General features: G+C 35.2%; 2 protein-coding genes across 4 annotated transcripts; one reads left to right on the forward strand and one right to left on the reverse strand.

The window, feature by feature from the left end:
- Positions 1–8,302: 8,302 nt before the first annotated feature.
- Positions 8,303–30,241, reverse strand: LOC123558140 (complex III assembly factor LYRM7-like). The gene is made up of 6 exons (XM_045350017.2): positions 30,221–30,241; positions 22,375–22,506; positions 15,422–15,494; positions 14,751–14,821; positions 12,592–12,676; positions 8,303–8,471 (listed from the first exon to the last, which is right to left on the reverse strand). The coding sequence occupies exons 1-6, from the start codon at positions 30,239–30,241 to the stop codon at positions 8,362–8,364; spliced, it is 492 nt and encodes a 163-aa protein (XP_045205952.1). The 3' UTR covers positions 8,303–8,361.
- Positions 30,242–30,910: 669 nt separating this feature from the next.
- Positions 30,911–57,806, forward strand: LOC123556564 (uncharacterized). 3 transcript variants are annotated; one of them, XM_053542795.1, is made up of 18 exons: positions 30,911–30,972; positions 33,463–33,645; positions 34,255–34,366; positions 34,992–35,097; positions 35,569–35,726; positions 36,210–36,309; positions 37,005–37,171; positions 41,756–41,970; positions 45,539–45,687; positions 46,252–46,278; positions 47,953–47,985; positions 50,083–50,229; positions 51,942–52,062; positions 54,573–54,698; positions 55,090–55,243; positions 55,813–56,050; positions 56,761–56,942; positions 57,421–57,806. In XM_053542795.1, the coding sequence occupies exons 2-18, from the start codon at positions 33,509–33,511 to the stop codon at positions 57,451–57,453; spliced, it is 2,205 nt and encodes a 734-aa protein (XP_053398770.1). In that variant the 5' UTR covers positions 30,911–30,972; positions 33,463–33,508; the 3' UTR covers positions 57,454–57,806. The 3 variants fall into 3 exon arrangements, with proteins under 3 accessions (XP_053398770.1, XP_053398771.1, XP_053398772.1); XM_053542796.1 differs by lacking the exon at positions 47,953–47,985 and having other exon boundaries at positions 57,421–57,798; XM_053542797.1 differs by lacking the exons at positions 46,252–46,278; positions 47,953–47,985 and having other exon boundaries at positions 57,421–57,801.
- Positions 57,807–72,089: the final 14,283 nt, after the last annotated feature.

Genomic DNA, 72,089 nt, shown 5'->3' on the forward strand with positions numbered 1-72,089 from the left:
TGCACACTCAACTACAAAGCTTATAGATCGTGTACCTGCAAGTTACTTTTGTTGATAAAACTTCAATTGTATGCATCCTGTCGCTGTTTTTGATGGTACCTCTGACGATCGATGAAAATAAACAATGTTACCTACCCGTTTGCACATGGGTACCGTCCTCGTTATGTCAATGAACATTTATAAAACTCCCCGCAGCGATTATTTCCGCATACCGTACACTTAAATGAACGCAACTGAAGGTAATCGCTTTGAGAATCTGGAAATAAGAACTGGAAATGTGAAGCCCGACCTTTAGTAGATTTATATGCTTAGAATGGTAACTTTAAAGATGTAAAGAAGTGAGAGTGGACCGTGTCAGCAGTTTTTCAACAATATCAAATCTTCCCTCACACCCACCCTCTATTCTACACATTCTATCATCTTGACTTCTTGGAGTTCTTCTTTTTCTCATGCAGTCTCATTATGAAAACGACCAAACTTGTCGACGCACCGTTCAAAAGTGCTTATGTTAAGACCTTCTTTTTCTTCCTAAAAGGGAAATCGGACCCTCTCTCTGGGCATGTATCCGTATAGAGATAGGCTGCGGCTTCATAAATCTGCGTTTTATCGTATCTTGTAATATTCGCCTCTATTTATAGGCGCACCCTCCACTTAGTTTAGGTCGTGCTAATTATGCGACTTATTTACAAGTGCATACAATATACACTACTGTATAAGTGTCTTACAGGCGACTAACTGAAGAAACAGAAGCCGATATGGAAGTCTGGTTATCAGATCTTATCTCTTTTTAATGTTTGTTCAGTATGTTCACACACTCCTCACAGCGGTTGTAAACGTTAAATGTACGTCAAGGGTGTGAGATTCAAAATTTCAAGATTTTATTTATAACTGGGCCCATACGGGCATCAGTATTATAATAACAACAAACTTAACAAAACAAACACTAATACATAAAATAAAACAGTAGTTTTACGGTCGTATAGATCTGATTCAAATATTTTGTAAGCTAAAAGATAGAAGACGGTGTACATTTAGAATTAACCGGGTTTAAAAACAGTGTTTTAACTGGCCAGCAAGTAACTGCCAGTGACAAAAACCTGTAACTGAAGTATTTTCTGTACAAATAATGCTAACTTAAAAAGAAGAGTACTGTCATTACTATGAAACAAACTTTGAAATGACATTACATTTGACAGTTGAAAGTCATTTGGTATATATTTTACTCTGTCTAAATTTAAGTACGGGCATTCTATAATGTAATGAAATTCATCCCTAAAGATGTAATTTTACACAGATAACAAGTCCTGTTATTGAGCTCAATATTCAAAAATATCCCTCTTTCAACTTGTAACAGATTGTTCCTACATCGGAAATGACACATGGATATTGCGAGATTTGTAGGTAAAACTATAAAATAATTTTCAAACTCAAAGGTTGTTTTAAATATTCTGTAACACAAACATTTTCTGGAAATTTGCAAAGTTTTTTTCATTCCAAGATTGAATAAACTGGTCCTTCAACCTCTGTCGTACAATATTGCGGAAATACACTGGTGAAAATACTGATTCAACCAGTATTCAGCAGATCCAAAATAAACCAACTACAGTCAATGCGGTCTCAATCAAATTGAGTCTGCAATATTCACTATTAGCCTTGTCATTAGTGCTTCCGAGAGATCCACTTTTCAGATTTTGTTAACATATTATGTTATTATTAAATTAATAAGTATATATCTGTTTCAAGAATTTTACAAAAGCAGTTGATAATTTTAGGTTTTATTTATCAAAAACATCCTTACATCTTTTAACGATGTTTCGGCAAATAACTTCTTATTTACACTACAGTATGTTCTTTGATTTTTATTCCTCGAAGGTGGGCATATTAAATTTGCCTTGTCTGTCCGTCCGTCCGACTGTAAATTTTGTAAACTCTTGTCCGGGCTGTAACTTTGCCATCCATGGAGGAAATTTGAAATTGTTTTGCATAAACATTAACCTGAATGAGACGACGTTTCGTGTGTAATACTCAGACCCCTAGTTTCAAGGTCAAGGTCACACTTAGAAGTTAAACGTCAATAGGGGTTGTTTCGTGTCCGGTTCGTAACTTTGCCATTCATCAAAAGGTTTTGAAATTACTTAGCATAAATGTTTGTCTTTATGAGACGACGTGTCATGGACAAGACTCAGACCCCTAGCTCCAAGGTCAAGATCAGACTTAGAGTTCAAATGTTAACAGGATCTGTTTTTGTGTCCGGTCCATATTTCTGCAATCGATGAAGGGATTTTGAAATACCATAGCATAAATGGTAACCATAATCAGCGTCATGCGCAAGACCCAGATCCCTTGCTCCAAGGTCAAGGTCATACTTAGACATCATAGGTTAATAGGATCTTTTTCGTGTCCGGTATATAACTCTGTTATCCATTAAGGGATTTTGAAACAACTTTGCATAAATGTTTACCATAATGAGGCAATGTGTTATGTTCAAGAACCATCCCTAGCTCCAAGATCAAGTTTACACTTAGAAGTCAACTCAAGTCTGAATACTTATATTATTCATAAAAAACACCAACCAATCGGCCATATTACACTTGTCTCGTTGGCGCAGTAGGTTAGAGTGAACGTCGCATACAATGTATGAGGTGTGGGTTCGAATCCCGGAATGGTAAGACTTTTTTATTTTTTGATAACTGCATTGTATTATGTCCAGCTTTTTTCACGAAATAAATGTGCAATTTTGTGAAAGCAAGTTTGTGAATATACTTTATGTAAAATATGTCACAGTAACAATGTCGAAACCGGTGTATAGATATAGTGATGACGCTAGAGAACTTAATAGAAACGTGTACAAATTTTGTATGGAAGAGAAGGAATCTGGTTTGAAACTTCCACTTGCTCGTGCCTGCACTCACCGTCGTCAGCAGATCTACGGCACAGAAGATTGTTACTGAGAAGATGCAAACAACATAATGAGAAGACAAAGAATAAAATTATCTTCGATAACTTCAACCAGGGTGTGGTGCGAGATGTACGAACAGAAGAAAACTCTTCCAACGTTGGCGAACGTTCAAGTTGCGCGTGATGAGATTCCTGAACCAGTCGTTATCAACGTTCATGACACAATGGACAATTCAGAAACTGACACTGCCAGCGAATCGGAGGATTAACTTTGTTTGTGAATTGAAATGTTTTTTTTTTCTGATATGAAATAAATTTTGAGAGAAAAAATATAAAGGAAAAGAAATGGGAAAAAATGAAGAAAAAATAATTCAAAACAGTAAATATTTAAGTCCAGTCAATAAAATATAATACGTACTTTTTGAATTATAATTCATAATACAATAAAAAAATCTGTTGGGTTTCGAACCCACATGTTCTGTGTGTGCAATGTTTCAGCGGCAATCACACTTACCAATACACTGTGCAGTCTTTGATCGCAACTCATTTAATTTCTAACATTACATACCTATTTCTTACATGAATCATCAGCCGAGATGATCCGAATACCAGATTCACCTTAGTTAATGAACTCGCCCAAAGGTCATTTTTGAAAGTCAAAGTATATCTAGATATACTTGTATTTTCCCTATAAAATGTCAAGGTCAGTAGTGGCTATTGTTAAGTTACCCTTAAGACACACCACAAATAACTGTAATCTTTTGTATTTCCATGATGGTAATTATACATTTTTAATGAAGAAATGAGAAATAACAAGTATCTAGTTACAATTTGACAGTTACAGATATAGTGCTAAGACAATATATTTAATGTCTAAATACACCATTCAGTTAATGTAGTAGTATGCACGATTATTTGCACTAAGTTCATGTGAGAGGACAAAGTGTACCACTGGGAAATGGTTGGTCTTTATGGTTGGTCTTTAACACTTTTAATTTCTTGAATACCGATGGATAAAGATAGATGCTATAGCCTATAATTAACGGTTAATGCGAACACGATAATGATACACACCGATAACCACACGAGAACTACATGCAGATATAGTGGACGCAACTTGACCCCGATGGTTGACCTTTGCATTATAATACATAATAAGGCACAACCTATTATTGAAAAGGCGTGTACGTAAAACACGAGCTGCACGAGAAAAAGGAAATATAATTTTAGGTAAATATAAATAAGTGTATTGGGAAGTTTTAATCGATCAAATGAAAGTATATATATTTTGATACTGCACTGTATACAAACTAATTCCATATAAATATACACGGCTACCCTAAACACCCTTGATTTCTATAATGAAATAACCGATATGAATAATCAGCCTAAGGTCAACCATCGCGGTCAAGTTGCGTCTACTATATAGACTTGCCACAGTTCGCTACTGCGAAAATACAAAGTGGTAATTTGGACTGGGAATTCACGGCATGCCTTTGATCTGGAAATCTATATTAGTTACAGCGATACCAGAAAGTACGAAAACCACTTTGGAAGCATTATATAGATACAGACGCCTGTAGGCACATACATCATTGAAATATAATATACAAAAGAAATTATTAAAAGACTATGCAATTTTCAAAACTAGTTCGTTGAAAGGGAGGTAATCACAAAAGGCGATTTCATTGGTAATGCAATTTGAAAAAGACTGTGCATGCAAATGTTTTTTGTTTTCTTCTATGGTACAAGCACATGTTAAAAGACGAGCGATGCGGTAATATGGTCCCGACGTTAAAGCTGCTACACATTGCTACTCACGTGGTGTTTATCATTGTATGTTCTGAAAAAAGTTATTTTTATGCAAGGAAGTAATAATAATTTTATAGCTCTTTGATTTACTTTGATTTATTTTTATAGCTCTTTGTTTTATGTTGAAAAATTTGGAATTACATTGTCAAAAACGTAACTATTTTTTTTAAATCTGCCTAGAAATATGATATGGAGTAAATAAGAAATGCTTAGCAAAACTGGCTATCGGAAACGTCTGGCGAATTTCAAATCATGACGAAATTTAAAGGAAGGAAAACGGCAAATAAAAAGGACAAGTCACATCCAAGGATGCTGTTTTCTATTGTGCTAAGGCAGTAATAAAAACATACCTTAGTTAACAGTATCAACCGTGTACCCAGTATTTAGTTAAATGTTCCATGTGCAAGTATGTCCCAGAACAGCCAAGTGTTGGGAAAAAAAAACGTAAGTGTTTTCTCTTACGATCAAGTTTGCCGATCTCCATGTTGTTGATGACAACTTAGGTTGCTTTGTATCGACAGGGACGCCACCGGGGGCATCAAGCGTTGATTGAACGTAGCTCCTTGTTTTCTTTTAGTATCCAAGAGAAAATGTTTACCTAGTTTACAGCAACTTCCGAAACTTAAAAAATTCTCGTTCATTCTCCGAAGATTTTTACCTAATTTTGCTTTCTATAGATTGTCGTATGTGACTGTAATATTTTATTTCTAAATTACTAGTGATGTTAGTGAAGTATAATAACGTGTTTACCACCTCTTTATTTTCATATGATATCATAGCATTTCCAACCACGTTGACAATGTACGTATATTGTATGTATGTTGTACAACGAGGTACCTTGTATAGTACAAGTTGAAATAAAACTTCTGTTATGTTCTGTTCTGATGACCATTACAATGCTAGTCATATGGCGACTTTCCAGCTTAAAGGTAAAAGGAGGCGACGTTCCAGCTTAAAGGTGAAGGGAATGTCTAGACACTGGGAAGGAGGATGGGGGTTAGTACCACCAATATGCTACACAACATAGCTGGATAGTACGGCTGCAATTAATATGGCTAAACATTCTATGAAACTTAATTCAGTATAGTGTAAGCAATCAGTCATATATTTGCAGACACCCCTGAACCTGAAATACATGCACACAATTAACTGGCTCTTATTTTCAGCGAAAACCAAACTCGAACCATACTTCGATCCGGGCCTCACATGTCCAGTATAAAAGCACGTTTTTCCCGCGCCGACTTTCACACTTTGTATTCAGTTCAAATCGATCATTTGCCTGTATACTTACAGATACACTATAGCGCTTAGACGGGTTTTTGGTGTTGTGATGGTTGTTTTGGCGAAGATTTGGCTGTGGTTTGCTTGCGGAGTGGCAGTGGAGGTAGCAGCGAAGGCCGGGACCTTGTGGGAGGGGGTATGTTATGTTTTTATGTATGTTTGTACAAGGTATTTCAAAGACACCGACCTATAAAGAGAAAAAAATGAAAATACAAACTTGGTACAGTGTGTACTGACAACTGTTGACAGTCGCTGTCTCCGTCAGCACTGTGGGGAAACGGACACCAGATATAGCTCAGAAAGTGAGAAGTAAACAGGCAAATGTGCAGTTGTTTTTCTTTACCAGAGGTAAGATCTTGCTGTATCATATATGGCCTAAATCTGGTGGTTGCTACATACCCTAGTATTTTTGTTACCAGTGTTACCCCTTGTGCCCTTTTTGTTACTAAAAGTTTATAGGCTGTTACCTTTTGTTACTAGTGTTACAAGGTACACATAGATAAGCGGACATTTTTATTCACATGAACTATATGTCTGCATGGTTCTGATGTTACATTTTGTTACTAAGACACAGAACATTTGTTACTGGTAACAAAAATACTAGGGTATGTAGCAACCTCCAGATTTGAGCCATATCTAGCGACGTCTATAACATTTACTTACACTACAATTTATGTCCTTCTTGCTCAGCCTAGAATGAACTAAAACATCTTGAATATTCTTGGGTCTTTTGTAAGCAACAGTAGGTTTATAGTCATATAATTGTCTAACACTCTCTTGTTGAGAATACTTTAGAAGATTCCAATATTGGTTTATTATTTTACCAATATTAGGCAAAGATGGATTGTAGGTACATACAAAAGGAATGACTTTATCCATATTTCTGTTACTGCACAAATCAAGAGCATCTTGCATTGATAGAGAAGAGGCCTTCTTTAATGCCTCATTTATAACACATTCAGGGTAGTTACCTGCTTGAAAGTATTCTCTGAGCTTGTCCATTTCCTTGTCAAAAATGGTATTATCCGAAGTAATACGCCTAAAGCGCTTAGCCTGGCTAAAGGGAATACCCTTTTTACATGAAACTGGGTGACATGATGAAAATTCTATTTACTGATGACTGTTAGTGTCTTTTTCATGAACACTAGTGTGCAAGATACCATTTTCATCATTGTCTATGTTAACATCTAAAAAAGTAGCAGTATCTTTAGAGTAACAATATATAAATTTTATAGAATCATGAAAACTATTCAATCTGTCAAAAAAGTCTCATTTACCAGTTCTAAGTGACCTCTGAATCAAATGTGATGTTAGACCAAAGCATTCTCTAGTTATTTGGCAAAAATATCTACTGTTCTGGGTCAATGTGACCTTGAACTTTAACATATTGATCTCAAAATCAACCTCCCTATTAAGCTTCATGAACCTAGACCAAAGCATTCTTGTGTTATTGTCCGGAAACCGTTTAACAGTTCTTGGTCATTATGACCTTGACCTTTCACCTACTGATCTCAAAATCAATAAAGCTCATCTGCTTGTCATGCCTAACCTTCCTATCAGCTTTTATCCTAGGCCCAAGTGTTCTTCTGTTATCATACGGAAACCGTTTAACTGTTCCGGGTCACTGTGATCTTTGGCCTACTGACCCAGTAGGATTCATCTGTTGGTCATGACTAACCTCCCTATCAACTTTCATGATACTAAACCAAAGCATTCTTATCATTTGGAAACTGTTATAAAGTTCCGGGTTACTGTGACCTTCACTAATAGGGGTCATTTGCTGGTCATGACCAGCCTTCCAATTTGTTTTTATTATCCTAGGCCAAAGTGTTTTCGAATTAACAGACGAAACCGACTGGTCTACTGATCGGTATGTACAGCAACCAACATTTGCAAAAAATCCTCGAAGAAGGCAGGTGTGTTAAGGAAACTGACATACTTTGAGTCTAGCAACCAACCAGTTATGTGAATGTGTGCCAAGCTAACTGATTACCAGTAGCCATCCATATATGAAAATTTTACAGACCAGAGATGAAAATGCAACCACATCTTTTAAGATTGAAATTGACCTTTGAGCTACAGGTCTGGGTCTTGAATGCTCAAACAGTCAATATTTGTGCAAAGTTATATAAAGAAGAAATCTATTCACCCACGGTAAAGTTACTGGCAGGTCGAAAACAATCAAAGAGCTTGACAACAGGACAAGGTGCAAAAACCTATTGTCCCAAAACAGTAGGAAACTATTAGTTAAACTTTCTGTAAAAAAATATTCTGTGTTTTTCTTATACAGAATTCAAGGAGAGAATGAGAGTTCAATAATTAACATTTTATTTTCATTAACTAAATGTATATACAGTTATTAGTTCCAATTCATGACACTTTATCATCACATTTTGGTCTTCTTTTCCTCTTAGGTAAATCTGCGTTTGGATCGAATGGTTTATTATCAAATAGCTGTGTGTCTTTAGTGACATTCGCCCCTGAAAATATCAAGCAAGCAAGTAAACAGAATGTCAGTCAAAAAAACACTAGATCTTCATTTAAATTTTAGTTCAATCAACATGTACCACAATCTGTAACACATTTGTCTTTGGCAGATTCTGAAAGGTTTTTATTCCCACTTTGCTGTATAAAAGGAACAGCACAAGTTAAGAATTCAATTATATTCATACTACTACATGAACATGAAGATAACAACAGATGCAATATTCGTTGGTAAAAATGGTTAAAAAACAAGAGCTATTTGAAAAACACATATACTTCCCTTGAAAGCCTGTTGGGACTAAAGTATACAACCATTTTTAGAATCATAGTCACTGTGACCTTTGACCTCCTACCCTAAAACCAATTCCAATTATGCTATGAGGTTTGACAACCATAAATATAAGCATTCTCCAGCTATTGACAAACATCGATTTTAAACCAAAATGTCACAGTTACCATGACATAGTGATCCCTTATAAAACAGGGGTGAACTAATGACGATCATATAATAAACACAAGCTAAAGCGTTTGTCTCGAGGTCACTGTGACTGACCTTTGACCTAATGACAACAAGATGTCACCTAGTGATCTCAAGCAATCATGCTGTGGGGTTTGACATTTGTACTTCCTAGTGTTTTCCACTTACCATAATGATTGGATACTATATTCAGTCTCAAGGTCACTATGACCTTGGACCTCTTACACAAAAGCTTTTATCTTCTCCCTACAATCATCCTACGCACTTTGATCAAATCCTTCTCTTTATTTATCCAAAATCAATTTGTCTACAGACCGACCAGGGAGCATAATCAAAACAATATACCCCATCTTTTTCAAATGGGGGGATGATTACTTAATTAACTGGCTATAATTATGTTCAAGTGCATTATTCTTACATTAACAAGAGCGCCGCCAAGTGGGGCAATATACGCCCGAAGGCTTACATCATAGGATGGGAGCAAAATTTTAAGAACTTGACTGTTGTAGCCCAAAGGACTGGAACAATAAAAGGAAAACTTCAAAAAACAAATCTAAGTCCACAAAAAAAATATTCAAAGTCTACAAAAAAATCCTTATCAGGTACAGGTATGTAAAAATAGACCTAACAAGAGTGCCAGAATGTGACAATATACGCCCGTCACAGCAGATTTCTTTATACTAGCACCTGTATTTGCAAATGGAATTTTAATTTTGTAGTTGTTTACAATGTTTTTTTAAAAATTATTGTAATTCTTTTATTTTTATAAGTCCACAAAAAATTACCAGGTAGAGATACCTTAAAATACACCCAAAATTTGAAAGTAACATCAATGTTGTACCACAGAAAAGTGGTCTTGGTTTTTCCCTATGGTCAATTATAAAAAAGTTACAATGTAAGTTATTTATAGTAACAACTAAGGGAAGTTAATCTTTAAAAAAAAAAAAAAAAAAAAAAAAATTGCAAGTCCGTATAAAAATCCTTACCAGGCAGAGATAGCTCAAAATACACCTCAGAATTGGATGAAACATGCATGTTGTACTACAGAAAAGTGGTCTCGATTTTTCCCTACGACTAGTAATGAAAAAGTTACAATATAAGCTATTTATAGTAACAACAAAGGGAAGTAATTCAAAAGAAGGGACCAGTGATGACACTCCGTCTCATGATGGTGTACAATTGTGCCATGTTACATCAAAATCCCTCCATGCATGAAGAAGCTATGCTCCGGACAAAATCATTCTTGTATTTGACCTTTGGCCTCTGTGACCTTGACCTTAGACCTAGGGACCTGGTTCTTGCGCACAAAGTCCTTTCATGCATGAAGAAGGTATGCTCCGGACAAAGTTTTCATTCTTGTATCCTTTGACCTCTAAGTGTGAAGTGTGACCTTGACCTTAGACCTAGGGACCTGGTTCTTGTGCATGACACCCCCTCTCATGATGGTGAACAATTGTGCCAAGCTACATCAAAATCCTTCCATGCATGAAGAAGATATGCTCCGGACAAAGTCATTCTTGAATTTTTCATTCTTGTATCCTTTGACCATTTAAGTGTGACCTTGTCCTTAGACCTAGGGACCTGGTTCTTGTGCATGACACTCCGTCTCATGATGATGAACAATTGTGCCAACCTTCATCAAAATCCCTCCATGCATGAAGAAGATATGCTCCGGACAGTCATTCTTGAATTTGACCTTTGACCTCTAAGTGTGACCTTGACCTTAGACCTAGGGACCTGGTTCTTGCGCATGACACTCCGTCTTATGATGGTGAACAACTGTGCCAAATTTCATCAAAATCCCTCCATGTATGTAGAAGATATGCTCCGGACAAAGTATGTGGACATCCGCCCGCCAGGGGCGTTCCCATAATACCTCCCGTTTTTCAAACGGGCGTATAAAAATTGGAAGTTCCATCCATGTTGTACCACAGAAAAGTGGTCTCGGTTTTTCCCTACGGCCAATAATAAAAAAGTTTCAAAATAAGCTATTTATAGTAAAATAAAAGGGAAGTAATTCAAAAAAAAAATATTGTAAGTACAAAAAAGAGATCTGCCAAATAAAAACAAAAGCACTGCAATGCAGAGCAATATACACAAAGCAAAGTCATATATGACCTTTGACCCTTAAGTGTGACCTTGACCTTGAAGCGAGTCATCTGGAACATGCGCTCTGCACATCGTCTCAGTGTGGTGAACATTTCTGCCAAGTTTCTTTGAAACCCTTCAAGCAGTTCAAGAGTTACAGAGCGGACACAAAACAAACTGATATGACCTTTGACTCCTAAGTGTGACCTTGACCTTGAAGCGAGACATCTAAAACATGCGCTCTGCACATCGTTTCGGTGTAGTGAACATTTGTGTCAAGTTTTTTTGAAATCCTTGAAGGGGTTCTAGAGTTACAGAGCGGACACGAAATTGCTAACGGACAGACCGATGCACGGACAGACGGAAGGGGTTCAAGAGTTACAGAGCGGACACAAAACAAACTGATATGACCTTTGACTCCTAAGCGTGACCTTGACCTTGAAGCGAGACATCCAAAACATGCGCTCTGCACATCGTCTCGGTGTGGTGAACATTTGTGTCAAATTTCCTTGAAATCCTTCAAGGGGTTCAAGAGTTACAGAGCGGACACAAAATTGCTAATGGACAGACGGAAGGACGGACGGACAGATGGACATCAGCGTCATAACATAATACGTCCCTTCGGGTGTATAAAAATGGGATGTACAAGTGGTTTTGTAAAGGTGTACATCTAGATTTAGATAAAATTTCAATGTCTGTACACTTACTGATTTATATACATATTGTACTAAATTCTTCATGTTCCATTCTGTACAGAATCCATTCTGTACAGAAGTATGTCTATCCCTTACAAAGATGAAACTCAAAGTGATATTTGATGATGATAAGGACAGAGGATAGAATGAAATTGAGAACAGTGTCATAAAACTATCACCAACACTATTGCAATATCTGATTAAAAAGACCATAAGTGTTTGAGTTGCTTGACCGAAAACCAAAATACATCTTCCCTATACTCACTCAACACCCAATCTGAAGTTTGATTTGGGAAAAAGAATTTAGTTTTCTGTACTTTGTTGGCAAATAAAACACGGTTTCGAGTTCTGATGCGTTGTAATCTAATTATGATGCATCTGAACGAAAATTTGTGTTTTATTTGCCAACAAAGCATGCAAAAGTAGAATCTATTTCTATTCTAACATGTTCAAATTATACCAGGAACGGATACTAATCTGAGATCCTTATTTAGGCGGAATAGCCAAAAGTAGGTCATTAACATTTTGCGACATAATCAGCAAGACAAAACAGGCTAAAATCCTTCTTTGTTTACATAAAAGAAAATCTTAAAAGTGTTAGAATAGTTATAAGACACAGCAAAACTGCACAGCATTACATACAATGCTTTTCACTGTAACAATATCTGACCACAGTGACCTTGGCCTTTATGGTACTTTACACTAACTACTGCCCTGTAACCAAGGAGAAAACACATGATTGTGAGGTTTGATGATAATGGGGTCAGTAGTTACAAAAAACAGTTTTCAGCATTTGGGTCTGTGGGGCAAGAAGCATAACAATTTGTCTTTCTAAACTTCTAATACTATACTTACTGTAATTTCCAGTATCTGGATTATATTCTGCTTGGACAACCATTGTTCTTAGGGCATGTTCAGTACTCTCTGCTAGAGTAAGAAGCTGTTGAAAAGAAAGACTGTATGTAATTGATTCTGATAAAGCTGAATGCAAACAGTTGGTATAACCTTTACTCTGCTGCCGGCAAATGATTTTGCCTTTGTGACCAGTGCAGACCTTGGTCCACACTGTCCACTTTTCAGTCAGTAAATTTTCAGTGAATGCCCCACCGAATAATAAATGGTACTACCCAAAATGAATAATCAACCGGTCCATTTTAGAAATAAAGCAGGGTGAAGGATAATATAGTATAACCTGTACAATAGACATCTCTGAAGAGCAATCACCTCTAAATAAAGGCAGATAGTTTCCTTTCCTATTAGATAAAATTCTTACTCAATTACCAATACAGAGTAACAAGCTCTGATCATTAAACAATATAAATCTTCTCTAGAGATGCACTGAGAAATTGCTGAGTCAATGAATCATGAACAAATGGCCCTCCACTTTATTGTCAACTAAATTTTTCCTCAATAATGAATTCAAATATCCTAATAATGTCCCAGAAATAGACTAAATCTGGAGGAATTTCCACTCAAAACTATTAGTGAAACTGCAAAAGGATTTTTAATTACTATGACAGAATAGTCATATTTTGATCATTTGGGGGCATCATGTTAAAACTGCCAAAACTGCAAAACTGAAACTGTTGTATTGTTCAAAATAATGTTTAGCTTTTTCATCTTCTTTTGGCCTGAACATATATCTTTGACTTTCATTATGATTAATCAAGAATCAGGCCTTCTTTTGTACTGATTAACAAATATGGATTTTTGACTGATACCAACATTACCCTTAGTCTTCAAAACAATATGTCTTAGTGTTTGCATTTTAGTGGTTGTATCACACATTTAAACATTCATCATAAATGTTTTTCCAATAAATATTTCCAAATGAAACACAGTTTTACCAGGTAATCATAAGAGTAACACTGCCAAACAGAGAACATCTGGTCATTCAGTTTATTAAACAAAAAAAAAGTAGAAAAGTCTAAAAAAAAAAATTGATAGCCTAGATTCACACATCAGGCTATCCCAATCACATGATCTGTACACCAAAATGCGCCATGATGTTTAAGTCAGGCTATTTGGCATGTCCTGCAAGTGTACTAAACTAATGTGTGTGCAACTAGCTCAACTAAAACAAGTGCAGATCAGGCAAAATCAGTATAGGAGAGATCGCCGAGACGTCACGCGTTAACATCTGTTTATCTGGTGGTTGGCAAAACAAATGATTTTAACACCGTTTGCGTATTGAATCAGAATTTTTAATTTTTAATAACTTTTTTGCTCATTTATGGATTTTCAAAATTCAAAAAGATTTGAAATACTCACAATCTTCATATTTTTGTATCCAAATATCTTTTTACAATCAATAACCGTTTTAAATGACATATAATTTTAAAAGCGGCGTAGTGTTTTTCACAACCTTTAGAAAAAACAGTGTAAGTTAAGCGTTCATAATTAACCCATTTTATTTCGAAATAACAATTAAAAGTAATCAATAAATTGCTTGTTTTATAACCTTTCCATTGATCAAAAAATTATTTATGTAATTTGTGTTTTAAGAAAGTTCAGACCGTTAGAAAAACATCACTGTTTACAAAAAAACATGGACGGTCGGCTTCTGCCCACCCGATCACTGTCTTATCAGTTCTAAAAATAGAATTTGTATACAAACACGATCTCTCCTATACAAGGCAAAATCAGTGTACACAGTCACACCCAGTTAATGACAGTAAAACATGGACCAGGAGTTGGACTAATATAATACGGTTATTATAACAGTAGCTCGATCTGGGATGCTGCATTCGGCTTGAGTGGATTTTGCCTGATCGGATCTTACAAGGTGCGCAAGCCCCAAGTGTGATTCATCCTTGCAAAATCCACGAGAGCCAAAATCCCAGATCTAGCTAATGTTGAAGCTTTGAATTTTTAGTGTGTGCAATTTATATGACTGTGTCAGGTCATGAATATTATATTAAATTACAGATTTCTTTCTGCCTGTTCATATATACTTGTGAAATACAAGCAGTAGTTTTGGCAGAATTTATTTAGTATATAACCAAATTCCATACCTCTTCAATCTTCTGAGTATCATCTACATCTTTATTGCTTTTGAATTCTTCATTTATTTTCTCTCTAACAACTGAAGAAATAGAAAACTTGTCCTTTTAATATATTTTTAAAATTGTGTAAATTATGTATAATTAGCTTAATGTATGAATAGTGCATGACAGCTAGAGCTAAAAAAGAGAAAATACATTGACATTTGCATGAAAATGTTACACTAATGTAATCTGCAGTGCTTCCCTAAAACTGCAAAAACAACAGAAATCATTGCAAATTGCACCAATTTTAATCAGAAACTGATCACCGAATATGATGTATATACTGATGAAATACTTTCCTTCAGTCTGACTTTAAAATTACCCTTTAGCCTGCTGGCAGCAAGTGATTCTGCCTTTTTGACCAGTGCAGACCAAAATCAGCCTACATCCGTGCAGGCTAGTCATGGTTTGCACTGTTCGCTATCATTTGCTGTTGAATTATGAAAGGAAATGTTTCCTGAAGAACATAAAAAACTTGAGACAGATCAATAGAGAAAAGTGAGTCCAAACTCAATGTAAGAGAAAAAATTATTTCTTCACAAAGATTCTCTTCAACGGAAGAAACATTGCAACTGCAACTAATTTTAATATAAGAGCCTAGAACGAGTCAAACAACATAATTGCAAGTTCTATGTTACCTCCTAGTGCATATGTGTCTCCATTAAATACAGATTTTCTGGTCTTATGCAGCTGCTTGAAAATGGACAGCACCTGAAAAAAATGGCGGCAATGTGTCAGATGTAAAAATTCATACATGTATTTTGCTTTTTCTTTCTCTAAGTCAATATCATCATTTTCAGGTGAACAAAGCTTTTGCTTGCTGAGAGAGATAGCAAACCAATCAGAAAATAAACTTTCCCATGGGCTTCAAGATACTGCTGTTTCAGACAGTTTGTCTGAATCTGATCAGTCGAAATTACAATAATCATTGACTGATTTAAATAATATTTGTCTGATAGATATTTTCAAGATTCATAAACAAGAGCTGTCACTGGAGACAGCGTAGCTTGACTATTTTGATGCTGGATAATGAAACTGGCCACATCTGAGGAAACTGGAGTTGTCACTGAAGTGTTTAATGACTCCAGTGTGAATGAAGATATTGAACAATAGCTCGAGTCTGTGTCAAAAGTATTAAGTAGTAAGAGAGATAAAGATAAAGTGCACCAAAACATTAAGTAAATATAATTCTAAGCAAAAAGGGGCATAATTCGTGAAATATTGGTGCAAGAGTGATGCATCTTGTGTCATATGATGTGGGTGACAAGGTGGAACACTTACTTCATGTTTGAATCAAATCCATTTAGTAATATCTGAGATAGAGTGAAACTGCACCAAAACTTTAACCTGAAATTCTAAGGCCAGAGTTTTTTTAGTTTTCGTTTTACGGGAGCGCCGGTCCTAAATATTGCAAAAGTGGAATAAAATTAAAATTCATTTTCCCGAATTTTATTTTATTTTTTCCGCCGGTCGGTTGTTTACAGCCCCAAAGAAAATAAAATTTGTGTATTTTCACCTGGACGTAATTTCACTGGAAGGGAGTTTAACGCGTGCAAAATATCGTGTTTTGCCGTACATTTGTCGGCATTAACAGGGTGTAAAATTCCACTCGCCTGCTCGCATCGGCGAGTTAAGTCTGAGTAGGACGAGTGGACCTTGCTGTGTACTCGACCGATCGGGCGAGTGGTTTGTTTACGTCCTTACTTTACCAAAATTCAGAAATTACATCTACAAAACGTCAACAAACTTTGAGATGGTTCAGTCGCTACCTGGATTGACTGGAATTTACCCGCGAATCGTAAAGATACGGTAATTTTCCATTCCACAAGCACGTGTGACCTATCGTAACATCTAATTTACATTGACACGTACACAAAAACCGTGTGTAGTGCATTCATTTTTTTAATATTTTCGCTTCAAGTTTTCAACACCCCTTGAGAAATAATACTTTTTGAATTCTATAATGATTTTAATAAGATATCGACAGAAATGTAGGCAAAATTCTATAAAAACGGTCGAATTTTCAGATAATCATTTGTAAAAATTCAAACAGCGCGATCTTAGTTACTTATTTCTTTCTAAAAGTAAATAAATGATGAATACTAAGGGCTTAAAATTCAGACTTTTGACCAGAAAGTACAAAAAAAACAGAATAAAAAAATCTTAAATAATGAAAGAGCGGCTGCGATTACAATACATGGAGTAAGACGATTTTTGGCAAACAGATTTCTGTTAGTGCGGCAGAATAGGTTACGTGACCTCGTAAACGTAAGTAGAAATGCGATTTTAAGATAAAGCAATGTGATGTCACTGCGGTTTTTAATAAGTTTTAAATGAATCTTTGTACATCGAGGGCTTGGTGCAAAACTATTGTAAGTGTATATAAATAAAGAACAAGATACAACAGTTTTGCGCCAAGCCCTCGACATGTATTTTTTGACCAACAATTCAAAAGGTTTTTCTTGTCAAACAATAATGTAAATTCCTTGAGGGCAAATAGCTCACAGAGGTAAGATATCCACTATAGTAACTATCGTTTGAGACATTTACCTTTTATACGGGATATAGCACATTCGCTTTTGATAACAAATTAAAGAAGAAATTTTTTATTGATTTCTATTTCTCAGCAATTTTAAGAACCGATGCGGTACGATCAGACAGTGATACGTCACATGGCGCGAAAACATGACGTAATGTCATGACAATCTCGAGCAAAAATACCGCTTTGATCTCCGCTTCAGATGTCAAGATACTGACACACTTCTTTTAGCTCTTAGAGGGGGGTGTAAATTGATCATGAAAACAAGGTCAACATTACTTAGTTTATCACTGAATTACCGATAATCTTTAACGTTTTTTTTTCTCTCTTTCTACACGGGTGGATGGACGATGATTGTGTCCAAATTTTTTTAGACACTTTTCAAACTATATATTTTTCGGGAAATAATAATATTGTACATAATAATCCTTTCATAAAAGTGACAGTAATAAAAGTATTAAATTGTCTAAAGATTGTCTTACTCACATTTTGTTTTCAATAGATTCAACTTACAAGTTTGCCATAAAAAGGTAATACAATATCAAAGGTGCTTTGACATTAAATTTTATTCAAAACATTAGTTGTTTGCAGAACAAATAAATGTTTGTAACAGCAGATTTTTTTTTACATTTTTATTTCAATGGTGACCCCTCACACTTTACACAGGCTTGGGACTGTCTGGCATAAAGCAGCTGGTAGTGTTGGCAAAATCTCAGACAGATGGTCCATTTCTTTTGTAACTTCTATAGAATTCATAAGTGTATAAAGAATACTTTTTATTGGAGACAATATTTTGACAAAAAGTGATGCAACTTCAGTACTTGAACTTAGTGTAGTATAAAAAGGTGCAAATTACAGAAGCAACTTCAGTACTTGAACTAAGTGTATTAAAAAAAGGTGCAAATTACAGAGTTAAATGAGGTAAATTTTCAGATTACTTTTTGCTAGATTATCTTTCGTTTTTCATCACTGAAAAAAAAAATCTTGCCCTCTGCACTGTGACTGTTATTCAAAGTTATTAAATACTTTATTTTTCTGATAAAATCCAGTATATTATGAGCTGGCATAAACTGTTAAGTTAGCTCTTAAAGATGATACTGGTGAAAGATACAATAAGTAAATATTATGTATAAAAAGCAGAGGTTACACAGATGAAGATGCAAGCAAACCAAACCACCAAAACTACTACACTACTAGGCCACTTTATACCAGACGTGTTTAGTCTCTACTTGCTGTCACTGAAATTTACTGTGGCTGTTGTAACAGATAAAATAATTTTTGTCTTCCACTTAAATTAAGTAAAACAAGCTTTCTGAATTTTAAAGACTTGCCAGTGTGAGTTACAGTGCCTGAAGCAGTTTATTCACAAGCATGCATGAAAATTTTATTCAATGTTCATCCTGTATAAATGGCTTTTATAGTCTTAAAATATAACAATACATCACAATATTAAATACTGGACACAAACACAAGTAAACAAAACTTGAAACGAAAGTTAATCAAAATAAAAAAAATCTTAAAAAATTCTATTTTATTTTTATTTTTTTCCGAGATGCTCACTTTCAAGCTTTTTATTTTTATTTTTATTTCCTCCTCCCCCTGCTCATTTTTCAAAAATCTCCCGTAAAACGAAAGATAAAAAAACTCTGGCCTAAGTAAAAAGGGGGAATAAATTTAAGACAAGAGATCACAGAATGATCTTGGCGCCCACCATTTAGACATTTTTGAATGTTCCAAATTTCAAGACTAGCTCAAGGTCAAAGTTCATTTCAGTACACAAAACTGTGCATGTGATCCATGCATGTGGTCCAAATTTGAAAGCTATAGCTTGAGAAATGTAAAAGTAGGTCACTAGATCAATTTCAAGGTCAAAGTTCATTTCGGTACATAAAATTATGCAAGTGGTTCAAATCTGAAGGCTGTAGATTGAGAAAAGTGAAAGTAGGTCACTAGGTCAAAATCAAAGTCAAATTTAATTTCAGAACATAAAACTATGCACGTGGTCAAAATTTGAAGCCTAAACCTTAAAAATTGTGAAGTAGGTCACTAGCTCAATGTCAAGGTTAAAGTTTATTTTTGTACACAAACCTATGCATGTGGTTCAAATTTGAAGACTGCAGCTACAAATGTGAAAGTAGGTCACTAGGTCATGATCAAGGTCAACTCATGTCAAGGTTCATCTAGGCACTCAAAACTATACATGTGGTCCAAATTTGAATGTTGTAGGTTATGGACAAGAAGTTTTTCCCTAAACCATGTGACCCCCGGGGCAGGGCCATATTTGACCCTAGGGGGGTAATTTTGAATAATCTTGGTAGAGAACCACTAGATGATGCTACATTACAAATGTCAAAGCCCTAGGCTCTGTGGTTTTGGATAAGAAGATTTTCAAAGTTTTTCCATATATAAGTCTATGTAAACCATGTGACCCCCAGGGCGGGGCCATATTTGACCCTAGGGGAATAATTTGAAAAAACTTAGTAGAGGACCAATAGATGATGTCACATACAAAATATCAAAGCTGTAGGCCCTGTAGTTTTGGACAAGAAGATTTTCCAAGTTTTTCCCTATATAAGTCTATATAAACCATGTGACCCTTGGGGCGTGGCCATATTTGACCCTAGGAGAATAATTTGAAAAATCTTAGTAGAGGACCACTAGATGATGCTATATACTAAATATCAAAGCCCTAGGCCCTGTGGTTTTGGACAAGAATATTTTCCAAGTTTTTCCCTATATGTAAATCATAAAAATAAACAAAGGGCATAACATAACATAACTCATTCAAAAATTGTTGAACCAGTCTGATTTTCAGAGGGACACAACTAGGGTACCAATACATCATTCTGACAAAGTTTGGTTAAAATCCCCCAAGTAGTTTCTGAGAAGATGCAAAAACGAGAAACTGTTAATGGAAGGATAACGGACCATGGATGCAGAGTGATTTGAATAGCCCACCATCTGATGATGGTGGGCTAATAAAGTGCATCAAAACATTGAATAAGTATAATTCTAAGCAAAAAGGGGCATAATTCATGAAATATTGGTGCAAGAGTGATGCACCTTGTGTCATGTGATGTGGGTGATAAGGTGGAACAACTACTTCATGTTTGAATCAAATCCATTTAGTAATAACTGAGATAGAGTGAAACTGCACCAAAACTGTAACCAGAAATTCTAAGTAACAAGAGCTTTGCCAAGCGGGGCAATATACGCTCGAAGGGTTACATTAGAGGATGGGAGCAAAATTTAAAGAACTTGACTGTTGAAGCCCAAAGGACAAGAACAACAAAGGGAAGAAATTCCAAAAAAATTCTAAGTCCACAAAACAATCCTTACCAGGTACAGGTATGTCAAAATACACTTAAAAATTGGAGGTACCATCCATGTTGTACCACAGAAAAGTGGTCTCGGTTTTTCCCTACAGCAAATAACATAAAAGTTTCAAAATAAGCTATTTATAGTAACAAAAAAGGGAAGTATTTCAATTTTTTTTAATTGTAAGTGAACAACAAGAGCTGTCAGTAAGACAGCGCGCTCCACTATTGGGCGATTTGCCAGTAAGATGAATATATGTAATAAGAGACCTCTACTTTAAAAGGAAGATACACCAAGGGGCATAATTCTGTCAAGAACACAAATTAGAGTTATTGGGATTGTTACCACACATGCAGATGATGATGGTAAAGATATATTTTGAGTTTCAAGTCATTATCTTATATAGTACCAAAGTTATGTCCAGGAAACGAAATTTGTTCAAAAATTAATTATGAAAGGGGCATAATTTGGTCAAAAATACAAATCAGAGTTGTGGGGATTGTTATCACACATGCAGATGATGATGATAAAGATACATTTTAAGTTTCAAGTCTTTATCTTATATTGCATTAAAGTTATATCTAGAAAGCAAAGATTGCAAAAAAACTTTAAGTACAAAAGGGGCATAATTCTGTCAAAAATACAACCAGAGTTATGGGGTTTGTAACCACACATGCAGATGATGATTTTAAAGAAATATTTTTAATTTCAAGTCATTACCTTTTAAAGTACCAAAGACATGTCTATAAACAAAGCTTTCGAAAAAATTTAACATGAAAATAATTCCAAGTATAACACCTTGGTGACCTTGACCTTGGGTATAATGGGCTCAGCCTCTGTACATACTTTGTTTGTATGCTGGACAATGTTTATGTAAAGTTACAGTAAGATATAAGCAACAGTAACAAAGCTATGACAGAAAAACAAAGGTGCCGAAAAACTTTAACCTTAAAAATAACCTAAGTATAACAAATTGGTGACCTTGACCTTGGGTATAATGGGCTCAGCCCCTACACATACTTTGTTTGTATACTGGACGATGTTTATGTGAAGTTACAGTAAGAAATAAGCAATAGTAACAAAGATATGACAGAAAAACAAAGTTGCCGAAAAACTTTAACCAAGAAAGGTCACGCGGACGCCGATGCCGGAGCTAGTAAAACAGCCCCCCTATTCTCCGAACAGTGGAGCTAAAAAAGAGCACTGCAATGCAGATCAATATACACAAAGCAAAGTCGTATATGACCTTTGACCCCTAAGTGTGACCTTGACCTTGAAGCGAGTCATCCGAAACATGCGCTTTGCATGTTGTCTCGGTGTGGTAAATATTTGTGCAAAGTTTCTTTGGATTCCTTCATGCAGTTCAAGAGTTACAGAGCGGACAGGAAACAAGCTGATATGACATTTGACCCCTAAGTGTGATCTTGACCTTGAAGCGAGACATCCAAAACATGCATTCAGCATATCATCTTGGTGTGCTGAACATTTGTGTCAAGTTTCTTTGAAATCCTTCAAGGGGTTCAAGAGTTACAGAGAGGACAAGAAATAGCTAACAGACGGACGGACACTGGGGGTATAACATAATACGTCCCTTCGGGCGTATAAAGCTCGAGTAGGACAGCTCTCCATACTTTGTCTAGTCCAGCTAAAAAAATCCTCCAAATTGTTCTAGTTAAACAACACAGACTCTGGTTGGGGGTTAAACAGTAACGGACAAGTCGAAACATTTCTTACATCTATCAAGGGATAACATCTCTTTTCTTCCAGATTTGGAATATATGTTAGCTTGTGTAAATGTATGACACGAAGAAAAGCTACCAGACTTCTCCATGGATCACATTCGGTATTTTTTTCTCTGAGCCACTGCTTTTTCCGAAACAATAAAATTATGAGGCCAACAACTGCGTAGTGCATACTATTAACGAGAAACATGGAAATTCCACGAAAACTATGCCATTCAGAGTACAGATAAAAGTAGATGTGTCATTGCCATATGTAATTTATGATTCCCTTATAAAAGCTACCTAAACACAAAGTTTGCTGACATTTTCTGTTTTAAGTAATAGTGACAACAAAATACAATCCAAAGCCAGTTCTTAAGGAGGTAGGTTACCTTGTTACAAGGGTAAATTCAAATGAGTTGAACCGCAGCATTTTTTTGTATTTCGTGTAATATGAAGTTTTATCTGCTACAATCTCAATTTCGTTTGTCTCTGTCCCTTGACAAGTTCAATTTTTATCCAGGTTTGAAGAACATGACCCTCCAAACGTTTGTTTGTTTGTTTGTTTTGGGTTTAACGCCGTTTTTCAACAGTATTTCAGTCGTATTTCATATTGAAAAAAGAAGGAAAATACTGAAATTTAACACTTTTCAGTGTATTTTAGTTTCATTGAAATCCGTAGAAGTCTGCATAATTGATAATTCTACTAGTACGCACGTTAGCTTTCTAATATAAGCTTAAAATGTATATGTCGTGGGGCTCGTGTTTCCATGGTAACGCATTTTCTCTCATTTTTAAACAACTATGTATAAAAATAGGGGTTTTCGACGGCTTCAGTGCCATTCTGTTAATGACCATCATGGAATATTTGGTTTATATTATTAGCAAAATACCATGCACTTTACATGGTACCCTATTTTTCTTAAAGTTTAAAGTAACCATGGCAACAGAGATGTTTAAAATAGCCTTTATCATGCTTTTTGTCGTAATTTCTTATAAAAAATATTGAATAAGATTATCTTTCTAGTTAATGTAGCTTTAAAACATATTATTTCTAACGTAAGTTACATTTTCGTGTTATTTGCATTTATTCAAACAAATTTCACAGGTAAGAACACTTACAGCAGTACCCCTCGTCTGGTATTTTTCATGGAAAAATCGTTCAAGTTGCTGCTACTATTCTCATGGATATTGTTGAAATGAAAATAAAAAGCCGGAGCTGTGTTTCTTAAATAGACCAGTGTCAACGCTTTTGAATTTTACATTTAGATACATAGGTCACAGGCTTTGTTTCCATGGTAACATCAATTCAATTCAAGAAACCACTATTTTCTGCTGAAATTTGAACAATTTTAGATCTTAGTTTTAGTATATAAGTAACAAATTGTCAACGGATCCTGAAAAATAGGTATTACAAATCAAACTGCTAGATTTTTTATTTGAAAATGGCCGTAAAAAGTAACCTTTCACCCAACTATATTCCAAATAACATTGGTTACCATCATGCATTTTCTTACATTCCGCATAACATTTCAATATAACTACATAAAAGAAGCAAAATATTGATTATTATTCTGAGCAAAAGACTCGTAAAAAATATTTCAGCAAATAATGGTTATTTGAAAATAGTTAAAATAAAGGAAATGCACAGAATTACGTACTTTCAAGATAAAAGCTATTAATTTTGCGCGGTAACTGACACGTAACGTTATGACGTCAATGATGTCATTTAAAGGCAACATTGTTTTGAAGCGTTTCTGCAGCAATTTATTCATTATTTCTACATTATTAAACCATAAAGCATCAGCTCGAAGACAGGTTCATGATTTGTTTTCAGAAAAATGAATATACAAACACATTTAGTTTGTCGTAAACGTCGTCGTAAATCGTCACGTTAGCTTCCGGTTGGACATGTTCACATACAAATATGAAGGTAACCTACCTCCTTAACATAAGCTTGCTATACATCAAGTTTAGCAACAGTCAGTCAATACTAACTGAAGGTATAAACTGGAAACCAGCTTTAAGATAATCACAGTGAAAAAAAAGTCTCTTTCATTTTAACAATGACCTTGAACCAATGACATTATAATGACTTTCTTTTGTAAAATAAGAGCTATTGGCAGACAGCAATGCTTGACTACTTGCACTATTTTCTGTGCAGCCAATACTATCTAGCGAAAATTGAAGTGAAGTCAACATTTGTTGAAACATGTGACAGATAATCTTAAATATGAGGGATCTTGTATAAAATAACATTTTTTAATAAGTTTTATCAGTAATCAAATAATGATACTGCTTTATGTTGTACTGACATGTATCATGCCTGACATGTATCATGCAATTTGCCATTTGTGGCTGTGTTTTGACAGCGCATTTTAGTACAAAGACAGTATTGTTCATATAATGTTAGACAATTAACTTTGTATTGATAAGACAATATCTCCTTTCAGATCATTTAATATTCAATTATAGAAAGGATTAAGAATTTTTTAAACTTCTAGCAGATATAATCAATGTGGTAGGTTCAGGTCATTTTTTCGTCCGAACAGGTGGTTCTAACATACGATTTAGCCTGGTGACCCATACATTTTTGGCCATTTCTATGTTCACAATACAATTCTCTATACACAAGGAAAACAGAAAAAAAAATCTATGGAACAGATTTTTTTTCAAAATTTGAAAAAATATTCTTTACTATGAGTATTGTTATTGAAAAAAGTTTAAACTAGAAATGTGTCCATGGGACACAGATGCCCCCACTTCATAACAAAGGACACAGATCAACTTTGTGAAAACAATATGTTGCTATTTAAAAAAAAATGCAAAAAATAACCATATATAAGGTACATATAAACATATATGTTTTCTTGAGATGACAATTTTTTCCTAGGTCAGGGGCCATAACCCCTACAATACTGAATGAATCCGTACGTGAAACACCAGGTGCACAACTGCACATGCTGACCAACATTCCTGTAAACTTTGGTGACTCTAGGTCAAATACTTTTGGAGCTATGCGTGACACAACATTAAAATGACCAATTTTTAACTAGATCAGGGGCCATAACTCCTACAAGACTGAATGAATCCGGACGCGAAACACCAGGTGCACAACTGCACATGCTGACCAACATTCCTGTAAACTTTGGTGACTCTAGGTCAAATACTTTTGGAGCTACGCGCGACACAACATTAAAATGACCAATTTTTAGCTCACATGTCACTTTGTGACAAGGTGAGCTTTTGTGATCGCGCAGCGTCCGTCGTCCGTCCGTGCGTCCGTCCGTCCGTAAACTTTTGCTTGTGACCACTCTAGAGGTCACATTTTTCATGGGATCTTTATGAAAGTTGGTCAGAATGTTCATCTTGATGATATCTAGGTCAAGTTCGAAACTGGGTCACATGCGGACCAAAACTAGGTCAGTAGGTCTAAAAATAGAAAAACCTTGTGACCTCTCTAGAGGCCATACTTTTTAATGGATCTTCATGAAAGTTGGTCAGAATGTTCATCTTGATGATATCTAGGTCAAGTTTGAAACTGGGTCATGTTCCGTCAAAAACTAGGTCAGTAGGTCAAATAATAAAAAAACCTTTTGACCTCTCTAGAGGCCATATTTCTCAATGGATCTTCATGAAAATTGGTCAGAATGTTCATCTTGATGATATCTAGAACAAGTTCGAAACTGGGTCACGTGGGGTTAAAAACTAGGTCAGTAGATCTAAAAATAGAAAAACCTTGTGACCTCTCTAGAGGCCATATTTTTCATGAGATCTTCATGAATATTGGTCAGAATGTTTATCTTGATGATATCTAGGTCAAGTTTGAAACTGGGTCACGTAGGGTCAAAAACTAGGTCATTAGGTCTAAAAATAGAAAAACCTTGTGACCTCTCTAGAGGCCATATTTCTCAATGGATCTTCATGAAAATTGGTCAGAATGTTCATCTTGATGATATCTAGGTCAAGTTCGAAACTGGGTCACATGGGGTTAAAAACTAGGTCAGTAGATCTAAAAATAGAAAAACCTTGTGACCTCTCTAGAGGCCATATTTTTCATGAGATCTTCATGAATATTGGTCAGAATGTTCACCTTGATGTTATCTAGGTCAAGTTCGAAACTGGGTCATGTGGGGTCAAAATCTAGGTCAGTAGATCTAAAAATAGAAAAACCTTGTGACCTCTCTAGAGGCCATATTTCTCAATGGATCTTCATGAAAATTGGTCAGAATGTTCACCTTGATGATATCTAGGTCACGTTTGAAACTGGGTCACGTGCAGTCAAAAACTAGGTCAGTAGGTCTAAAAATAGGAAAACCTTGTGACCTCTCTAGAGGCCATATTTTTCAATGGATCTTCATGAAAATTGGTCAGTATGTTTACCTTGAAGATATCTAGGTCAAGTTCGAAACTGGGTCACGTGGGGTTAAAAACTAGGTCAGTAGATCTAAAAATAGAAAAACCTTGTGACCTCTCTAGAGGCCAAATTTTTCATGAGATCTTCATGAATATTGGTCAGAATGTTCATCTTGATGATATCTAAGTCAAATTCGAAACTGGGTCACGTGGGGTCAAAAACTAGGTCAGTAGGTCTAAAAATAGAAAAAACCTTGTGACCTTTCTAGAGGCCATATTTCTCAATGGATCTTCATGAAAATTGGTGAGAATGTTCAACTTGATGATATCTAGGTCAGGTTCGTAACTGGGTCATGTGCGGTCAAAAACTAGGTCAGTAGGTCGAAAAATAGAAAAACCTTGTGACCTCTCTAGAGGCCATATTTTTCACGAGATCTTCATGAAAATTGGTGAGAATGTTCTCCTTGATGATATCTAGGTCAAGTTTAAAAGTGGGTCACGTGCCTTCAAAAACTAGGTCATTAGGTCAAACAATAGAAAAACCTTGTGACCTCTCTAGAGGCCATATTTTTCAATGGATCTTCATTAAAAATTGGTCAGAATTTTTTATCTTGATGATATCTAGGTCACATGTGCTCAAAAACTAGGTCACTATGTCAAATAATAGAAATAACGACGTCATACTCAGTTGAACACTGGGTCATGTGGGGATAGGTGAGCGATTCAGGACCATCATGGTCCTCTTGTTTACTAAGTCAGGGGCCATAACTCCTACACGACTGAATGAATCCGGACACGAAACCCAGGTGCACAACTACACATGCTGACCAATATTCCTGTAAAGTTTGGTGACTCTACGTCAAATACTTTTGGAGCTAGGTGCGACACAACACTAAAATGACCAATTTTTACAAAGTCAGGGGCCATAACTCCTACACGGCTGAATGAATCCGGATGCGAAACTCCAGGTGCACAACTACACATGCTGACCAACATTCGTATAAAGTTTTGTGACTCTAAGTCAAATACTTTTGGAGCTAGGCGCGACACAACATTCTCGGAAGGACTGACGGACGGACAAGGGCAAATCTATATGCCCCCCCCCCCCCCACCAAAAGTGGGGGCATAAAAAGTGAATTTGAAACCAGGTTTTTTTTATTTGTATCCATCATTGTAATGATATAGTATTACAAATATGACTATGATATGAAAGAAGTTTATAATAAAATCTGTAAATTGTGCTGTCTTGATTCATGTTTTCACAAAAGCAAGCCTGGTGACCCATTGTTTTTATTTGTTCATTGTTTTCAGCACAAATTTTCCTATCATAAATGTGAATTTGAAAAAAATCTATGAAAGGGAAAAGCTATAGGAATTCTCTTTAATAGCCTTGTCAACTGAATGAATATTAAAGTCAAACAAGAGGGCCAAGATGGCCCTAGGTCGCTCACCTGAGAAACACACCATAACAGTGTAAACATGTTTGACCTAGTGACTCATGGAAAAAAATATTCTGGCCAATTGTGATTAAGATTGGACCAAAAATGTGATCTCTTGAGTTTAAACAAGTATTTTCTTATATATGACCTAGTAACCTAATTTTTGAACCCAGATGACCCATATTCAAACTTGACCTAGATTTTATCAAGGCAATCATTCTGACCAAATTCATGAAGATCAATTGAAAAATACAGCCTCTATCACATACAAATGTACACAAGGTTTTTTTTTTATTTGACCTAGAGACCTACTTTTTAAACCCAGATGACCGATATTCAAACTTGACCTAGATTTCATGAAGGCAATCATTCTGACCAAATTTCATGAAGACAAACTGAAAAATACAATCTCTATCGCATACACAAGGTTTTTCTTTGATTTTGACCTAGTGACCTAGTTTTTGACCCCAGATGACCCATTTTCGAACTTGGCCTAGATTTTACCAAGATAATCATTCTGACCAAATTTCATGAAGATCAATTGAAAAATACAGCCTCTATTGTATACACAAGGTTTTTCTTTGATTTGACCTAGTGACCTAATTTTTTATCCTAGATGACCCATATTCAAACTCGACCTAGATTTGATCAAGGCAATCATTCTGACTGAATTTCATGAAAATCAAATGAAAAATACAGTCTCTATCGCATACACAAGGTTTTTCTTTGATTTTGACCTAGTGACCTAGTTTTTGACCCCAGATGACCCATTTTCGAACTTGGCCTAGATTTTATCAAGGCAATCATTCCGAACAAATTTCATGAAGATCAACTGAAAAATAAAGCCTCTATCGCATACACAAGGTTTTTCTTTGATTTCACCTAGTGACCTAGTTTTTGATCTCAGATGACCCATTTTCGAACCTGGCCTAGATTTCATCAAGGCAATCATTCTGACTAAATTTCATGAAGATCAGTTGAAAAATACAGCCTCTATCGCATAAACAAGCTATATGTTGACAGACAGACAGACAGACAGACTGACGCCGGACATCGAGCGATCACAAAAACTCACCGGAGCAGGTGAGCTAAAAAGGGGCATAAAAAGTACTAACAGGGCTACTGAACCTGCTGTGCAATGCATATCAACTCATGACACTGGAAAAGTGTGTTAAGTTTCAATCTATTCCCATTAGTGGGTACTGAGATACCAGCATAACCTAAATGTTCTAAGTCTAAAAAGGGGCACAATGTTGTAAAAATGCAAAATAGAATTATGGAACCCGTGCATGTAAATCAGTTAATCACATTGAGTAAGTGTGTGAATTAATTGAAGTGGTTGCTGAGATACAAGCTTACATACAAAAACTTTACCAAATTAGGACACCGATGTTGACGCAGATGTGGACGCGGTGCACAGGTGTGCTTAATAGCTTTACCTATTCTTTGAAAAGTCAAGCTGAAAAAACTTGGGCGCTTAGAGGGATTTGAACCGCAATCCATATGTTCCACAGCACAAAAGATCTCTTCAGCCCAACACTCTAGACCACTGTGTAGCAGAGGGCAGGCTAATTAAGTTATCTGATTCCAAATTAGAGGTATTGAGTGGAATGACCCTTGTGACCTCATATAATGCAATCCCAAACTCTGTTTTTATGCAAGCTACCTATATACAAGTTTCATTTGATTTTGAATTTGTAACTCCTAGATTAATAAGCCAGCTTAAAAGAGATTTCTGTAATTTTTCATTACTTTTTTGTTCCAAACATTCTGACGCAACTATCTTTATATCATCTTTGAAACTTCTATGTGTCAAATATTGTCTTGGCACAACAACATAACTGTAAGGCTTTTAAACAATGACGGAAGAATTTCAGCAGCAGCTTTTGTAACAGGTGATAATAAACAACTTAATTACTCAACGTATAGCACAATATTTTAACAGAGTAACCCAAAATTAATAAATAAATTGATTACCAGATGCCTAGAAACCCCTATTCTAAGGACAGGCGAGGCATCAGGTTACCAGACATAGGCTAAAACACAGGCTACGCGTCCAGTTACCAGACTGCTAGACACTTCCATTTATTAATTTAACTGATAAAAATGGTACGAATTATTGTCATTTGTTGCAGTGTGTTTTAATATCTAATTTATTTCGACAGATTTAATAATTCTTAAACAATGAATATGATGCTAATAGTCCTTTAACTACGATATAACTTATGCCCAAAATAGAAACAATACAGAAAATCTGTCATGTGGGTAAGGATACTTATTGGCACATATGCAAATAAGAAAAATATCGGCACTTTTAAGTTTTTTTGTGTTCTGCGACTGTGAGCATGTCTGTTATACTGCTTAACAATCGTTATCGGTTATAACTAGCAGCTTAAACCGCTTTGGTAGAAGAAATTGTAATATTTCATCTCAAAAATAATTCAGATAATGTTCTTATACTTTTAAACTGTGGACTACTGTGTAATCAGTAACTAAATCACATCATGAAAGGGTGAGAATTAACAACAGCTAGGACTATCTGCACGAGGTGACTTTCTTCAACTTCAGTATAAAAAAAGTAAATGAAGATGCTTCATAATAACTTTTAAAAATGTTTACACCTGAATAAACTGATAATTAAATAGTAAATTAATTCATCAAATTTCATTTGCTCAAATAATTAAAGCAGGCATACTTTAGGCCTCGAACTTATGAATGACATGCTGGAAGTAATGTTTACATTAACACCGTTTCCGGTGGTCAGTGCGCGTGCGTAGTATACATAAATTCTATGGAAACTAAAAGAAATTATTTCTGTAAGGCTTTAAAGTGATAATTAACCAACTTTCAAAAACGCTTGAGGCGGATTTATCTGTTTTAGACCTTTAAATGTACATTTACGTATATGTAAACACCCTTAAACACATATTTCGCAGTGACACTGAATTGGGAGATGATAAGTTTTTGGCCTTCTCATTTGTTTTAGCACTCATTTAAGAAATAACTTTAGACATAAGCTAAGCTTTTAACAAAAGGTTACGAGTATTTCTCTTTCTAACATTCGGGATTTAAAAAACAATCAAATTATTACTGTACATGATGAACGTTTACCGCATGTACACAGCAATGTGCCAGTGATAAAACCAATACCCTTACGGAAATATTATAGTTTACCACGAACACTTACTGCGATCATGCCACGTATATCCAGCGAACATGCCGCGAACACTTTTGATACAATTGGTATAACTGTTTGCGGGATGTTCGTTTGGTATTCACTTTTCACATGCAAATTAGTTTTGCCGCGAACTTCCCGCGAACAAGTAGCTGTGAACTTCCCGCGAACAAGTTGCTGCGATCATCCTGCAAACTAGTTGCTGCGAATATCCTGTGAACAAGTTGCTGCTAACATGCCGCGAACTAGCTGAAAACCATCTCTACAGAAATTGTGTACAAAAAAGCATGTACAGAAAAAGTGCAAAAACAAATAAATTAGTAGGAATCAGGGATATAAATTTATTGAATAAACTTGAACACTGAGGTTGTAACAAATTCAAATTGTCAATGTCTGAACTTTTTCATATCATATTTAGAGCATTTTAAACAAAGTTTTAATGAATTTTAACTGTTACTTGTCATTTAGATAACAGTGTGACTGTCTGAGTGCATGTATTCATTTCATCCCAATGTTTTTCTTCACACTGATAAGTTATATGTATCACTACAAATCTGTCGTTGTTTTACATGTTAATTATCAGACTTATGAAGCTTAGAAATTGTCAAAATAAGCTAGTTTTATATTTCTTTTTAGATAATCTGTTACAGCTCTGCAAAAGGTTAAGCATATCTGTTTCATTTTCAAAATTCATTAATGTTTACTGAGATATAATATGAGTATAGATATTAAAGATAAATTTTCTGACTTAATTACCACAAAAAAGTATATATTCCTATCAGCCTCTAAGAATCACTTATGAAAACTGTCTGTAATGCACACAGATTTCCTTATAAACATGTCCAGAATATCTGGTTGTAATTAACTTTTCACACTCATACTGTGACCTTACAGATAATGTTACAAATTAATTGATCTACAATTACCTGCTCTTATAAAAGCTCTTCAGTAACAGTTTACCAAAAGATTATAATCTTCTTAGTTCTTCTCGCGAACATGCCGTGATCATTGGTCTTCCTGCGAGTATCCCGCGAACTAGTATCAAACCAAACGCGGCATGATCGCGGTAGCAGCGAATATCCTGCGAATAGGTATGTTCGCAGCATGTTCACAGCATGTTCACAGCTTTTTGACCATTTAATAAGGGTAACTTTACATGACTGTGTACTGTGATTTATCCTCCATTAGATTGCTTGTCACAAATGTATAACAATCTGACTGTCAAATTTTTTTGACTGACCTTAAGATTAGGTTAGTATTGGCATGAGAAGTAGTCCAACTAATTTGACGCGATCCTAGGAAATACTGAGATAATTTTTTCATATGGGCAATATCCCCATTCGCTTCAAATTTGACATTTGAAAAGACCAAAATAGTTGAAGCAATTTCCAATGAAATTTTCATCGCTGCCGATGCTTTACATGCTATAGGTTTAAATGCCGATTATTTCAGAAACTGGCCATAAATTCAAATAAAACTTTAATACATGTATCAAAAGGAGATTCAATTCCTCATTGATTTATGTAAAAATGATCAAATAATATCCAAATTACGAAGTTTTTGGTGGTTTAATCCTATGTTCACGATTAACGTTTATCATGTATATGTGCAAGCGATAAAACCAATAACTTTACATGACTATGTACTGTGATTCATCCTCCATTATTTTGGTCCTTCAAAGTTTTGATGTTTAGGTTGCCAGTCACAAATATAAAACAATCTGAACATCGAATTATTTTGACTAGCATGGGAAGTAGTAACACCTACAAAGCATGTGCTACAACAAAAATAATATTCAAATAATTGTAGTCAGCATTTCATCTTAAATATTGCATGAATCGAGTAATATAATCTTATTCAAGTGTTACAATGTATTATAGTGGTGTATCCTGGCAGCCTGAAGGTCCTTGAAATTGTGGAGGACTTGTTCTGTTTGATGGCTAGCAATTCCATTCATGATCCCTCAGCATAACTCTTTCATTGAAAATGATAGTTCTTTTGTTTGGTAGTGTGAAAGAGGCTGTCAGTTTGCCTGAAAAATGCACATGACTTCAAAAATTCACCATGGATATTGCAACAGTTTACATTGTAGATCTCTATGCTCTATGACAAGTGTTGTTTTCTATTTAAGATCAAAATATGTGAGGCAGCTAGAGCTCAGCTAGCACAGGGGCAGTATGCCTATCACTAAAATCCCGATAGTCCACAAGTTTGGGATTATTTCCCATACACAGAGACTTGAGTTACAGGAGCGACTACTGAAACAGTCCTACATACAGACACTGAAAAGCCAGAAAGTTCTTGTACCAACGAGGTAAGTTTGCAATGCCCGTAGTTTTGTCTGTCTACATCTACATCCAGTGGAACATAACTTTTAACATTTATTCTCTAGAGTTAGGTAGAAAGAAGATTTTGGTAGGGATATATACAGTTTTGAATAAAATGGAAGTCCACACACTGTAAAAAAGAAAGTTGATTAAAAAGAAACACACACACAGATTATAAGTTGTTTAAACTATGTATTATAATGAATAATTTTAATGATATATTATGGGTATTATTGAAGAATGTTATGGGTATCAGTTGAAAGAGATATGTAATCTAATTTCCACTGTTTACCAAAACAAAGTTACGAAGAGATCTACTAATTCAGACTTTGTTCACATACAGACTGAGAATTTTACAATGGAACAGAGCTTTTCTTCCTTCTATAAAAATCTGCCTATGTGCATTGAATTGCCATATTTTTAGTTCAAATGCAACTTTTTCAAAGACAAAATTTGAAATTCCCTAAATGTAAAGGTGAGAGCAGCTTCCTGACTTCAGGAAAAAAAGCATTTTGGACAATGTGTAGTAAAAATTATGAGATATCATGAAAATCTTTCAAGTATGTTTCAGGGTTTGTCAATTTTTTTATTTTCAGAAATCCATTAGAGGTATCTGAAGATTTTGTGCAGGAGTACAACAATGCTAAAGACTTTGATGAGAAAGAGAAGTTGGAGCAGTCTGCTCAAAAGATGCTAGAAAGATCAAAGGTTGATATCTGTCTCTCAGTTAAACCCAGTTTGTTATGTGTTTAATAAATTTTTGAGTGTGGAAATGAAAAAGAAAATACTTTGATGACATGTGAGAAATGTAAGGGCTACTAATGTATGATGAAGAACAAATCCAATTTATACCATTTTGAGATTGACATTATGTTTCATATGTTTTGTGAAAGGGATACAGAAAGTGTAACTAACACAAATCTGTTTCCATGCTTGTTAGTGCATATGATATTCAATATTGTGGTTAAATTTTTCAGTAAAAAATGGATGCAATGACCACTCAGATGACTAAAACTGCTTAACAACTTAAATCTGCATGCATGTCTCTTAAAGTTGTAACATGCAAAAACATGATTGTTGACTGTCAAGTATATAGACATGAAAGAGATGTGAAAATAATTTGTAAGATTGCTGAAATGGAATTTATCAATAATGTAAATAGAAGTAACAACAATGTTCAGTAGTTAATCTTGTTTCAAAGTATTTCAAACGAAGTTTTATTTGCTTTCAAAGGTTTCTTCTTTAATTTCAAAAATGAGCACATGTTGAAATTTTTCTGTTCAGCATTTTATACAGCATACCTTGTAATATCATTATTTAAAACATATTACAGAGGAGAGCAGGTTTAAAGGATGGTGGAGTGGGAAAACATGTAAATCTTCCAATGGCATGGACAGAACTGGCTCAGCTGGCACAGTGTAGGGGCAAGATACAAGAAGGTAATGTTTCCTTGCTCTCCATAGAAAAAACACCAATTGCAATAAATGGCTAGGAGATGAGCAAACTGCTTGAGGTATCAAGAGTTTCAGGCGATTTAGAATATATAAGGAAAACTTCTGGAAGTAAGCAGTGTTCACTGTATTTAAAACCTCTTTCCTTTTTAAGCTATTTATAAGTTGAAAAATAATGTTTTGGTTATATGTAGTTGCAATTTCCATAGACTGTTTTATACTTCTTTTCAAAAGCTACAAATTGTCAGGAAATCTTAATACTACAAAATAAATTGGAGCCAAATGCCTGAGAAGTGGTTAACAGATGGATTTTGTTTAGCATATGTATGTCGTGAGGGTAGTACAATGTACATATCGTTAATGGATGGTGAATTAACTTAAAAGGAAAATTGATCGTAGATTTATACTGCGCTACTTATTTAAAAGATGTACAATATGTCCACCATTTATTTATTACAGAGTGTTTGGATGTATTGATAATCTCCCTTGATCAGTCTCCACTAGAAAAGTACCATATCCCTGCTCTGTTTTTCCTTGCCGAGACGATGCTGTACTGGTTACGGACAGATGCTGTACACCAACCATATCTCAGAACTGGTGAAATTAAACTATTGAAGGTAATATTTGTTACAAATTGATCATTTCATAACTGTTCTGTGATTCTGCAAAAAGTTGAAATTTCTTCTTGATGCTGACTTCTTTTTTTAAATAATTTCAGTTTTCATCTCTTGAGTCCATGCTGTTTTACAAATAGATTGATTCATTTGATAATAATAAGTATGATACTTGCTGTATTTTTTAGCTTGACTACACAAAGTATGGAGAGCTGTCCTACTCGGAGTCATTAAACACTCTAGTAAATATGACAGCTCCGGCTTCCTCAGATGTTCCCAATTTCACTATCCAGTATCGAAATAGTCAAGTTGCTATCTTCTTTTCTAGCTCTTGTAATACCATGCACTCCTGTTTAGCAGTATATAATTAAGTTATTAAATTAATTTGAATGAATAAATATGACGCATTTAGTTTGTTGAGAACATTTATTGCTAAAATATATATTTGTACTGTGCACCATTTGAAAATCCCTTCTTTTGTTGCAGATGGGTCAGTTGGTATTTTCACGGTTATTCTATCATCACATGGCTGGACAACTATCAGGACAGAAGGAGTTTAAAAACAGACTTTTTACATATCTTGATGGTAAACTCATCACAGTATCTTTTGTTGATATCAGCAGGAACAGAATCTTGCAGTAACATACCTGATCATCAAAACCATATTCAAAATAAAGGGCCTCAATGTCAGAATGTTTAAGTTTGCTGACTTTGAATCACTAGCCTCACCTAAGATAGTTCAAAACCTTGCTTGGGGTGTAGAATTTGATACAGCTTTTTTATGGAAGGTCCCTGGTTCTACCCAGGTACCCAACCATACCAGAAATAATGCAAGGAGGGGCACCTGGGGTCTTGTTTTTCAGTCAGAATTTGAAAAAAAAATCACCATATGAACTGTGTCCTTGTGACTCTAAACCAAACAAGAAAAAACAAAATATTTCATGGGCTGTTAGACTGATTTGACAAAATAATTTTCATAGTCACTGCTTTTACTTTTAATCAGTATCAAACTCATACTGTACTCTGACACATCCCTATATTGTATTGATACCTTTGTCACAGTCTAAAATGATTGAACCTAATGATGAATATTTTTTATAAAATATTGCTGTCTGACCAATGTTGCTGGACATCAGTTACAGGCTTGTTTTATAACTGTTTTTGAAAAATCACTATTACAAGTTACATAATTATTATGCTTATTTCTAGTTACTTCTTAAATTGTTTCTACATGTAACTTGTTGTTTTATAGGTAGATAATTATGAAGGTGTGTGTTTCAGGTTTACAGGAATGCCAGGAAGCATACAGCCCCTACCCAAATGCACTTCTGTCCCTGAGGTTTATCATAACTGTTGGTAAAATCATCATGTCAGATACACAGCTTGAACCTGGAGATATCAAGGAGGGTGATAACATCAGGAAATCTGCTCTCAGTAGACCTAGTGCTGTATGTATAATCAAGCTATTGCTTAAATCTATTCTATAAGGATTTTACATGCTTGCCTGTTTAAGACGGGTTTTTAGCTTGACTATACGAAGTATAAGGAGAGCTATCCTACTCCCCCCGGCGTCGGCGTCTTTCCGAGTCCCCACCTTGGTTAAAGTTTTTTTACACTTTCTCTTTTTTCAACTTATTTCTGTAATTACTTGATGGATTTGATTCAGACTTGAAATACTTATTCCTCATCATCATCCACATCATCTGACATAAGGGCCATAACTCTGGCACCAATATTTCATGAGTTATCCCCTCTTTTCACTTAGATTTTCAGGTTAAAGTTTTGATGCACTTTCACTCTATCTCTGTTATTACTGAATGGCTTTGATTCAAACTTAAAATAGTTGTTCAGCATCATCACCCACATCATATGACACAAGGTGCATAACTCTGGCACCATTTTTCCATGAATTATTCCCCGTTTTTACTTAGAATTTCAGGTTAAAGTTTTGGTGCACTTTCACTCTACCTCTGTTATTACTGAATGGATTTGATTCAAACTTAAAATAGTTGTTCAGCATCATCACCCACATCATAGGACACAAGATGCATAACTCTGGCACAATTTTTCATGAATTATTCCCCTTTTTACTTAGAATTTCAGGTTAAAGTTATATGCACTTTCACTCTTTCTCTGTTGTTACTGAATGGATCTGATTCAAACTTAAACAATTGTTCAACATCATTACCCACACCATATGACGCAAGGTGCCTAACTCTGGGACCAATTTTTCATGAATTATTTCCACTTTTTACTTAGAATTTTAGGTTAAAGTTTTGATGCACTTTCACTCTGTCTCTGTTATTACTGAATGGATTTGATTCAAACTTAAAATAGTTCTTCAGCATCACCACCCACACCATATGACACAAGGTGCATAACTCTGGCACCAATATTTAATGAATTATGCCCCATTTTGCTAAGGATATACTTATATAGTGTTTTGATACATTTTATCTTTACCTCTCTTATTACTTTAAGTTGATATTTTTGACATAGACTCAGGCTATTGTGCAATATCTTCATCAACAATTGGAGTCATTAAACACTCCAGTGACAGCTCTATTTTCCTCAGATGTGCCCAGTTTCACTATCCAGCATCGAAATAGTCGAGCGTGCTGTCTCCTGTGACAGCTCTTGTTTTCTACCTGAGGGACAGTATGGAATGAAAAACCGAGGTTTTTTATCCAAGTTGTCCAGAGGGATGGGAAGAAAGCTGTTTTACTCTGGCAGACATGTAAGATCATTTTTCTAAATCTTGCCTATCATGTTCAAAATGCTATTTTAGATAAGGTTTTTCCCTAGTGAAAGACAGGAATATCTGTCCCTGGCGTGATTGGACATATGTTTACTTTCCCTGCTAGGTAGGCAAGAAAAGCTTGTCTAAAATTTTGTTAATATTTTATTCCCAGATTCTATAACAACATTTTCAGACCAAAATATTGAAATAAACATATATAAATTAATAAATCAACATTGTATGCTTTTGAATTTTTTGGTAATCTGATCTTACACATTTATTGATATTCAAACAAATAACTGTTTAATTGTTGAAATATTGTGGTGTGATTTCTTGTAAAATGATCACATTGAAGCTGAAATTTACCATATTCCATTGAATACATGTGATGTTTTTGTGTTGATTCACCATAAAATCCAGCTTACTCACTTTTCCTCTGTTTTTATATTACGAAATAATTTTACTTGTTATAAAATAAGGTCCACAGTATGAGTAATGTACATTTTATAAGAAATATGTTACACATTTTTTATTAATAATATTAGGTTGACTGTTAAAGATAGTCTTATAATGTTTCACATACCTGTTGTGATTAACACATTACATGTTTTTAGCTCACCTGAGCCAAAGGCTCATGGTGAGCTTTTGTGACCGCTCAGTGTCTGTCGTGCGTCGTCCGTCCGTCAACATTTCCTAAAAAAATCTTTTTCTTGAAAACCACTGGGCAGAATTATACCAAACTTCACAGAAATGATCCTTGGGTGGCCCCCTTCCAAAATTTTTCAAAGAATTGAATTCCATGCAGAACTCTGGTTGCCATGGCAACCGAAAGGGAAAACTTAAAAAATCTTCTTGTCCAAAACCACAGGGCCTAGGACTTTGATATCTGGTGTGTAGCATCATCTAATGGTCCTCTACCAAAATTATTCAAATTATCTCCCTAGGGTCAAATATGGCCCCGCCCCTGGGGTCACATGGTTTATATAGACTTATATAGGGAAAACTTTGAAAATCTTCTTGTACAAAACCACATGGCCTAGGGCTTTGATATGTGGTATGTACCATCATCTAGTGGTCCTCTACCAAAATTGTTCAAATTATCCCCCTAGGGTCAAATATGGCCCCGCCCCGGGGATCACTAGTTTTACATAGACTTATATAGGAAAAAAAGTTTAAAAGTCTTCTTGTCTGAAACCACAACACTTAGACCTTTGATAGTTGGTTTGTAGCATTGTCTTATGGTCCTCAGGCCCTTCCCCAGAAATTTTCTAAGGCGCTGGGGTAAAGTCTGTATGGCGGAATAAGGGGTGGGTGCGGGAGGGGTATCCCCTCCCGTGTTCGTTTTTTTTTTAAAATCTAACCCAAATGGTGCTTTTTTAAGTATACCATAAGCAAAAAAACACAACAGCATGTATTTCATTACTTCTACATTTTCACATAATGATATAACCATCAATATATCATATAGTGTTATTTCTAGAGCTCAAAAAGGACAGGGTGCTGTCCAAAAGGGGCAGGGTGCTCTTTTCGACCTGAAAGTTATCATAGCAGTAGTTGCATTTCTAGATGTCTATAGTTAATATGTATTTCATTTATCTTTATTGCACACTTAAAGGAAATGTCACAGAATAAATTTAAGCGGTAAATCTTCCCAAAACCAGTAACAAAGTTTACAAAGGCTTTTTACTTACTTTATAGTTTAGGTTAAACCATTCAAGCCTTTCTCTTAAAAAATGTCACCAAGAATGTCAACTTATTCATATGAATATGAAATAGTGGAGGGCCTTAATATATTAGCTTAATCCTGAAACCAAGATCATGTTGTAAACAACATAGTTAAAGGCCTGTTTCAGGTCACATTGTAAACTAATAATTATCAAAAGTCATGTTGTATTGATCAGGTCTTTCATCAATATTTCATTAACAGAAAAGTGCTATTACAGTCAGGTTAAAGTTTACTAAAACGCATATCCAAATTATACTATCCGGATACTGGTACACTTTCGGAATGTTGTCTGAAAGTAGTTTTTACTCAGTTACATGACCTACTAGGGTAAACCAGAGATAGTTCCTCAAATTTTGATGTTTCTCATCCTAAAAAATACACCGTCAGCTTTTTTTGAAGGAAATATGGAAAAATTGCATACGACATCGGGAGTAATAAGGACTCGTGAACGGACATTCTAAACGTACTTTTACTTTCGATATTCATTAAAATTTGTGCATTTTCTAATTTAAATTACAGTCGAATCAAACTGCATTGATATATACTTGTTATTATACTAAACAACGGTCTTATTTAAATTTTGCGCGAAGAAATCTAGGGCACTTTTCACGTGCTTGGTAATCAGCTGGCCGCTTACGCAAGTTCCATTCTATTTATCAATTAATTTTAACACTTCATTGATTCTCATTACCTGTGTGCACTCGCCGTGACGTAATTTGCTGATCAAAAAAATCGTCGAGGCATGTCAACAGGGAAATTACATATACACTACACATGAGGTACCTCACGGGGATGAAATCGCTTACTGATTTAAGACGCCGCGCTAATAATTGAGGCACCGCGCGGGATATTTAAGCGCTGTGGGAAGCTGTATTTCGTGTTTTAAGCGCCGCGGTAGCGCGGCGCCTTATGCGGCTGGGGAAGGGCCTGGTCCTCAACCAAAATTGTTCAAATTGTACCCCTTGGGTGAAAAGAGGCCCTGTCCTGGGGGTCCCAAGTTTTATATAGACTTATATAGGAAAAAGCTTTAAAAATCTTCTCGTCAGAAACCATACAACCTAGGCTTTTGATATTTGGTATGATGCATTGTCTAGTAGTCCTCTACAAAAATTATTCAGTTATGCCCCTGGGGTTAAAAGAGGCCCTGCCCTGGGGTCACTTAGTTATTATGTGAGTTATATAGGAAAAATACTTAAAAAATCATCTGATCCTATTTCCAAGACTATTTAATTATAATTACCTGATGACCCCAAGTAATATGATGTCACTTGACTGTGACCTTGACCTACTGACCTACTTTTTTTTTTTTTAAGATACAGCCTTGAAATTTTGATGACATACACAGTTTTGCACACAAATCGTAAAACTGAATTTCATTGACCATGAATGTGACCTACTGACTTTCTTAATATTTTATCATCAGTTTGACATTTGAAACATGTAGCTCATATTACTCAGGTGAGCGATCCAGGGTCATCATGACCCTCTTGTTAATGTAATATAATATGAAATTATACATTATATTATGTGCTGCATATCTTCTATACTGCTCTATATTGTTTAAAGAGAAGTACAGATACTGGCAAAAGAACCATCCATTCCAAAGACATGACAACCCACACCGCTCACAGTGTGGCAATCAGCAGCAGTGTTCATGACCTCAGCCCCACTCTATGGCACGCCCTGGATGTGTGGCGATGTACTAACCATCTCAGTGGGGGTCTCACAGAGGCTCTGAAAGCCCTCAGTCATTGTGGTATGGGGCTTGTAAATGAAAGCTGGTAAGATATTGTATCTCTGGCTGCAAAACCTGATTTCTTCTGCCATACTTTCTTACTCATATCTTAATATTGTCATGCAGTTTAAATGAAGTACTTAAAGCTGAAGTTGAATTACTGGCGCAAAAGCACCGATGTTTCTAGATGTAACCCAAGTAATGCACCTTGACTTTTTTGATATTATCTAAATTGATTTCGAACAATTTCAAACTTATCATTTTTAGCTCGACTATTCGAAGAATAGTCTAGCTATTCTACTCACCCTGGCGTCGGCGTCGGCGTCACACCTTGGTTAAGTTTTTGCATGCAAGTACATACAGCTATCATTTAAAGGCATATAGCTTTGAAACTTATTTATTCTTTTTCTAGGTCAATTACCAACCTCACTGGGTCAAGTTCCATAACTCTAACATGTATTTTGAGCAAATTATGCCCCCTTTTGGACTTAGAAAATTCTGGTTAAAGTTTTACATGCAAGTTACTATCTCCAAAACTAATGCAGATATTGAATTGAAACTTCACATGTGTCTTCGGGGTTATAAAACTAGTTGATAGCACCAAGTCCCATAACTCTGACCTTCATTTTGGCCAAATTATGCCCCCTTTTGTACTTAGAAAATTTTGGTTAAAGTTTTGCGTGCAAGTACATACAGCTATTACTAAAAGGCATATTGATTTGAAACTTATTTTTTCTTTTTCTAGATCAATTACCTACCTCACTGGGTCAAGTCCCATAACTCTGACATGTATTTTGGCCAAATTATGCCCCCTTTTGGACTTAGAAAATTCTGGTTAAAGTTTTGCATGCAAGTACATACAGCTATTACTAAAAGGCATATTGATTTGAAACTTATTTTTTCTTTTTCTAGATCAATTACCTACCTCACTGGGCCAAGTCCCATAACTCTGACATGTATTTTGAGCAAATTATGCCCCCTTTTGGACTAAGAAAATCCTGGTTAAAGTTTTACATGCAAGTTACTATCTCCAAAACTAATGCAGATATTAAATTGAAACTTCACATGTGTCTTCGGGGTTATAAAACTAGTTGATAGAATCAAGTCCCATAACTCTGACATGTATTTTGGGCAAATTAAGCCCCCTTTTGGACTTAGAAAATCCTGGTTAAAGTTTTGCGTGCAAGTACATACAGCTATTACCAAAAGGCATATAGCTTTGAAACTTATTTATTCTTTTTCTAGGTCAGTTACCAACCTCACTGGGTCAAGTTCCATAACTCTTAACATGTATTTTGAGCAAATTATGCCCCCTTTTGGACTTAGAAAATTCTGGTTAAAGTTTAACATGCAAGTTACTATCTCCAAAACTAATGCAGATATGGAATTGAAACTTAACATGTTTCTTCGGGGTTATTAAACTAGTTGATAGCATCAAGTCCCATAACTCTGATATGCATTTTGGTCAAATTATGTCCCGTTTCGAACTTAAATATCTTTTGATATTTAACATTTTGGGTAATAATTTCCTGCTTCTGTGACAATATTTCGAATAGTCGAGCTTGGCTGTCTTACGGACAGCTCTTGTTAGCTCACCTGTCACAAAGTGACAAGGTGAGCTTTTGTGATAGCGCGGTGTCCGTCGTCCGTGCGTGCGTCCGTAAACTTTTGCTTGTGACCACTCTAGAGGTCACATTTTTCACAGGATCTTTATGAAAGTTGGTCAGAATGTTCATCTTGATGATATCTAGGTCAGGTTTGAAACTGGGTCACGTGCCTTCAAAAATTAGGTCAGTAGGTCTAAAAATAGAAAAACCTTGTGACCTCTCTAGAGGCCATATATTTCACAAGATCTTCATGAAAATTAGTTAGAATGTTCACCTTGATGATATCTAGGTCAGGTTCGAAACTGGGTCATGTGCCTTTAATAACTAGGTCAGTAGGTCTAAAAATAGAAAAACCTTGTGACCTCTCTAGAGGCCATATATTTCACAAGATCTTCATGAAAATTGGTCAGAACGTTCACCTTGATGATATCTAAGTCAAGTTCGAAAGTGGGTCACGTGCCATCAAAAACTAGGTCAGTAGGTCAGATAATAGAAAAACCTTGTGACCTCTCTAAAGGCCATATTTTTTATGGGATCTGTATGAAAATTGGTCTGAATGTTCATCTTGATGATATCTAGGTCAAGTTCGAAACTGGGTCACATGCGGTCAAAAACTAGGTCAGTAGATCTAAAAATAGAAAAACCTTGTGACCTCTCTAGAGGCCATATATTTCATGAGATCTTCATGAAAATTGGTCAGAATGTTCACCTTGATGATATCTAGGTCAAGTTCAAAAGTGGGTCACATGCTGTCAAAAACTAGGTCAGTAGGTCAAATAATAGAAAAACCTTATGACCTCTCTAGAGGCCATATTTTTCATGGGATCTGTATGAAAATTGGTCTGAGTGTTCATTTTGACGATATCTAGGTCAAGTTCGAAAGTAGGTCACGTGCTCTCAAAAACTAGGTCAGTAGGTCAAATAATAGTAAAACCTTGTGACCTCTCTTAAGGCCATATTTTTCATGGGATCTGTATGAAAGTTGGTCTGAATGTTCATCTTGATGATATCTAGGTCAAGTTCAAAACAGGGTCATGTGCGGTCAAAAACTACGTCAGTAGGTCTAAAAATAGAAAAACCTTGTGACCTCTCTAGAGGCCATACTTGTGAATGGATCTCCATAAAAATTGGTCAGAATGTTCACCTTGATGATATCTAAATCAAGTTTGAAACTAGGTCACATGCCTTAAAACACTAGGTCAGTAGGTCAAATAATAAAATAACCTTGTGACCTCTCTAGAGGCCATACTTTTCATGGGATCTGTATGAAAGTTGGTCTGATTGTCCATCTTGATGATATCTAGGTCAAGTTTGAAACTGGGTCAACTGCGGTCAAGAACTAGGTCAGTAGGTCTAAAATTATTAAAATCTTTTTACCTCTCTAGAGGCCATATTTTTCAATGGATCTTCATGAAAATTGATCTGAATGTTCACCTTGATGATATCTAGGTCAGTTTTGAAACTGGGTCACGTGCGGTCAAAAACTAGGCCAGTAGGTATCAAAGTAGAAAAACCTTGTGACCTCTCTAGAGGCCATATTTTTCATGAGATCTTCATGAAAATTAGTGAGAATGTTCACCTTGAAGATATCTAGTTAAAGTTCAAAACAGGGTCACGTACCTTTGAAAACTAGGTCAATAGGTCAAATAATAGAAAAACCTTGTGACCTCTCTAGAGACCATATTTTTCAATGGATCTTCAAGAAAATTGGTCAGAATTTTATCTTGATAATATCTAGGTCAAGTTCAAAACTGGGTCACATGAGCTCAAAAACTAGGTCACTATGTCAAATAATAGAAAAAACGACGTCATACTCAAAACTGGGTCATGTGGGAAGAGGTGAGCGATTCAGGACAATCATGGTCCTCTTGTTTCCAACAAACTTTTGTTTTGTTCCTCTTATTAGAATGTTGGATGTTTTAATAGATAAATATGATATTAGACTTTTATTATTAAAAAAAAACCCTGATTTTTTTTCTGTTTCAATTTCATAATTTGCTGTTACAGGGTAGACAGTATGATAGCTCTACAGATTTTGGCTGAGGCCTCCAAGTCCAGCCTCATGGCCATGAGGGCCCTTCATAATCTTGCTCGAGGGTACAGACCAGGGGATAAGGTGAAATCACCACCTACATCCAGCAGGTCTGAAAGTTCAGGTGAGCCTTCATTTTTAGTAACTGGAGAAAACAGATTAAGTGTTGCTAGATATCATTGTCTCCCTATTTGTTTGCTAGAAATTTAGAAATATATCAAAATACTTATGTTGCTTCAAATATAATTTTATTTCATAAATATAATTATTTGCTTTAATTGGCAATGTTGTTTTTTGTTCTTGAATTTAGTCAGTTGGAAATTTACTGTAGAACATGCTAGTATATTTATTTATTTTAATGGTAAAGACTTCTTTGTGTATACATGTTGAAAATAGGGCATATACAGTCGAACTTTGTTAAGTCGAACTGGACGGGACCAGCACAAATTGTTCGAGTGATTGGTTTTTTGAGCCATCAAACAAAATTTATTATATAGGGATTTTTCCAGGACCTGCCAACAAGTTCGAGAGAAGGGTGATGTACAAATTATTCGAGTTAACGAAGTTTGACTGTATTGGTAAAACAAAGATAAACGTTCATATTCAAACCTGTTACAAATTGTCCAAAGGAATTGTTTATTTTCCTTCAAAAATCCTTTATAACAAAAGCTGTTTGTCATTTTTATAGAACAAAAACTGAAGCAGAGTTCATCGGGTAGGTAGCCTTAATTGGTGATGGGAACACATTACAAGTTCTTTAATGTTTACTTGTTTAACTTTCATAATGCAGTATGGTATAATTTTAAAGCAGTTTATCACATAAATTTAAATTATTGTAGAAAGTTTGATTTTCTATTGATGACTCTAAGCAATTTATAGATAACGGTCACTGTAGATTTTGTTATTTTTGCATCGCTTTTTTTTGATAATTTGATATACAACAAATCTATTTGTGTGTTTAAGAACTCAATCTCCATAGTTGTTTATACTTTTGGAGAAAATACTCCATAATATTTTCTGGAATTGAAATGGCATGTCACTCTGATATGTTTTTATCATAGTACATGCATATAAATGTTTTGTAAACCATATTTGTTCTTTTTCTTGCATGCCAATTTAGTTGATAGTAGAAATCAAAGGCCTGAAGGGCCTGAGTCGGCTAATGATTGATGTACTGACAGTATAGTCTACCAGTTTGTTTTTAGTTTTTTTCTTAAAATTTCATAACACAGCTCGATATTTACCCAAAATATTATATCCGGATACGATTACACTTTCAACAATATATTTTACAAATTGTGATGATACGGAGACATTTAGCAGCAATTGGCAATATCTGACATTGAAGTTTACGGTTAAATTAACTCTTATTTAAATCTTTTCATAAAAAAGTTGTTTCGTTTCGTGAAAGCAGCCAAACATAGACGATCTACTTTCGATTTCAAAAAATACAAGAAAATACAATTTAATGTTTCGCCGATTTGTTTATTTCTCGAAAAATAAGAATTAAAATCATTTTTAATATCAGTAATAACTATAAACAAACCAGTAAGAGCTTCTTCTTCCGATAATTTATCTGTTTACTGACTGCAAAATTCAACCCACGCAAAGTTTATAGAAATCATACGATGCGTGTATAAGTTCAATGTGGGAGAATTAAGGCTGATCGGCTATGTTACCTAACGCATCCAGACGATTTAGATTTTGTTTTTAAAAAAGCATTGTGTGCGTTTCTGTAATAATATATACGTTTTTATACGCTTAGAAATTATTAGACATGCGTATTTGCATTATTTCTATAAGTAATTTACGCTAATACGCATCTTATCTGGAGCCCTGTGGAACTATTTTTTGTCTTTCTCTGGATGTTACGCAAGCTTTGTGAGCCTGCGCAATTCTTAAAATGCACATTTATGCTTAATGAGTTACATTCGAGTATTGCACAATTACAAGTTATAAATATGACAGATTACATCGTATATTGGTCATAGCAAAGGGAATTGACACAACTTAACTTCATTCATGCAGTGAACTGTTTGAAATTTGAGAAATCTAATGGAACTACATCCCTTCACGTGTTATTCGGTCCATTTAGAGAATCGCTGAACAGCAAGGACTCGTCAAAAGGCTTTCAGCCTTTAGCCGACTCAATAAAAGTAAAACGAATGCTTTACTTTTAAGCACTTTTTTAGTCATAGAGGCAAATGAATTTATGCATTCATTCATGAATTACAGCATGTGAGTCATCTTACACCCCAGGATATAAGACGACTTTCTCCAATCCTGTCTGGCATGCAAGAAATTGAAATCTTTATTAAGGAAAGACATGGTGTAGCAGTTCATATTCAATCCATTTAATATCATCTAACACTGCCTGCTTGATTTACAGCAAGTCCTACAACTAAGAAAATCTTAAGATTTGGTACGAGTACTAGAATACATGTAATCTTTCCTCTAAACACATTAGTACATACACTTGTACATGTATATTCTGTGTAATGACTGACTTAGAAACTAACAGTTAGATATTTTTATACAGTATTACCATAATTGAGCCATGCAATGAGAAAACCAACATATTGAGTATGGATCCAGACCAGCCTGCGCATTTGCCCAGTCTGGTCAGGATCCATGCTGTTCGCTAATAGCTTCTCTAATTCCAATATGCTTTGAAAGTGAACAGCATGGATCCTGACCAGACTGCGCGAAAACACTATGCTGGTTTTCTCATGGCGCGGCTCGTATAGTTTGTTATTTCTGCAAGGAATAAATTTCTGCTGCTTTGCAAGTCTGACCATATTTTTAAAAAATATATACCATAATAATTTGTCCTGAGTTTAGCTTGAAGCTATATTTTACATGTGGAAATCTGAATGTGTAATATATTGTTAAGACCATTTCCTTATATGGTTGTTTGGTAATTGCTGGTTTTACAGATTACATCATTTTAAAACACTTGTTTATTCCTGATTCCTTAGCCTTCCCTTTTTTTTGGACAGACTGCGGAAATTAGAATTTCTGAAATGACAAACTGCACAAAATTAAAGTGCAGAAAAAGATATCTCGACTTAAAAGGCAAATATTCAGAATTTATTCGAACGCAGAAATAAACTTTTATATGTTACAAATCGATAGTTAGCATAGAAGTAGATTTTATTTTCAATTTATTGCTGTCTGTGAACCGCGGGATTGACACAAATTTTATACAGTATAGTTTCTGATTAATGCTTTGATAAACATGGTGGATTATATATGCGTGAAGTTGAAACTGTTTAAGATATCGCACATGGCATCAGGGGTAGACTTTTAGATGGACAAAAACAAAACATTTTAGGAAAAGTTTACGCAAATTTATGTCCTGCACTGTGTCATGACTTTGCTAATAGGTTAGATGTATAGGTATGGGCACTCAATTTCCAGTAAAGTATATCAAATGTTTGAGTCCCAGATGTGGCCTATGTTCTGTATGATGATTTACCAGAGTGCAATACATTTGTGCACTGGTTTGGTTTACTGACAGTGGCTAAAAATTATTTGTAGAAAATCTACTGTATTAAACACAACATAAAACATACTATTTCTCCAACTAAATTTGAACTAAAGCTGTCATGTCCAGTTAATTGTGTTTAGTGTCACTTAAATTGTTAGATCCACTGTCACGGTGACCTTATTTGCAGATCCATTACTAACGGGTGAAGGGAAAAATCTTTATTAAACATTTGAACAAGTATCATAGTCATTACTGTTCCATTGTTTATCATTTGTAAATCTTTAGCTTCAATTATTGGAAGAAAAGGTAGAGCTATTGCACTCAATGCATTGACATCAGCATCCCAGTTTGGTTATGTTTTGTACATATATATAAACTGGTGTCTCATTTCCCACTAATGGAAATAGATTAAAACTTCACATACTTGCTAGCTGTGATGTTCTGACTTGCAGTGTACAAGGTTTTGCATTTAAACAGAATTTTGCCTTTTTTAACATTTTCGGTTTAGTTTTTTTGTTACAAAAGCGGATATCTCAGTATGGATCAAAACTTCACACAATTTTCACTGTATTGATCTGGCTTGCATTGCATAGGTTCCATAACTATTTTGCCTTTTTACGTATCTATACCCCTTAATTGACTTCTATATTCATTCATTCTGTTTTTCTTAATTGACAAAGCTGTTGAATATCTGAGCATTGCTGTCCTGCGACAGCTCCTGTTTTTGTGATTAATCAGTAAACATCAGGTTGATTTAGGAAAATTTTAAGGCACATCAGACATGTATTAAGAATTAAAATTTCTTATCATGAGAATCAGTTGAATTTCCATTGTCATCCAGGTATGGTCCACAATGTGCTGACAAAACAATATTGATTAGACAATCTTTTAAACTTCCATCAAGTCTGTAAGAGAATAATATGTTCATTTTTTTCTGTTTTTAGTGTATTTATATCATCTCATATGATTTCAACTGCCAGTATGTGCAGTTTGTTCATATTAAAAGAGAATACTTTTCTTCTTTACTAGAGAGTTACAGTTATTCAAGTGATGAGTCAACCCCCAAGGATAGGGAATCTCGTGCCAGTGTAGCAAGCTCTAAACCAACTTTGAGTGATATCTACGAGAGAAGTGAGGAAGGTGACTCAGAGAAAAATAAAACTGCTTCTGCAACAGGTACCTGCTTGTACACAGTGTAACGCAATCTTAGGTTGGATTATATTTTAACTAATCCAAAGATCCTATCAGCAGTCAGAGAATTTCAATGTTTTTACTAGTGTATCTGTATATTATTCCAGGTAACACAGTACCCTTTTGATGAATCCATTAAACATTTCATTCAGTTGGAAAATATTGGTGTTGCTACTGTTTTTGCCCTATCCGTCTGTCCATCACAATTCATTTCTGATCAGTAAGTTGAGAACCATTTCACTAGAACCTTCAAACACCATAGGGTGATAGGGTTTATAGAGTAGTTGATCCCAATTGCTTTTGGGGTCAGTCTGTTAAAGGTCAAGGTCACAGAGGCCTATTCCTATCAAAAACTTGAGAACCAGTTGACCCAAAACTTCAAAGGATTGTCGAACATACTGAGCAGATGATTCGTAATGACTTTGGGGTCAGTACGTCAAAGGTCAAGCTTACAGGGCCCTGAAACATGAAAACAGTTTCCGATCCATAACTTGAGAACAACTTGACCCAGAACCTTGAAACGTCATAGGATGTTTGAACATGCACAGTAGATGACCCTTCTTGATTTTAGGATTTATAGGTCAAAGGTCAAGCTCAAATGGCCCTGAGTCATGAAAACTGTTTCAGATCTATAATTTGAGAACCACTTGACCCAGAATCTTGACACTTGATAACCCGCCCGCATAGCTCAATAGGGAGAGCGTTGGTCTATGGATCGCGGGGTCGTGAGATCGATCCTCGGGCGGGGCGTATGTTCTCCATGACGATTTGATGAAAGTTGTTGGGTCTGAAATCATTCATCCTCCGCCTCTGATTCATGTGGGGAAGTTGGCAGTTACTTGCGGAAAACAGGTTTGTACTGGTACAGAATCCAGGAACACTGTTTAGATTAAGTGCTCACCATTACATGACTGAAATACTGTTGAAAACGGCGTTAACACCCCCCCCCCCCCCACCCCACACACACGTAGTATGTCTCCCCACACACAAGACCACAGAGACCAGAACATTGAAAACCATTTCCATATAGATGACCTAGATGATTGCTATTGCATTTCAGTTGCTAAGCCAACCATCAGGGTCACTTTGACTTTGGTTCCTATCCCCTATTGACTTCTTGCATATGACTATGCTTTTGGGAGAGACATGTGCTTTTCCACAAAAGAATCTTCTAGTTAAACTATAGATATGTTATAGATCACTTATTTATCTTTTAATGAGTTGAGTTTTTGTATTCACTTTCTTGATTAGCTGGTGAATAAATGATCTATAACCTATCTTTATGATATCTAATTGATATTAACATGTGCTTTCTTTGTGTTTCATTGAAGAATAGTAGAATATTAGCTCTGTATATAAAAGGAATGGTATGGTTAGGTTTGAGAATAAGTTTTAACATAGGTAAATCCTAGTTAGTAGGTATTTCTTACCAAACTTCAATTTTTGTAGAATCAGCACTTCTCTACAAATAGTTTTAAATCTGTATTGTGTATGTGAGGTGGTATAATTTCTTTGAGACAGATGATACACAGTAGAATTCATGGAAACATTTAGGACCAGAGACACACACTTAAGTCTCCAGGAGTTGCATTAAAGGAAGATAGATTGCTCTGTAAAGTCACGCAGAAGTAATTTGATGTATGATGAAGTCTCCCATAGAGTCAGCATTTATTTTGTAAATTTCTGTATTATAACAGAATCATCGAAGTCTAAACCAAAGAGTGCTGATGTTGATCCATCCCTGAGGGATACAGACCCAAGTGAGGCTTCTCCTCCATATATGCAATCACCAGTGAAGAAAGATGATGAAAATATAATGTAAGTCATTAAATCCTTGGTGATATTTTTTATATAGAGTCTATATACAGCTTCAGACAAAATAATTAGGCAGATAATTCCTTTGATTGCAATTCGATAAACACTTTTTGCCATAATGTACCATTGCCAAAATTATCATTTGAGGAACAAATTATGTCATTAGATAAAATTTATGTGAGTTATGATAAAATATTGTGAGTATATTGTGACAGATGACCAAAATCATTAAATTAATAAAAATGTCTCCCCTGCAAATATGAACAATTTTGCCTTATAATTCCTTAATTGATGTATGAAACTGCCTTCATAAGATGACATATTCTATTTAAAACATCCGTCTTTAAATAATTTTCTCGCTTTCTGGATGTTTAAAGTGTTTAATCCAGTGCAGTTGCCACCATTATATTAGTCTGCTATGAACAGTTATCATATCCTCTTGTTTTTTTCCTCCTGAAGTCTCCACTATTGAGCTAGTCTAGAAGGAGCAGGTATGAGATCCTTCGATAAAGTATTTTATTTATCTCAACTTAAATAAACTTATGCATCCCTTACCAGTGAATATATTAAGTGAATGATTGAGTCTATCATTTTGATAAAGAATTTCCCCTTTTTGAAATATGTTCAAATGATTTTGAAATCTCCACTATTTAGCTGGTCCTGTAGGAAAGGGTTTGAGATCCTGTGATGACAAAGTTATCCCTGTGAAATCTCCATTGAGGTTGTGTTGTAGGTATAGTTTTGATAGCCTGTAATGACAAAGTTATCCCTGTGAAATCTCCATTGAGGTTGTGTTGTAGGTATAGTTTTGATAGCCTGTGATGACAAAGTTATCCTCATGAAACCTCCATTAGGTTTGTCTAGTAGAAATACTTCTGAGAAAAGAAATTTTGTTCATGAAATATCAACCATTAACCTAGTCTAGTAGGAACAGTTTTGAGATTGTCGGATAAAGTAGTCTTTTATCATGAAGGTTAATTTGACCAATGTCTTTATAATCCTCTACCTGCCTCATCGGAAGAAGATGTCTGTGTATGTGGGTTTAATTTAAACTAGCAGAATAAAATGACTATTGGGAATAAGAGAAATAAGATGCCATGCAAATGACTTTAGGACCAGTATTCATTAAGGTTTATTTTTTGTGGTCCATAACCTAACTGTGAAGGGATTTTATTGTTACTTGGCACAAATGTTTCCCATAATAAGATGATTTGTCATGTGCAACATTCAGATCCTAGCTCAAAGGTCAAGGTAAAAAATTGGAGTAAAAAATTCAGTTGTTTTTTTTTAGCTCAAGGTGAGATTTTGTGACTGCTTGATGTCCATCATGTGTTGTTCGTCGTGCATCCATCAACCTTTTCTAAGACACTCTTCTTCTTCAAATCAAAACTACTGGGCAGATTTACACCAAACTTAATAGGAATGATCCATGGGTGACCCCCTTCCAATTTTGCCCAAATAATTAATATCCATTCAGAACTGTAAAAGGAAAATCTTTAAAAATCTTCTTCTCAGAAACAGTTAGCCGGATTTCAAAAATATTTTGTAGAAATGATCTCGAGGTGACTTTCTACCAAAATTCTATTTCGTTAAGAAACATGGCCACTAGGGAGCGGGGCTTATTTTCCCTATATGACTATATTGTAAATTTCAAAAATCTTCTTTTCTGAAACCTGAAGACCCAGAGCTTAGATATTTGGTATGTGGCATTGTCTAGTAGACAAAGTCTTTTAAGATAAAGCTTTGAAACTTTCAGCACTTGTTTACCATCACCATGGCCAGTTATAGGCAAGAGTACATAACTCCATCAGGGATTTTGGCTGAATTATGGCCCCTTTCGACCTAGAAATCTTGGTTAAGTTTTTCGTACCAGTTCATATTTAGAAAAAGTCTTTTGAGATAAAGCTTTGAAACTTTCAACACCTGTTTACCATCACCATGTCCAGTTATAGACTAGAGTACATAACTCCATCAAAGATTTTGGCTGAATTATGGCCCCTTTTGACTTAGAAATCTTGGTTAAGTTTTTCGTACCAGTTCATATTTTTTGTAAAGTGTTTGACATATGGCTTTTAAACTTTTATCACTTGTTTAGTATAATAGTCTCTATCTGTAGGAAAGAGAACATAACTTTGTCATCTATTTTGGCTGAATTATGGCCCTTCTTGGACTTTGAAATTGGTTGTTTTCATACAAGTTCATGTTTTGTCAAAACTATTTGACATATGGCTTTTAAACTTTGAACACTTGTTTATCATTATGATTTCCATCTGTAGGCAAGAGTACATAACTATTTTGGCTGAATTATGGCCCTTTTTGGACTTTGAAATTGGCTCATATATTGCCATTTAGTGCAAGACTTATCGAAATCAAAGTAATACAGGAACCCTGTTTGTCTAATCTATTTATTTCTTTTGTCTGGATATCCGTGGAAATATTTTGACCCCATTCTTCAATCAATTCTTCGAATAGTTGAGCGTGCTGTCATCAGACAGCTCTTGTTATCTTTGCAGAGAAGAGGTTTCTCCGACTGGTGCAACATTGTTAAAACGAGAGGTATCGTTTGACACTGGTGTTCCTCTGAAAGATGAGGAATCAAAGTCACCTGTAAGAAGAACATCTCCAAAATCTACACCTGGGTAATTAGTTATTTTATTCATGTTTCTTCAATAGAAGTTTTCATTGATTAGTGTATTTCATTTGCTAAAGTGTAAAGTAAAGGGTTGGCATGTGCCTGAGTTCTCTAACTAACAGTGCGGGTATTTCAGTACTGTGTTTCAGATTGATTGTAGAATCATTGTGAATTTAATGGGTTTAATGTCAATTGGGCAATTGGGAATATACACACCTTTCTTTTAAATTAGGCCTTGATTGATTGGTATTGGTCCATTATCACTTTCAGTGGCCAGTGTATAGATCTGTTTTTGTAAGCTATTCCAGCTTGTTTTTGCATACAAATGAAATTCATCCGTGTATGGCCATTTTTGCATAAAATTTTCAAGGTATGCTATATTGTGCTTTATTTTATAGGACACGAGCAATGACCCAGGGCTCACGTACCACTGCTGCAACAGGGGAGAGTATGTACCCTCCAGGAACTGGATACCAGGCTGAAGCTGGTACAGCTTTACCCAGTGGCAGGGCCTCTGATGCTAGCACAGTACAGACATACACTAATGCTATAGTAAGGATAAATATACCTGTGTTTACATTTAAATTAAATTATGAGACTGATAAACATTCAAACCTCATTATTGGTATATACATGGTGTATACACAAAGTATGTTTTTGAGTTCAATATACAAAATATCAGCCTTCATTTAGAAATGTGTGTCACATATACTGGCAGGTATACTGTGACCATATTTTCCCAAAGAAGTCTTAAAGGTATATTAGACCCAAAATTTGTATTTGAAATATGAACAGTTACTACATATAGGTTATTAAAACATAAAATTTACAAGCTTAAATGTATCTTTAGGTTTAAAATAGTACACACTTAGCACTTGTGTAGCTAAAAACAGTGTAAATGTCTACTACCACTTAGAAATGGAAGTGTTTTTTTAACAAACCACTTGACAAACCTGTTACTGCATCACTTTTATGAATGTAGCTCTACAGGCACAATTAATTTTTAATTATAAGTAAAGTGAAATTGGTAAGAATTTTGTACATTTGAAATGAATGTCTAAAGATAAAAAAATTAATGATTCCACAGTATTATTACTTCTATTGTCCTAATTTCTTGATAGAGTCCTGAGATGCCAGGTATCAATGGTTGGCATTGGGAAGTGGCCATCACCTACACTGATGTGTTAGCAGAGATTTGTCTACATGGAGGAAATGCAGAGATACAGAAATTGGCATTGATGGGCTCAAACCAAGATGTTGCCGACCCTTTCAAGAGGGGCTACAATAATCTACCGCTACACAGTGCAGGGTTACTGGACTTGGCTTTCTTTAAGGCTGTCAATGAATCTAGGGATGGTGGTAAATATTTGGTGATATTTATATACTGTAAAACAACTCTCACTCAGGGGTGCAAGGTATGAGCAAAATACTTGGGTATTTCAGGGTTAGGAAAATATAAGGGAATCACCTGGGAACCATTCTGAATTGCTCAAGTGAGCCCTTCTTCTTCCTGAACATGGTTATTTTGTCAGCATAGTTAATTGAGGTGTATGCCAGTCTTACTAATTAAAAGATCATGATCTTCCTTTAAGAGTCAGTTGGATAAAAACATTGCAGATGTGCCTGACAGCTAATTAAATGTAGCCATTATTCAAATCTTCAAAGCAAATTATATGTTTTGTCTAGCATTTTGTCCTAACAAATATTGATGGTCAGGTGTACACATGGACTAGTAAAACTACTTTGAAAAGAGATTATCAGAGTTACCTGAATGATGAAAATAATACAATGTATACAGAAATTTGCATCTATGTTCCTTCATCACAAATGCTTACATGTATGCTGAATTAATTTTGCCGTTCTTATGTTTATAGTACATTTTGAAGGCAAAATAGAAGACTTAAAAAAAAATTATTGATTAAATTTCGAGATGATTTACGATGGCTTTCTGTTATATAGTATATATATTAAAGTCGTTTGCATGTTTGCTTAACTGGAAGTGAAGGTGTAACATCATTTACCCAGAAAAACCAAGCTGAATGCCTTGTGCCCTTTCTACGATTCTGCAGGTCCCAATGATTGGAGTTGGCGTATTAGATTTGGTGCTGTACAGTCTATGGTGAAGATTTGCCGGTGTCTCGCCAACAACAAAAACAGGGAGGGTATAAGAACAGCTGCTTGGAATGTTTTACTTCGGGCACACTCCATGGAGAAAGATGAGAGAGTGTTAGAGGCTTTGAAAGTTGGACAGGTATAAAATAATAGATATTGGTAGCTTTTCATTGGTTCAAGGCTTTCTCAGTGGGAAGAGTTCATAAAAGTACATCCTTGTTACCTTTGTTAAGAAATATATTCCTATAACTATTTGAGCAAAGATGTTATACTGTGCTAATATTAAAATTTCTTGGGCACCAAAGTGGTTTTGGCCAAACTTTTGTTGGTATATGAGTTAGTGGATTTTGACATTAAACTCACAATGTACATGTAATACGGAAGGTCAGTGGTTTTTGGCAATGCCAAGAGGTGTCTTCCTCCTCCACTAAAAGCTGGAAAGTTACCATATGACAGTTAGTTGTGTCACTGTGGTGTTAAACTCAACAAATTTTAAGACAAAAAAAGTAATCTTGTCTGCACCAATAAAACTAGAGGCAGAGCTTTAATATAGAAAATTAGAAAAAAAAGGTTCTTATTTACATAATTGTCTTTATTTTTAAATGATCATTTCATAGGACAGTACCCCTAAAGTAAGTTGTATCCAGTAGAAGTTTACATTTATATAGTTTCACAATGAGGCAGTTGACAAGTTGCATGTTTTATATTGTTCCCATTTCCATGTTTTGAATATTCCAATATGTTTGTTGCTAGTGCAAAAAGTGGGCATTGTAAATTTATTAGAAACATTCTAGATTTAGTGTTAGCATGTTAATGACACAGACCCAGTGTTTGTGGGTGTTACAACATTTAAAGTTTTGAAAACTTGCATGTATTTTCCTGTTTCTGTGGGAATTTCTGTCTTGACTGGCATTTATAGATTGAAGATTATTTTTTATGTGTTTAGATGGGTATAAGCCACATGAAGACTCTCGGCTTATCCATGAAACATGCTTACCATAGATACCCATGTATAATGCGCAGTTTTTTGACCCCCGGGACCACCCCCGAATCGTGGGTGCGCATAATACACAGGTATAGACAATTTTCCAACCTCAAAACAAGTTTGTTACCGATGTTCGCCATTTTGGTAAAGGGAAACTACTCCCCACGCTTACTGTCACCGCTAAAATCTAAGATTGCCGTTACGTTCCGTAAAAGATCGAATGGTTTATTTTTCTTTCAAACAAAATTAATTTCATATAAATTTAAAAGTATTTTGATGAAAGAAATGTTAATAAATCTCAAAAATTATGATACTAATTAAAGATCGAGAATGATCTTTAACCGAGATCAAACTGTGAACAACATAATTGAGACGAGGTGACACGTTAATTGCCGGTAATTACTGGCTATTTGATCGTCACAAAAAGACTATCACACCTTTTGTTATTGGTTTGAATTGAGAAGCTCATGTCATATTGAAAGATACCATTCCAAAATATTGAATCAGCTGCTGTTTATTTATTCAAAACAGTTAATTAACAAGAGGGCCATGATGGCCCTATATTGCTCACCTGTTATCATTGCACTTGAGGACAAGAAGGTCCTCAGAAAAAATATCTCAGTCCACAAAGGACAGGAACAACAAAGAGAAGAAATTTAACCAAAAAGAAAAAAAAATTCTTACAAGGTACAGATATGTCACAATACACCTAAAAATTGGAGGTACCATCCATGTTGTACCACAGAAAAGTGGTCTCGGTTTTTCCCTATGGCCAATAATAGAAAAGTTACTAAAAATAAGCTATTTATAGTAACGTAAAAGGGAAGTAATTAAAAAAATAAAAATATTGTAAGTGAACAAAAGAAGGATCTGCCAAATAAATCTGTTGACATAAATGAAATTTCAGATCAGTATCTTCATTAGTTACGGAGATATACCCATTTTAATTTGAAATAAAGGGAGGTAATTTGACATAAAATCAGTCCATAGTTATCTACCCTGATTGGCTCAGTCCAACTAATGACAATAATGAAATTTCAAATAAGTCCTATAAGTACTTACTAATATAAATCCATTTTGATTACAATCAGGGGAGGTAATCAGATATAAAATAACTCTGGAACCTACGATTGGATCTGATTTGTCATGGAATCCAAGATTTATTGTTGTTGAAGATATTTTGGAAGTTTGTATCAAATAAAACCACAAATGAAGTATCTATATGGCTGCAAAAGCAAAAATAGCCAATTTTGGACCTTTAAGGGGCCATAACTCTGGAACCCATGATGGAATCTGGCCAGTTCAAGAAAGGAACTCAGTTCTTGTGGTAATACAAGTTGTGTGCAAGTTTGGTTAAAATCAAATCATAAATGAAGCTGCTATTGTGCAGACAAGGTCAAAATAGCTAATTTTGGCCCTTTCAGGGGTCATAACTCTGGAACCCATTAAGGGATCTGGCCAGTTTAAAAAAGGAACCGAGATCTTATGGTGACACAAGTTTTGTGCAAATTTGATTAAATTCAAATCATAAATGAAGCTGCTATTGTGCAGACAAGGTCAAAATAGCTAATTCTGGCCCTTTCAGGGGCCATAACTCTGGAACCCATAATGGAATCTGGACGGTTTAAGAAAGAAACCAAGATCTTATGGTGATACAAGTTGTGTGCCAGTTTGGTAAAAATCAAATCATAAATAAAGCTGCTATTATGCAGACAAGGTCAAAATAGCTAATTTTGACCCTTTCAGGGGCCATAACTCTGGAACACATAATCGAATCTGGCCGGTTCAAGAAAGGAACCAAGATCTTATGGTGATACAAGTTGTGTGCAAGTTTTGTAAAAATCAGATCATAAATAAAGCTGCTATTGTGTAGACAAGGTCAAAATAGCTAAATTTGGCCCTTTCAGGGGCCATAACTCTGGAACCCATAATGGGATCTGGCCAGTTCAGGAAAGGAACAGAGATCTTATGGTGATACAAGTTGTGTGCAAGTTTGGTTAAAATAAAATCATAAATGAAACCACTATCGTGCAGACAAGAAATTGTTGACGCACGGACGGACGCACGCACGCACAGACGACGGACGACGGACAAAGGGTGATCACAAAAGCTCACCTTGTCACTATGTAACAGGTGAGCTAAAAAGGTAAAACAACAAATAAAACAATATTTTACTTGTTTTATTTTCGAGAAAACAAAAATCGATAGTACCGCGAGACTGATGCTCCTCTCCGCCGCAGAAATAAGATTTATTACCGGTGTCGATGTAACTCTACTTTCGTTTTGCGTCCACCTCAAAATTGACCAAAAATGTTTTATTCCCAGGATTTTGGGCCAAAATCGGGGGTGCGCATTATACAAGGGTGTGCATTATACATTGGTATCTATGGTATAAAGGTTTCGCTACAGGATTTTCCAGAAGTCCCAATGTGATTTACATCCATCTAAATTCAGTCCCTATAAGTACATTTTTACAACAACGTCCTACAAGAAAAATAACTGGATTCTTTCTAAAGTGGATTTTTTACACACGTATTAAAAATCGTTATGAATGTCAGAAAATAAATCTTCAAAATGACTGGAAAGAACAGTCAAAAACGACCAGCCCACATTAAACTGTACATCAGCTTGGAAATATAAGTCCTGATTTTAATTCAAAAAGTCCTTAAGTCAAGAAAAAAGTATCACATAGCCATATTTATTCAATTTTGATCTTTACCTTCATAAAAAGTATGTTATAGCTCTAATTGAATGTATATCGAATGCTGCTTTTAAAGATCTTAATGAACAATGGCATTTTGTTTACTATATCTTTTATGAATGTTGTCAGATTGCACATACAGCTTGCGGAATAGATAACACTTGATATTATCATACTTACGTTTTTATACAGTTTTGTTTCCATTTTGTACATTGTGAATGCTAATATTCCCATATGTTTATTGTTGCTATGTAATGCTTATGGGTATTGACTTATTGTACCCCCCGACAACAAAGTTGTAAGGGGGGGTATACTGGTTTCAGGTTGTCTGTCTGTCTGTCTGTCCGTCTGTCTGTCTGTCCGTCTGGCTGTCTGTCCGTAGACGCAATCTTGTGCGCACCATCTCTCCTTATCCCCTTGACAGAATTTAATGAAACTTCACACAATTGATCAGTACCAACAGTAGTTGTGCATGGGGCATGTTAGGTTCTTTTAGAAAAAAAATTTGCAGAGTTATGGGACTTTGTTTTTTTGTTACTATACTATATACATAGACACAATCTTGTGCGCACCATCTCTCCTCATCCCCTTGACACAATTTAATGAAACTTCACACAAGTGATGAGTACCAACAGTAGTAGTGCATGGGGCATGTTAGGTTCTTTTAGAAAATAAATTTGCAGAGTTATGGGACTTTGTTTTTTTGTTACTATACTATATACATAGACACAATCTTGTGCGCACCATCTCTCCTCATCCCCTTGACACAGTTTAATGAAACTTCACACAAGTGATGAGTACCAACAGTAGTTGTGCATGGGGCATGTTAGGTTCTTTCAGAAAATAAATTTGCAGAGTTATGGGACTTTGTTTTTTTGTTACTATACTATATACATAGACACAATCCCCATTAGATTTATGTAATGTAAAAAATATTTAACAGATATGATATGAATGAGGACATTAGGACCATGTGTATTAAAGCTCTATACACATAAGTATTTGAACATTTGAAGCCTTCGACCGCTAACCAAGTATTTCTGCTGTTAAAACCATGCAAGAACAGGGAAAATAAACATAAACCGTAATGTATTGTCTAAATACGGTTTGGTGCATATCAAGTATCTGAGGAACGCGTCGACGTAACGAAAAACTATAGTTTTCAATTAACGTTTTTATTCGGCGAACGCCGTCTAAGAACGAATTCGTTACCTATGCCACGTGACTTCAGTTTGCAAATCAAACTACTTGATAACGCATTATAGATAATTTATCAAAATCCCCCCAGTCAAACGAGACTTGCCTGAAGTTGATGTTTGGTTGGGATTCTATGTAGTCATACAGCTACTCGACGGGATCATATGAGAGATGCGCGCCAACCGTGACCGTGATTATTCAGTATTAAAAGCTTTAGATCAAAAATTTTGGTCTAAACAGCAAAGTTTCAAACCTTTTATACATGATTGTACTCATAAAAGCTTAGAGCGTAAACTTAGGGAGGGATACATATGCTTTCAGGGTGGGCATATGATTCCTTCGAGTAGCTGTATGACTACATAGAATCCCAACCAAACATCAACTTCAGGTAAGTCTCGTTTGCTTGGGGGGAAACTATTACGTCATACGCTACTCTCGTGCTCATATGAGACTTCAAAGCAAAAGGACAAAATTTTTGGTCTCAGATAATTAATAGAAAATTGAACACAGCACATACCTGCTGAAATTGGAATTAACACGACAACACAGCATCTGCAAATGTTGCCTCTTCCTGCTGAATGTCTTTATGGTAGAACTGTGCAAAAGTCTGTGAATTTGTCCTTCCTGCCACACTTAATATATCATGTATAGGAATATGGCAGTTCTTGGCTTTCGATGTTGAAGCTGACCTGACACTATGAGCTTTGAATAAAGATATGTCTATGCCAGATAAACTCATAATAGTTTTTAACCATCTGCTTATGGTACTTGAGGTAACAGCTGCATGTGGTTTCAAATAACTTATAAACAGTGACTGTTCATTATTCCTTAATGGTTCAGTCCGTTTAATATACTCACTTAATGTATTTACAACACATAAACTTGCATCCGGATAACTTTTTAACATAACATATGGTACACGCCTTCCTGGCTTTGACTGTTTTAAAGAACCTTTAAACTGTAACACATAAAACTCAGAACCTTTCCTTAGGTTTTCTAACGTCAACAGCTGTAAGGACTGAGCTCTAGAAGCTTGAGTAAGAGCAATTAACATCGCTAATTTTAAAGTTAATAATTTCAAACACAATTTTACAAGTGGCATCAGAGGTTTTAAATAAGTAATTGTCTTGCTTACATCCCACGTCTCCTTGTACCTTGCTTTAGGTGGACGAATGTTATATGTTCCCTTACAAAATCTAGTGACGACTGGATGTTTGCCAACAATGAAGCCATCAAGAACGATTCCTAGAGCTGACAATGCACTCCTTGCAATATTAATACTTTCATAAGACAGTCCTGAATCAAACAATCTTGTTAAGAAGTCTATAACATTATTCACAGTAACTTGAACTTAATTAACTTGTTTTTCACTACAGAACTGAAACCATCTCTTAATGTAAACTGAGTACTGATTTTGTGTTGAAGGTTTCCACGAGGACATGATAATGTCTGCAGCTCTCTCTCAAATGTTTCTATCTTGGAAAGATTGCCTGATAACCGAGAAGCAACTAAATTTAGTTTGCCTACCAGTGGATGTACTTTGTCTGTGTATGGAATCTGAAGTACCTTGGATGTCACTGGTATTATGTACGGAATGTCTATCAACAGTTCTAGGAGGTCGTTCCACCAATTCTGTGTGGGCCAAAGTGGCACTATCATAATACAGTCTCCTTGGTCTTGCCTCAGCTTCTGTAGAGCTCGTGCCACCAAACTGAAAGGACAGAAAATGTACATAAACATTTTAGACCAGTCTAAGGAGAAAGCATCCACAAAAAATGCTTCAGCATCAGGTTTCCATGAAACATACTTTGGCAACTGACAATTTAACCTTGATGCAAACATATCTACTTCTGGTTTGCCCCCAGATACTTGTAACATTGTCAAAGATTTGCTCATTGAGCTTCCATTCGACATTATCATTGAAATTTCTTGATCCATGATCAGAAATATTGTCTTTTCCAGGAATATGTGTAGAAGATAACCATACTGATCTCTCCATACACCAAACCCACAGTTTGTGCACTAATTCATTGCATTCTAAAGACCTACAACCACCCATGTTCCTAATATAGGACACTGCACATGTGTTATCTAACTGTACTTGCACATGTATATTTTTCTTATGCATGCAGAATGCTTTGACTGACAAACTGGCTGCCAATAGTTCCAAATAATTGATATGATGCCCTGCTTCTGCAGTAGACCATCTACCACCTATTTCCTGATTCTCACATATTCCTGCCCATCCAAAGGATGATGCATCAGTCACAATCACTAAATCTGCATTACCATGATCTATAACTCTTTCCTGGGAAGACAGATTGTCTATCCACCATTTCAATTCAGTTCTCATTTCATCTGTGACATACATTTTCGAAGAAAAATCACCTTTCGAGTTTTTCATTGCTTGAATTTTTTCTTTTTCTATTTTTCGGTAGAACAGGTGGCCAAATTCAACAGCCGAAAAGCTTGAAACCATAAGGCCAAGAACTCTTGCTACATTTTGAATAGACACTTTTGATTTCCGATGTAATTGTTTGCATTCTTCTAAAAGTGTGAACACTTTTTTCTGTGGAAAAGTAACGACCATTTTTTCGGAGTCTATGTCGTTACCAAGAAAGGTGATTTTTCTTGTAGGAATCAAAACTGATTTCTTTTTGTTTATCATGAAACCAACATCTGACATCAAGCTCACCGTGTCTTTGACATTTTGCTCACATTCTAAAAATGTGTTACCAGACAAAAAAGAATCATCTATATACCCTGATTTTTGTATCCACGTACACGAAGTGACGCATATATTGGTTTCATAAGCTTTGTAAATAATCTAGGGGCAAAAGAAATACCATTTGGTAAGCTTGGTATTGATATAAAATACCACGGTGCTCAAATCTCAACTTCACTTGGTCTTCTTCCGCAATGAATACAGAATAATATGCATCTTGAAGATCTACAGATGCCATGAAGCAATCTGGAGAAACTAAACGTAAAATAGATTCAAACGTATCCATTTTAAAATGATGATACGGTATGTATTGGTTCAGTTTTTTCAAATTCAATATCATTCTGTATTCACCAGGATTTGCTTTTGGTACAAGGAAAATTGGAGAAATAAACTCGTTTGGATGATGAGATACTTTTTTGATAACTTTCATGTTCAGTAACTTTTTAATCTCTGTATCTACAATCAGTGACTCTTTTTCACTGAATTTTGTGACATAACATCTTGTTCGTATAGGATTTACAGAATCCAAAAATTCAATACGACAGTGTCTAACAATGTCTAAAATATTTTCATCCCGAGTAATTTCTCTCCAATTTTCCTCATGAAATCTGAGTCTACCAGCCTCAAATTGCTGACTAACCTGTTTTACTTCTTCTGCCCCTCCTTGGAGTTTTTTGTGTAGTTGGAACTGGGTATAGCAGCCGTTTCAGCAGGCCTGTAACCACGACCCCTATATCCACGTCTGAATCCTCCACGACCTCCCCTTCGATACGGAAAACTTCTGTATCCTCTACCACGTGGAGTACGCCCAACTTTACCGATTCTACTCATATCTTGAATGTCCTTAACATTCTTGTTTATATCCATCTCATTCCCATAGAGGAACTCTGTATAGGGTAAGCTGGGTGACGTCAGTGGAAAGTATTTAGGGTCAAAATCATTCTTGTGGGATTCTTTCCGTCTGTTATTAATAAGTTTGTTAGAATGGCCCAGCAGCGCCAAGGCATTACTTCCCAACTCAAATGCTTGTGAATCGGTGTCTCCCTGTTTGTGCAACAACTTTACAATATTAATTGATGCTTTGACAACACAATTTTGAATCAACTGCATTTTTGCATCCTCAGTTTGGGTGTGTGCCTTTAGCAATCTCCACATACCCGGATTAACTCTGGTTTTTGTCAAGCTTCACAGTTCTGTGGTCTGTGTACTTCTTTGAGGATTTCTTGAATGTTTCTCTCCGGAACACCATTTCTAAAGATCTATTGACAAAGTCGTAAGATCTTCATTTACATTCGTGTCCACTTTGTCTGCAAGCAGAAACTTGTCAGAAAGACCCTGAAATAATGTCTTCGGTTTCTTGAATGGGGGTTCAACCGGGTGTGGATCATCTGGACATCTTCATTTCCGACTGAATGATCATTATCAGAATAATTAGGGGGGTAATTCTCGTCGCCCTCATCATCATAATCATATGAATCATCATAGCATCCCTGGTTACTGTCAAAGCAGTCCTGGTTACTGTCATTGCCCTGATACAACGTATCAACTCTTTCAGACAATATTTTCAAGTCCTGACCTTGCTTATTTATGTTAGAGTTCATTTCCTGTAATATTTTCAGAACTTCTTTATTCAAGTCCTTCTCGCACGTGATAGGAGCCTTTGACTTTGCTGATGACTTTACAGGCTGTTTTTCTGACTTTTTTCCCGTTTCTTTCCTCCCCGAGGAACCTTCTGGCTGAATTGCATCGGCATCTGGCTTCTGCGAAGCACCTGTTTCTTTAGCTTGCATTATTTGGGGTGAATTTTTGGCCGAATTTTTATTTTGCAACATACTTTCCGCCATGTTGAACAGCTGATTACAGGTTGAATAATCTCCAACCCAAACAATTAGGTTGGAAAATTTCCATAAACGGAAGTTTATAAATAACTGAAATACAATTATTCAGTAGGATTTAAGCAACAACGTTGCTTATAAATTTTTTATTTAAAAAAAATACAACCTCGTTGTATTTATCAAAGAAATTAAACCAGTACACTTTGTTTAGAGACTATAACGTTTATCAAGACACCTTGATAAAAGTTTACTGCACGGTCACAGTATTAATCTACAGCACCTGTAGACGGAGATTCGTCTGCTCTCGACGAAATCTCAAAGCGCACTGAATAATCACGGTCACGGTTGGCGCGCATCTCTCATATGAGCACGAGAGTAGCGTATGACGTAATAGAATGGAAGATTTATGCAACACTCTGCCTGATTGGACGAGAGTGTCAATTTCTTTCACTCTGTTGATTGTGCTACGCTGAGTGAAATGTAGACAAAGCATTTATCCTAAACGACGCTGTTCACAGTTTTAAAGCTAACTTTGGCTCAGTATATTTAGCAAGAATATTGATATATCTCAAAATGATAAGTAAGTTTAATAAATATGATAAAAACCTGTTCAAATACCAACATATATCAAATTAAAGAAAGAGCTGAATACGGTCTGCGTATCACATGAATAAGGGTGTGATAAGAGTCTTTTATGTAGAGGAGTGCTTTTTAAAAGATTTTCCTTGTTACAATTGTCGTCTGTATATGAAAAGGTTTCTTGCTTTTGTGACTTATTCAGATTGCATATTAAAATGAGTACTTGTTTGCTTTGATATATTTGTTATAAATTATTTAACTGATTTATTATATATGAATATTTTTCTTTAGTATGGTATGCAAATATTGAACTCGGTTGAAATCTGTTTTATTATGTATATGCTATATAATGACTGAATCTCATTACACTGAAATGAAGGTACGCTGCATACAGTTTATCTATGTGATACGACTACGGTCAAACTTTGTTTATGAAACAGAAATATTGAAATAATTACAATTGTATGTTTTGCTTGACCTTCACTTTTTTATTGGTGTGACGTCATTGTCCAAAGATTCATGAATAGCGAATATGCATTTGTTAAAGCGGGATCAGTTGGCCTATTTTAGAAATAAATAAAAATAATAAATAAAAAATCCTTTAATTGATTTTTTTCTCATGTATTCTAATCAAACTTGATTTGTAGCATCTTTATTAGGCCCGCAGCCAACTTTGTTCAGCTGGGACATTTGACCCCTTTTAGGGGCTGCTAGAGCTAAAACTAGAAATGCCTTTATACAGCGTCTCATGAACAGCTTGGTGGATCTTTGTCATACTTGGTCTGGAGCATCATTATAAGGTCCTCTTCCAAATTTATTTATATAGGAACTTGGGCCCTATTAGGGACCACTATAGCTAAAAGTAGATATGCCTTTCTTCGCATTAACCACTAAAATGTAATGGATTTTTATCAAACTCGATGTGTAACAATATCGTAAGGTCTCCTGCTTTTTTGTTACAAATGGGGATAGGGACCAATTTAGCTAAAATATAAACACGTTTAATGACCTCTTCTCATGAACCGCTTCATGAATCTTCATCAAACTACTGCTGTAATTATTCGTATAAGGATAAACGAAACAAAATTGCAACCCTACGAAACCTTTGCGAAAAATTAAAAGAGAACCATTTAAATTGTTAAAGTGCGGTGTTTAGTTTTGCAATTTGAAAAATGTTAGATGAAAGATGAATGTTAGATGAAAAATTCATAAACTTCTTTCCTTACTACAATTCGCCGACCATCATTTTTAAAGATATTTCTTGTTTGCAATACTTTGGTATTATTTATGATCTTTTCGATACTAATATTATAATTGATGGCCTAAAATATAACTTTATATCATTCTTGATGTTTATAATAAATAGAAGTAAATGTTCCATACTCCCACTGTCTGTGACAAGAGCATCGATGATGTATTTATTGTTAAGGACATGTATAGTTTATACATGCACCATTTTTCTTGTGAGGAATAAGGCCAGAAAACATCTACATACATGTATATGATTGGCCGAAAGTCTGAATGAATCAGTCGGCAAACACTTAAAAAGTTGCCCTAAACATACATTAAGTAATGTTAATTATCGTGTATTTTATTCATTTTTACAAAAAGTCTTGTTGTAAACATTCATCATGTGAGTAATGGATTACATTTGTAAAGTGTTGGAACCTTTGCTCGGCGTATTCCAGTCCTTGCATATTTCTTATTTAGCAATAATTGTTAGAAAAGAAAGGCAAATGTCAAAATTTTATAAACAATATTACTGTCTGAAGAAAAAACACAAACAACAATGTTCTCTAAGTAAGTCAAACTTGTCTGGAAGAAGGGGTGCCTCTGCACTGATGTGTTAACGGACAAGGTCTGAGCGAAGTAGCTATTCGTGCACTAAAATGTCAACAAACTCAAGTTAAATGACAAAAAATTGAATAGTGATCATGATTTTTCATATCTCGTAGGAAATTGTCAACTACATTTGTACATTAACAGATCTACGTGCAGTAGACCTACAGACATACGTATTAACTTAAAGCACTTCTATGATAATTAAAACTTTATCAACTAAAGACGTGTAGAGATATTAATGACTTTAAAATACTTAACTTAAATTCAAATTTGTAAAATTCCATAAAATTTTCTAATGTAATGTTGAATTTCATTATATAATACTCACTGTTTTTAATTATAATACTGTACTTATTTTTATTGAAGATGTAAAAATGAACCACGGCGACAATAGCACCCTGTGTGCTATAATAACCAAGAACAAGACTTACTTTGCCATATTTTTTTAAAGGTAGGTGCCAGTATTTTGATAATACTACCCATTATGAAGATTTTTCCTTTTTCACGCTTTGCTCGCGTCTCTTTTTTGAACAACTTCAAACAAAAACCGATACTTTGATTTCGCCGTTATATGTGCCATTATCGCAAGCTGTAGGGCTGAGTACACTAGTCCCTTGATTTCTGATTTAAAGACCCACCACGACCTAGTGACCTACTTTTTCCTCCCACATGAACTTGGTGCAAATCATTCTGATAATACTGGTATAATACAGGCGGTCAATTTAGGCCCTCCTTGAATTAATGTGTTTTTAAAACTTCATCTGAAACCCCATTCAGTTATTCTCTTCTCAGTATAGTTTTATAAACATAGAACAATAACTATCTTACACTGTAGAAACAAAGTGAGGTCTAAACTCACCTTAATACATCACACTTCTACATTACACACATTGTCTTTGCCTTATATATGTCACTGTCAGTTTGTAACTAGATACTGGTTATTCCTCATGTATATTTACCATCATAGAAATACAAAAGAATACAGTTATTTTGTGGTGCATCTTTAAAGGGAATTCCTATAGTTTTTTATGCGCATCTTTCTGCGCAGCCGGCACATTCTATGGAAAACTGAACTGAAGTCAACATTTGTTGAAACATGTTACAGACAATCTTAAATATGAGGAATTGTGAATGAAATAACATTTTTGATAAGTTACATCAGTAATCAAATGTTGATACTGGTTTATGTTGTATTGACAAGTATCATGCCTGACAGGTATCTTGTTATTTTTGTGGTTGTGTTTTCACATCGCATTTTAGTACAAAGACAGTGTTGTTCATATAATGTAAGATAATTGACTTAGTACTGATAAGACAATATCACCTTTCAGATTATTTAGTATTCAATTATGGAAAGAATTAAGAATTTTTAAAACTTTTTTTAACTTTTAGCAGACATACATGTAATCAATTAGGCCAGGTTCGCGCCAATTCCGTCCGAACAGGTGTTGTATTCTAGCGGTCTTAACATAAAATTTAGCCTGGTGACCCATACATTTTTAGCCCCTTTTATGCTCACAATACAGTTATCTATACACAAGAAGAAAAAGAAAAAATTCTATGAAAGAGTTTTTTCAAAATTAAAAAAAAATATTCTTCACTATGGGTATTTTTCATTGAAAAAAGTTCACAAAAGTAAATATGAAACAATATTTTTTTCCATTTGTACCCATTATTGTAAGGATAGAGTATTACAAATATGACTATGATATCAAATAAGTATATAATAAAATGTAATGTAACAGGTTTGAAAGGTTCGGAATATTGTATATTCTATAAATCATTGTTTAATATGCTACGTAGAAAGATGATAAACTGTAATACTTGAAAATATTGAAAGTTGCTGAATTGTCAAACCTGTCACAAAACATGTAGCCCAAGGGTTAAACAGGTATACTTAGTTGTTTATATCATTTACTTCCGGGATCAAAGTTCGATATTTTAAAGGGAAAAAAGGCACACTAATTGTGTAATTTTAACATAGCGGCTAGACTGTTTAAAATTAAAATATATATGCTGAAATATAATTATCTAGGGTCAGAGTTAGATTTAGAGTTAGAGAGAGAAAGATGGGTTTATAAATGCTAGATTGATAAGGTCACCTTACTTAATAAAAATCTAGCTAAAATGTTATGTTTAAATACTAAAGACTGTTGCTATGATAAATAAAACTGGTTAAAAGGTTATGTTTGTTGTATTAAATGGCCACGTACGTTACCAACGCGCGTTTCGGGAGCCGCAGACCAGGATGGACCTTTGAATGTTGTCAGGGCACACGATGAGTACACAATCCACTAGATGATCACGCCGAGAAAAAAGGGTTTTAAAAACTGTTATTCTTCTTGCTTGTTAAATAATTTATTTTAAAAAATGGCAGACAACGCTTCTATTCAGCAAATTTTTCCAAGATTTGGCTATTCAATTAAAAATATTTCCACCGCAATAGGAAACTCAGAGTGTAAAAATGTGATTTCAAAATTTTGATGGAAATTTTGAAGATTTTAAGTCATGGGTAAAATCGATAGAAAAATATTCTTTTTTAAATGTTTTAAATGATGATAGAAAGAAATTAATTTGCTATCAAACTGCAACAGGGCCAGTGTCAGATTTCATACATAGTTTTATAAACCCGAAAATCAAGATTGACTTGGGCTGTTTGAAAATGCTTTATTTACTAGATTTTCTACATACATGACTCACAGCATGCTTTATTTCTTTTGCAAAGTATAAAACAAAAACCTGATGAAAATGTAAATGTCTATGCTGAAAGATTATTAACTCTGGCAGAAGATGCCTATGAAAATAAAGATCAAGGTAAAAAATCAAATTGCAAATTTACAATTATTCAGAAACAGTTAATAGGTCATTTTCTTGACGGGTTTTAACCAGAAAATTTTCTTAAAATGAAAGTATGCGTGATTCGCGGAAACTTTACAGGCTGCAGTTACGTCAGCTATGAATGAACCAAATTTAAGAGATCGGTTTAATTTACGATCGGAAATGTTACTAGCCAGCAAAATGTTTCAGAAACTTGTCAAAAAGCTAAAGAGTTAGATCATATTCAGCCACAGATTCGTTGTCAATATTGCCGAAGGCTGGGTTTCCATAATGTCAAGCAATGTAGGACACGTCAGAAATATGTTTATGCAATATTTTTACGAAAGAAAGCCACTAGACATATGCAGAAATTAAGCCAAAGTAAATTTCAAAACAATTATAAATAAAAGATATATTGATTGCGGAATTGTGGGAAATTAGGACATTTTATGAGGGGAATGTAAGAGTGTATTTAGACCTAAAGGAATATATTTAGGCCTTTAAACAAAGATCTTCCTATCATAAAGAAGTCGATGGTAGGAATAATGATTTATCACGTATTTTATAGCGCTAGCAGGGAATCCAAACTCTTGTACAATTAGAAT

The sequence above is a fragment of the Mercenaria mercenaria genome, chromosome 5, assembly GCF_021730395.1.
Source record: "Mercenaria mercenaria strain notata chromosome 5, MADL_Memer_1, whole genome shotgun sequence".
NCBI classification, from domain to species: domain Eukaryota; kingdom Metazoa; phylum Mollusca; class Bivalvia; order Venerida; family Veneridae; genus Mercenaria; species Mercenaria mercenaria.

What these genes read in the sequence shown, in the direction of transcription:
- LOC123558140 (XM_045350017.2), bottom strand. Translation starts at nt 30,241, where the DNA reads ATGGAAGTGTCTAGCAGTCTG. An exon ending in GATGTTATCCCTTGATAGAT is followed by an intron (nt 15,495 to 22,374) that starts GTAAGAAATGTT and finishes CATTTTTTTCAG; the next exon opens with GTGCTGTCCATTTTCAAGCA. An exon ending in AGACACATATGCACTAGGAG is followed by an intron (nt 14,822 to 15,421) that starts GTAACATAGAAC and finishes CTATTTCTTCAG; the next exon opens with TTGTTAGAGAGAAAATAAAT.
- LOC123556564 (XM_053542795.1), top strand. Translation starts at nt 33,509, where the DNA reads ATGCCTATCACTAAAATCCCGATAGTCCACAAGTTTGGGATTATTTCC. An exon ending in TAAGAAAATCTTAAGATTTG is followed by an intron (nt 47,986 to 50,082) that starts GTACGAGTACTA and finishes CTTCTTTACTAG; the next exon opens with AGAGTTACAGTTATTCAAGT. An exon ending in AGACATACACTAATGCTATA is followed by an intron (nt 55,244 to 55,812) that starts GTAAGGATAAAT and finishes ATTTCTTGATAG; the next exon opens with AGTCCTGAGATGCCAGGTAT.